Here is a 72,089-nt window from a genome sequence, read left to right as displayed (position 1 = left end):
TGCGGCGTTTCTCTGTTTCACCTCAGATTTGGAGGTGGTCTTCCAATCTGAGATTCTGATTCCCATCCGTGACGCTTGGAGGTGGTCCGCTGGCATTATTAAGCTTCATTCGATGCCCATCCACAGTCCGCAGTATCATCCCATATCCAGAGAGCTCCGGGTAATAGAAATCCAGATTTTCAGCCATTCATGGGGTTCCGGGTTGTTCTAGCTCGTCGGGGGTGGTCCGTCGATGATTTTGAGCATTCCTTGAGCTGATACGCAGCTGAGGTTCTTCATTAAGGTCCAGAGTTGGGTGGTCTCGACTTTGGCACTCTTGTGTGACGGCAAGAATGTGAAGTTTGATGAGATTGGTTGTGAGTTGGATTGGTTAGGGTTTAGTTCACTTTTATTATTATTTTGTAACTTAGAACAGATTACTTTTATGTTTTGTTATGTTTTTATGCAAGTAATTTAGTATTTCATTACCTTGTTGAAGCTTAATTGTGTTTAATTTGTGCTTGGTTAATTGTTTAGAGTTTAAGTACATAGTTAGGGTCTACATCTTGCTTTAGATCAGATTTAATTGTGTCTTGCTATTTTATATCTTAGTTTAAGTGTGTGTTAATAATTTAATCACAACGTAGAGTGACAATGCGTTTGGGTTTGATTTTTGGCACGCTAGATTTCATTTATGCTTTAGATTAGTTTCTTAATTGCTTGTTTTCATTTGTTAGATTTAGATTCAAGCTTAAATTCCCCCAATTCCATTTTTATATCGAAAACTCCAAAAAATAGGAATAAAATACGATCCTAAAATTACATCCTACCGTTAGTTCCTCGAGGTTCGATCCTGGGCTCGTTACTACAACCTTATTGCAAAATTAAGGGGTTCAGTGGAATATACATTTGTACGATTTGATTAGCGGATGTGACAGATTGCCTTATCATTCATCAAATTCATAAACACCGCTGGAGCATTGGTAAGCCCAAATGACATTACCAAAAACTCATAATATCCGTATCTGGTATGGAATGTTGTCTTCTGAATATCAGATTCTTTAACTCTCAGCTGATGATATTCAGATCACAGATCAATCTTAGAATATACTGATGTACCTCTGAGCTGATCAAATAAATCCTCGATTAGTAGTAAGGAGTACTTATTCCTAACAGTCACTGCATTTAGCTGTCTGTAATCGATGTGCAGCCTCAGAGTACCATCCTTTTTCTTGACAAATAATACCGGAGAACCCCACGAAGAAACACTAGGGCAAATAAATCCCCTGTCCAATAACTCCTGGAGTTGGACCTTTAGCTCGTCCAACTCTTTCGGTGCTATACGGTAAGGGGCTTTCGATGCTGGCACAACCCTCGAAATCAGCTTAATAGCAAACTCCACTTGCCTTCGGGGAGACAAGCCTGGTAGCTCATCTGGAAATACATTCAGATACTCTCATACCATTGGAACGTCTGAGAGTTGAGAACTACTGTTGTCGTCAGTATTAATCAAAGACAGAAGAAATTCTTGATGGCTATGTGACAACAGTTTCTGAACCTGCATCGCAGAAATGATCGTTATGTCGTCGTCCCTAATGCTAGTGAAATCCCATGAGAGTTGGTTTGGAGGTCGGAATATGACCACCCTCATTTGGCAATCAACCGTGGCATGATATGCAGACAGCCAATCCATGCCAAGGATAATGTCGAACTCGACCATTTCTAGTACTAATAAATCAACCATGAGTATCATATTGCCAAAATCTAACGGCCAACCTTTGACCTCCTAAGTGACGTCCAATGTATCACCAGACGGTAGGGAGACGGTATGTCGCTACGGTCTAAGAGTAGGTAGTCTACTTATGTCCCTTATAAAGGCACAGGAAATAAAGGAATTCAAGCTACCCGTATCTAATAGTATATCAGCGGATAATGCATAATGTAAAATCATACCGTGGAAAACGGATCCGTCGGCCCGCTACGCATCCTCTATGGTAACCGTGTGAATACGTCCAGTCTCTGGTTGTGGTGGAGGTGGTAGTGCTGCCAAAGGCTATTGTGCCTGAGTTTGAGCCTGCCACTGAGTTGATGTCGGATACTGAGCCAGAGACGGATATGTGGGTTGCGACTGATACTGAACTGGTGGCTGAGACTGCGACTAATACTGTACTAGGGGCTGAGGCTGTGACTAGTACTGAACCAATGGCTGATACTGCGCCTTATACTGTACTAGGGGCTAAAGCTGTGACTGGTACTACCCTTGAGTCAAATACTGTGGTCCCGGAACAGAGCTCTGTGGTACTATGAGGGCACTGTAGTGCTCCTGTCCATGCATGCCATATGCAGTTACTGCAGGGGGAGTTGTCCTCTGCTGGCTATGTGAAAATTGGGCTCTCCGCCCTCCTCAATAAGTCCCTGTCTGACTGGGCTGTCCTCCATGACCAGACACTTCGGAAGCCATATGCTGAGCCTTCAGCGAACAATTTTGGCTCAGGTGTCCAGGCTATTTGTAGTAATAGCAAACTGACTGTCCCAGGCCGCAGGCTGAGGTGATGTGGTCTCTGGACCCATATCTGGTGTAGTGAATGTCGCTAGCGAACTATTTCTGGTTCTACTGAGGAGATCGAAAATGTCCTGATGAAGATTGCCCTGACTTCTGGGGCCGACCAGATGCCCAGAAGTACCCTGCCCTGGCCGACTACGACCACTCTATTGTTCGGTAGCCTGTGCCTGCTAGATCTGTCCTGATGTCTGATCTGCTGGCTTCCTTTTCATGTCTGGATATGCTCTCTGCTGAGCTGACTCAATCATAAGGACTCTGTCCAATGTTTCTATGTAAGATGAATTCCCAAAATCGACAATCTTTACTTGCAGATGTCCATCCAGTCCCTGAACAAACTGAAGCATACGAGACCTGCCCTCAGCAACTAATTCTAGACAAAATCTGGCCAACTGATTGAATTCAGCATTATACTCTGTCATTGTGAGGTTGTTCTACCGAAGACCCAACAAATCCTGATGGCATGTGATGTGCGTAGATTATATACTCTTTTACGCATGTTTTTATGCACATTTACATACTTTGAGCATGCTTGATCTATGCATTTTTATACTTCCAGCTTTCCTTTTAGCATATTTACTCTTTTGGTTCGGAGATCTGCTTTTTATGCATTTTCTGTACACAGGAGTCGAAATTGGTGAAGATTATGCGTCCTCGGGCAAGCTTGAAAGTAAATGAAGGGAGAGAGCATCAAGACGTGTACCACACATGGCCGTGTAGTCTTAACAGAAAGGGAAGAGGACATGGCCGTGTGAATCTCACACGGCCGTGTCTTGATTTGAAGAAATCAGAGCAGATGCCTTACATGGCCGTGTGCATCTACACGGCCGTGTGAGGTTTCCAGAGGCCAAGCAGGTGGTGGCCGTGTGAATCACACTGCCGTGTGAAGTTTTCAGAGACCAAGCAGGTGGTGGCCGTGTACACCACACGGCCGTGTAGCACTTCCAGAGAACAGTAGGGTCCTGGCCGTGTGGAGTCACATGGCCGTGCAGTTTTGGCAGAGAGGGAACTGGACATGGCCGTGTGAATCTCACACGGCCGTGTCGTGGGGCCGTGTGGCGCCCGATTTCCTCCTCTATTTAAACCTTCCTTCATGAATTGAAAGGGGATCTCTCCCCCTTTGGGAGAAGGCAAGATTTGGTGGTTTCCTCCCATTCTTGGGAGGATTTCTAGGCGATTCTAAGGGAGTTCTTGACAATTTCGACTCCGGAGCGAGGATTGGATCCGAAGACGAGGCTTCTTCGTAGATAAGTTTTCTCCTCCCCCATTTCTTGGTTTCTTGGATTGGGGATTTAAGAAATGCTTGTAATCTTTATTTCTTCGGGTATTCTTCCTCGATTCATGGAGTAGATCTTGTATTCTAGGATTAAGGGAGTATTTGTATGATAGATTGATGTAATCTCTTATGGATTTGCTATTTTCTTGTTTCAATGACATTGTCTTGCTTGTATCAATTAGATCTTGAATGATTAATGATGATTTGTGCTTAATTCTCATTCTTGATTGATTGTTTGGATTTCTTGTGGACTTTGTAAAGATAAACTCTCACTCGATCATCCGAAGGATCCACGTGACAGGTGCAAGCCCGTGTAAGGACGTTTGAGAGATAAACTTGAAGAGGAAATAGGAATATTCAAGAGAGTAGGATGGATTTTGTGATTAGTTTCTTGTATCTTGATAGATTAATAAGTTGTGAGCTTCTATGTTGATATCCGAGGAAGGCATAGTAATAGGTGCGCTTCTGTGTAAGGACAACGTAGGTTCACGTCTAATTGATCATATTTAGATACATTTCTCAGTCCTTAGCCGGTTATCTATTGCAAGAGAGAACCGGCAACTTTCTACAAGTGTTTGGCAATTGAGGGATAAGAATTGGTGAACCATTTACATTCAAGAAACCTTACAAAGAAACCGAAACTCCTAGAATCTCCCTTTATCATAACCCAAAACACTAAACTCTTGTTTGTTGATCTTTAATATTAGATTTGTTTACCTTCACTTTGCATTTGAAACGATTGGATAGTTGTTTAGCTAATTCGCATTGAGACATTTCTAGTGCTTATTCCAGTCCCTGTGGATACGATAATCTTTTATATTACTTGCGACATTTCCGTACACTTGCGGATCGTAACAAGTTTTTGGCGCCGTTGCCGGGGACTGCGCTATAACATTAGGAATTATCAATTGAGTTAGACTAAACATAACATTTGTTTTCCTTTCATATTGCATAGTTGTAACTAATCATTAGATTTCTCTTTTTACTTTCTTGTATAACTTTTACTTCTTGTTAATTCTTTTTGTACAAATTCAATTCTGCATTTTTGATTCTTTTATTTCTCTTTTTCTGTTGAACTGTCATTTGCTATCTTGTTCTTGTGTATGCAAAGATCTAACTTTGCGGGGGAATTCTTTCTTTTTGACCCTGAGATTGACAGAACTTTCCATAAAAGAAGAATTTTGCAAAGGCAAATCGAAGAACAAGAATATCTAAACATGGTGTGCAAGTCACTAGGAGATTATGGAGCTCCGAAGTCTGCAAAACAAATGGGAGCAATTGTTTACCCTAACATACAAGCAAGAAATTTTGTACTCAAACCATCTTTTGTTTCCATGGTTCAGAAAACTCAGTTTGGAGGATTGGAGATTGAAAATCCTTATTCCCATTTGATGGAGTTTTATAGATATTGTTATACTTTGAAATATGAAGAAATTTCATCTGATATTGTTCAGCTGCTTGCTTTTCCTTTTAGTCTGAAGGATGCTGCAAAAAGATGGTACAATTTTCTAAAGTCTCAAAGTATCAGAACATGGGATGTGTTAGAGCAAAAATTCCTTGACCAATATATCCCTCCAAGGAAAACTACTTATTTGAGAAGTCAAATTTTAAATTTTAAGCAATTGGATGGAGAAAAATTATACCAAGCCTGGGAAAGATATTCTTCTCTTCTGCAGTTATGTCCATCCACATCATGGAATTGAGAAATGGTTAATTATGCATTTGTTCTATGTTGGGCTTTCTTTCTCAAATAAGAATCAACTGGATTTAGCATCTGGAGGATCATTTTTGAAAAAAAGTCTAGAAGAAACTTTTGAGATAGTTGGCAGAATTACGCAAAATTCCAATGATTGGGCAGAGCAAGATAGCTCATTCTTAACATTGGATATCATTAGAGAAAAGGATGATGTTGAAAAAGGGCTTATCTTGAATCAAAATGATTTCCAAACATTATTTTCCTTGGTGTTGTGAATCATTATCAAAAATGTTTGGTGAAAAAGCATTTTCAACAAAAAAGGGGGTATGTCTTGGTGATCATAAGGAGGATGATCTGTCTTTAGACAATGAAGATTTGTTAGAAGAAAGCTTGGCTATGGAGGAGACTATGTTGATAGAACAAGAGCCAGTTTTACCAGAAATAGTACCACCTCAACTTGAACTTAAACCATTACCACCAAATCTTAAGTATGAATTTCTTGGGCCGAATTCTACTTATCCAGTTATAATTAATGCTCAATTAAATGAGTTTGAAACAAATAGACTGTTGGATGAGTTAAGGTTGCATAGAAAGGCCATTGGATATACAATTGATGATATAAAAGGGATTAGTCCATCTCTCTGTATGCATAGAATTTTACTTGAAGACGGGTACAAGAACTCAATTGAGCATCAAAGGAGACTAAATCCAAATTTAAAAGAGGTAGTAAAGAAGGAAGTGATTAAACTTCTTGATGCAGGGATTATTTACCCAATTTCGGATAGTGAATGGGTGAGTCCAGTCCACGTGGTTTCAAAGAAAGGAGGAATGACTGTTATCAAGAATGAAGAAGATAAGCTAATTTCAACACGAACAGTGACGGGGTGGCGAATGTGCATTGATTATCGGAAGTTGAATAAAGAAACAAGGAAGGATCATTTCCCTTTACCATTTATTGATGAAATGCTTGAAAGATTGGCTAAACATTCCTACTTTTGTTACTTGGACGGATATTCTGGATTTTTTCAAATTCCAATTCATCCTCAAGACCAGGAGAAGACTACTTTTACTTGTCCTTATGGTACCTTTGCTTATCGTCGGATGTCATTTGGGCTTTGTAATGCTCCAGCCACTTTTCAGAGATATGATGGCAATTTTTTCAGATTTAATAGAAAAAATTATGGAGGTTTTCATGGATGACTTCTCAGTCTATCGGAATGACTTTGATTCTTGTTTGTCAAATCTTTCTACTGTTCTAAAAAGGTGTGAAGATACAAACCTAGTGTTGAACTGGGAAAAATGTCATTTTATGGTTAAGGAAGGAATAGTTTTGGGTCATAAAATTTCAGAGCGTGGTATTGAGGTAGATTCAGCAAAAGTGGAAGTAATAGACAAATTACCCCCACCCATCAATATAAAAGGAGTTAGGAGTTTTTTTAGGACATGCTCGCTTCTATAGACATTTTATTAAGGACTTTTCAAAGATTTCCAAGCCATTAACTAATCTGTTGATTAAAGATGTTGAGTTTTGTTTTGATAGAGAATGTATTGAAGCCTTCAATAAAATCAAGAGTGCTCTTACAATAGCTCCAGTCATTCAAGCACCTGATTGGGATCTTCCTTTTGAAATAATGTGTGATGCTAGTGATTTTGCTGTAGGAGCAGTTTTGGGACAGCGAAGAAATAAGATTTTACATGCGATCCATTATGCAAGTAAAACACTTGATGCAGCCCAAGTAAACTATTCTACTACAGAAAAAGAATTATTGGCAGTGGTATTTGCTATTGATAAATTTAGATCTTATCTAGTGGGATCAAGAGTAATAGTATATACTGATCATGCAGCTATCCGGTATCTACTTGGAAAGAAAGACGCTAAACCTAGGTTAATCAGGTGGATTTTACTTTTGCAAGAGTTCAACCTTGAGATTAGGGATAAGAAAAGAGCTGAAAATGTAGTAGCGGATCATTTGTCTAGAATATCTCAAAAGTCAGAAAATGAGGTGGATTTTGATTTGCCTATTGATGACATATTCCCGGATGAACACTTATTAGCCTTATCAAGTGTGAAAACTCCTTGGTACGCAGATTTTGTGAATTTCCTTGCTAGTGGAGTGTTACCTCCGGATTTTTCTCATCAACAAAGGGAAAAGTTTTTTTCAGAAGTTAAGAATTATGTTTGGGATGAACCTCTCCTGTATAAGAAATGCAATGATGTGATTTATTGAAGATGTATACCTGAAGAAGAAGTTAGAGATATCTTGTTTCATTGCCATTCTTCGTCCTATGGAGGACATTTGGGTAGTTCAAAAACGATTACGAAAATTCTTCAAGCAGGATTTTATTGGCCAACCTTATTCAAGGATGCTAAGTTGTTTGTTCAGTCTTGTGATCAATGTCAGAGAACTGAGAATATAACTAGAAGAAATGAGACGATGTTAAATTACATTCTTGAGGTTGAGTTATTTGATGTTTGGGGAATTGATTTCATGGGACCTTTCCCTCTTTCATATGGGAATAGGTATATTCTTGTGGCAGTAGATTATGTGTCCAAATGGGTAGAAGCTGTGGCATCTCCTACGTGCGATGCGAAAACAGTTATCAAATTATTTAGGAGTATTATCTTTCCAAGATTTGGGGTGCCAAAGGCAGTCATTAGTGATGGAGGATCACATTTTATAGAGAAACAGTTTGAAAACTTACTTAGAAGATATGGAGTGAAGCATAAAGTAGCAACACCTTATCATCCTCAAACTAATGGGCAAGCTGAGATATCTAACCGGGAAATTAAGTCCATATTGGAAAAGACTGTATCCACTTCAAGAAAGGATTGAGCGTTGAAATTAGATGATGCTTTATGGGCATATCGAACTGCTTATAAAACTCCTATTGGGATGACCCCATTTCGATTAGTTTATGGTAAGCCTTGCCATCTTCCAGTTGAACTAGAACATAAGGCTTATTGGGCAATTGCAAATTTGAATATGGATTTAAAGGAAGCAGGGGAGAAAAGGAAGCTTCAGTTGAACGAACTTGATGAATTAAGGATGGATGCATATGAGCATGCTAAATCTTACAAAGAAAGGACGAAGAAATGGCACGATCAACACATTCTTCGTAAAGACTTTAATGTAGGAGATTTGGTTTTGTTGTTCAATTCAAAATTAAAACTTTTTCCTGGGAAGCTTAAGTCAAGGTGGACGGGTCCATATGAGGTAAAGAAGGTTTACCCTTTTGGAGCTGTAGATATTTGGAACAAAGATTTTGGGATAATTAAGGTAAATGGTCAATGTCTGAAAAAATATATTCATGGTACGAAAATAGAAGAGGTACAAAGGTTGTATTTTTCTGAACCCCACCCTCCAGATTGAATTCTTTTAGCTAATATAAATTCATTTTGTTGGTTTTTACTTGTTCTTGATTTTGTTTTCAGGTTAGGTGCAAAGCAAAGCTCGACCGTGTGATATACACGGCCAGGCAAAGGTTGCAGGGAAGGGAAGTGCTTGGGCCGTGTCACCCAAACACGACCGTGTAAAGAATCCCGAGAAGAAAGATTGAGAGGCCGTGTCCCAGACACGGTCGTGCGAAGAAACCCGTGAAAGAAGAGGTTTAGGTCGTGTCCCAGACACGGCCCGTGTCTGGAATCCAGAGAAGAAAGGGAAGGGGGCCGTGTCATAGACACGGCCGTGCGATGAGAAATGAACATGGTCGTGTGATATCACACGGCCTGATCCACATCTTCTTAAGGAATTAGGGCACGGGGTGTGGGGCGGCACACGGTCGTGTACCGCCGCTTGTTCCTCTTTCCTATCTTCCCATTTCTAAAGGTTTAAACTACTTCTTCTAATTTTTCCTTCTCATTCTTCTTTAGGAGATTTGATTTTCTTCCATGGAAAACGTGATTGAGGAGATTTCGGCCACAAGAAAAGGGAAGGAGAAGGTGGTTGCAAGAAAGGAGAGGAATGTTTGCTTTAAAGGTATTTCTAATGACTTTGGTATTGTTTTCTCTAGTGATGAGCAACGGTATAGATATTCTTCTTTATGTAAACGACCTCTTTTAGGCACTAGGTTTCTTGATGTTGAAACTTTAGAAACTTTGGGGTTTAAGGATGATTTAGTTTGACTATTTGAAAGGATAGGATGGAGTGGTTTAGTGAACATGAAATATCCTACTTATCCTAGAATTGTTTTTGAATTTTTAAGCTCAATAGAGGTTGATAATGTTCAAGGTGGGGGGAAGTGTAAATTTCGTTTGTTTAATGAAAGTTATGAATGGACGTTGGGAGATTTTAATACTTGTTATGAATTGCCAAAGAATGATGTGTGTGTGATTTTGCCCCAATTTGAGAATTCACATTTTTGGCAACAAATTTCTGAACAACCGCTATTTGATCCTCATAATTCTAGAGTTTTCCAAATTATCAATCCTATTTTTAAATATGCTTACTTAGTCATGAAAAACACTATATTTGGAAGGGAGGACAAAGAGGGATCAGTAAGACTTATAGATTTGTATTGTTTGTGGGCAATGGTCGAAAATGTTCAAATTAATTTTGGTTATTTCTTTCTTAGACATTTGGCAAAATTAGGGAAATCAAATTCTACCACACCTATTATTTTGGGGGGATTACTTACTCAATTGGCCTTAGTATTAGGATGTGATTTGAGTGAATTAGAGGTGGTGGAGAGTTCTTGTACATTGGATTTCAATTCATGTTTAGCAATGAAAATGATTAAGCATGAAGAGCATGGATTTAGTTTAGTCATTAAAAATGGTTTCCCTTTAAAATTGCCCAATCATGATTTTACTACAATTCATAATAAAGAGAATTGGTGTTTAAAGTTAGCTAGGCAACAATCTAGAGCTTTGTCAACTTTTACTCCAAGAAATGTTTCTAAGGGTAACCAAGAGATTCATAGTTTTATGTTTCGAGAACTTAATTTTGCTTTAAAGAATATTCATAGTGATTTAGATTCAACTAATGAATTTCTTGAAGATAAGAAGCTTATGGAGGAGGAACTATTTAAAAAGCTACAAGATTGTTTCAAGAGTGAAAGAGAATTGTGTGATAAGATTTCTAAAATGATGAATGCTTATAGGGCTAAAATGGAATTTCATGAAGATCTTAGAGGTTTTATGAGATTTGTACAGGATGATATTGATAAATTGTTTGAGTATCATAATTTTTTCAGAAACGAGGTTAAATGGTTTGTTAAAGATTTTGCATCTTCCTTCCCTGATTTTCCTGATTTTCTACCTCCTCCACCATATTGATTTCATCGGGACGATGAAAAGTTTAAGTCTGGGGGGGTGTCATGTACTGTTTAGTTTGGTTTTCAGTTTTTAGTTTTTGTTAGTTTTTCATGTTTTTGGTTTTCAGTTTTTAATTTTTGTTAGTTTTTCATGTTGGTTCTTATTTTCATTGCTTGTTGCTTTATTTTGCTTGTTTTTGAAATAATCATGGCAAAAAAAAAAAATTTTGAGAACATCAAATCTTCACTTATATGCTTTCTTGGATTCAAGTAAAATGTTAGCACGATTATTGTCTTGATTCATGATGTTCGAATGATGCTAGTAGTAAACTTTGTGTAGTTCTTTTTTCTATCTTGGGAAGCATTAATAAGCTAAGAATCTTATGGTGATGAGTTTTACTTTTGGTTCAACCTTAAGGATTTTATCTTCACTACACTTGTGCTTGATGCTTGAATAGTTGATGTCATTGAAATAGTCATGATTCATCTTGTTTGCTTAGTACTTGGTTTCCATGGTGATTTCTCAACTTTCATTTTGGTTACTGGATGAGGCTCAAATCATTAAAGCTCATTTGGAAGAATCAAAATATCCCAACATGTGTGCTAAAAGTACATTTGTGAATAAGTTTTGCACAATGCAAACACTTATAAAAAAAAAAAAAAAAGGGATATAAAAAACAGTTGTCATGAGTGGAATCTAGCAAGTCACCCCTTTGAGACCGAGTTAGGTTACTGGGGAAATGACTGCTTAGCTTCCCTTGAGATTGAGCACACCTTTGAGACCTTGGGTTAGTTGAGAAATATGAACCAAGTGAATGGTGAGTAAGTGCCTATCACTAGTTACTTGTCTTTCACTGGAAACATTAGGAATTCAAATTTGATGACGACTTGACTAAGACATGGATTGAAACTTGAAGGGTGTTGAGTTACTTTTACATTGTGCACAAGATTCTTATGTTTGAACCATACTTTACTTGTTTCCATGATCATGCTTGTTAATGAAACTTTTTGATAGAATTAGGAAAGTGCACTAGGTTTTATGAATGTGTTGTAGAACATATGAATTTAGACTACAGTATTTTGCTTGAGGACAAGCAAAGGTTTAAGTCTGGGGGTGTGATGTGCGTAGATTATATACTCTTTTACGCATGTTTTTATGCACATTTACATACTTTGAGCATGCTTGATCTATGCATTTTTATACTTCCAGCTTTCCTTTTAGCATATTTACTCTTTTGGTTCGGAGATCTGCTTTTTGTGCATTTTCTGTACACAGGAGTTGAAATTGGTGAAGATTATGCGTCCTCGGGCAAGCTTGGAAGTAATTGAAGGGAGAGAGCATCAAGACGTGTACCACACATGGCCGTGTAGTCTTAACAGGAAGGGAACAGGACATGGCCGTGTCTTGATTTGAAGAAATCAGAGCAGATGCCTTACATGGCCGTGTGCATCTACACGGCCGTGTGAGGTTTCCAGAGGCCAAGCAGGTGGTGGTCGTGTGCATCACACTGCCGTGTGAAGTTTCCAGAGACCAAGCAGGTGGTGGTCGTGTACACCACACAGCCGTGTAGCACTTCCAGAGAACAGTAGGGTCCTGGCCGTGTGGAGTCACATGGCCGTGCAGTTTTGGCAGAGAGGGAACTGGACATGGTCGTGTGAATCTCACACGGCCGTGTCGTGGGGTCGTGTGGTGCCCGATTTCCTCCTCTATTTAAACCTTCCTTCATGAATTGAAAGGGGATCTCTCCCCCTTTGGGAGAAGGCAAGATTTGGTGGTTTTCTCCCATTCTTGGGAGGATTTCTGGGCAATTCTAAGGGAGTTCTTGACGATTTCGACTCCGGAGTGAGGATTGGATCCGAAGATGAGGCTTCTTCGTAGATAAGTTTTCTCCTTCCCCTTTTCTTGGTTTCTTGGATTGGGGATTTAAGAAATGCTTGTAATCTTTATTTCTTCGGGTATTCTTCCTCGATTCATGGAGTAGATCCTGTATTCTAGGATTAAGGGAGTATTTGTATGATGGATTGATGTAATCTTTTATGGATTTGCCATTTTCTTGTTTCAATGACATTGTCTTGCTTGTATCAATTAGATCTTGAATGATTAATGGTGATTTGTGCTTAATTCTCATTCTTGATTGATTGTTTGGATTTCTTGTGGACTTTGTAAAGATAAACTCTCACTCGATCATCTGAGGGATCCATGTGACAGGTGCAAGCCCGTGTAAGGACGTTTGAGAGATAATCTTGAAGAGGAAATAGGAATATTCAAGAGAGTAGGATGGATTTTGTGATTAGTTTCTTGTATCTTGATAGATTAATAAGTTGTGAGCTTCTATGTTGATATCCGAGGAAGGCATAGTAATAGGTGCGCTTCTGTGTAAGGACAACGTAGGTTCACATCTAATTGATCATATTTAGATACATTTCTCAGTCCTTAGCCGGTTATCTATTGCAAGAGAGAACCGGCAACTTTCTACAAGTGTTTGGCAATTGAGGGATAAGAATTGGTGAACCATTTACATTCAAGAAACCTTACAAAGAAACCGAAACTCCTAGAATCTCCCTTTATCATAACCCAAAACACTAAACTCTTGTTTGTTGATCTTTAATATTAGATTTGGTTACCTTCACTTTGCATTTGAAACGATTGGATAGTTGTTTAGCTAATTCGCATTGAGACATTTCTAGTGCTTATTCCAGTCCCTGTGGATACGATAATCTTTTATATTACTTGCGACATTTCCGTACACTTGCGAATCGTAACAGCATGTCATCTAATACGATCGTGGAAAGTACTGGCTCTCAAAAGCCTCTCTGAATCTCGCCCAGGTGATATTATGCTCGCCTATGATGGAACGCAGAGTATCCCACCACATATCGACCTCGTCCCGTAAATGGAAAGCAACCAGTTTTACTTTCTCCCACTCGGAGCAAGTCATGTAGAAGAAGGTCCGCTCCATAATCTCTATCCAGGACTGAGCCACACTCAGATCGGTCTCTCCATGGAATAGTGTAAACCGGCTCTTCATCGACACCGCCAAGGTTGGGATTCGAGCTCGTGCTGCAACTATATTGGTAAGGTGTGTCGGGATCGCCACGGGAACTGGCGGAACCACTGGATTTGATACTACAGGTTGTACTGCTGGATAGGCCGGGGGAGGTATCCCCGGTGATGCTCATAAACTGGGGCTGGTGCCGCTGGTGGCACTGCAATGTCAATATAGGTGGGCCCGGTTGGAGGTACGACAAGTGTAACTAGTGCTGCTGGTGTGAGTGTCGGGTACGCAGCAGCAGGTACTGCTGGAGGAGGTGTCGGATACGCTGTAGGCACGGCTGAAGGAGGTGTCGGTTATGCTGCAGGTGACACCGCTGGTGGCACTGTGAATACTGTGGGAGTGGGTACGGCGGGTACGGTCGGAATAGGTACCTTTGAACCATCGGAGTCTAAGAGCCTGACATGCCCGTAGTACCATGTGGAGTCTGTCCCTAACCGGTAGGCTCGACCCCAATAGATGTCTCTGGCAACTCCGTCGCCAGGGATTCCAATGTCATCTTGCGTGGACGTCCTGCACCACGTCTCGGAGTGGGAACACGTGCATTTCACCTCATCTCTATTAAATTATGTCCCAGATATTAATACAAGTATCAAAATTATAAAAAATAACATTTTACCTATTTGTCGTCTCGAGTTGTTCTGTCGCTGTCCAATCCCCATTTATGACTTCGGAACTCCGAAACGAGAAAATCGAAGGAAATCCGTACAAATCCGAAAATACCCAGATTGACTCGCAACACTGGGCTCTGATACCAAATAAATATTGGTATCAGAGTAACTCAAAAATCCAGAACATGAAAAGAAATAGGCATCGCAAACCTGCTCTGATACCAAATAAATTGGTATCAAATTAACTAAAAAAAAATCCAAAACGAAAAGCAAGTATCGTATAACTTGGCTCTGATATCAAAAATATTGGCATGCCCCAGGTAGTACCTACCAGAAGAAATTTAGACAGCATCTCCCCTATACGGGTGACAAAATGAAACTTTACTACAAACCCTCCGGGTCACACAAACCTCGACCAACATGGCCGGAACAATAAATATAAAATACAACAACAATCCACACAGTTTATATCATCTCAGCCTCTGGCTAACACAACCACACAGTTTATTTGAAAACAACCTTTTCCAATACTACGACAGAAAACACATAACACGACAGAGAAACCATCGCAGCGAAAAAATAAGTAGTAGACCAAAACTCACTAAAAATCCTCGAGTACAAGTCATACATCACACATATATATAAAATACATAACAAGGAAACTAAAAACCCAAAATATATGAATCCGTCGCGACATGTAGTGGGGGACTAGCGACTGGAACCTCCTAATAGCATCAACCTGAAATGGTAATAAATCAACAGGGTGAGTCCAACACTCAGCGGATACCAAGTTGACATGCATAGTAACTATAACTAATAGTAATAATCATGGAGTAAAGTCTCCTGGACAAAAGCTAGAAATGCAAAACAGAAAAGGGTTGAAGAAAACTGTACTCACCAGGGCCTCCTATCCTGACATAAAGGTCGTCAGACTAGATATCTCATGTCTCCTATATGCATGCCAATCATATGCATCCACCAAATATGCAACAAACACAAGCAATAAATGCAATCATGCATATGATGCATATGCCATGGTCACCCCTAACGCCAGTCAGCCATCTCACACACGATGGTGAGACCGAGTGGGTAGGGTTATAATAACTGTGCACTCTGCCATCACTGCTCCTGATGAGTGACCGAGTGGACAGGATGCTATCGGAGTACACCTATCCTCCTACCCCAAATCATAAGTGGGGGAGCACAATGCTCTCATCTCCCTGAGACAATCCAGAGGAAGGATCCTTGCTGGCTACCACACTGCATCACCACTATCCATGAGCGGATCAGCGGAGCCTAACAGAGCAAAACTGCCACACACCCTGCCTGATATACCACTAACCCATGAGTGGTTGTATGTGTAGATCCATGTAACTAGCGATGTGCTCAACAATAATGGAGTCGATAATCGCTCAACATGCAATCATGCGAAATGGTGAATGACATTACGCATGAAAATTTTGACCATATCTACCTCCATAAAACATGCACCAAAAATAAATGGATCAAATAAATAAATCGAAGTACATGGGTAAGATATGGTAAATGTCTAGTCTAGTATATCATAAGGCATGGTATGTCACTACCACTATGAGCATAAATAATCATGGCAATAATCACGAGGGTATAAGACATAAATGCAGAACAACTAGAAGCATGCAACAAGTATCATGTAGTGACATACTAAAGCGAAGATAAACATAATTATTACTAGAGGCTATAACCTACTACGTATATCAACATGACATTATCAAAAGAGATAAGTCAAGGTACTCGCCTCAAATGTAGACCGAGCTAAACAATCTCTATTGCGAAGTGCTCATCCCGAATCAAAGTCCTGTAATATATCATACAGTTTAGCTAAGTTTCATTATGAATAAAATAACTAAACCAAATTTTTATTTACCAGGAACCCTAATCTTTCATTAAATCTCGGTTAACTAATTAAATCAGATCTAATCCGAGCTTAGATTAGATCCAACATTTAACCCTAATTATCATATAATAACATGTTCTAAAACAAATTCCAAATCTTCATTGAATGGATTAAACCCAAACTCACCAAATTCAGTATTTAGTTCAATCACAAATTAACACAAAACTTACCCAATTTCCGATGCTTCAACGCTGCTCCAATCCTGAAGAACTTACTGCCAAATTTCTGGCCGCAGCTACAATGGTTGTTGAAAACAAATCAAATATCCAATGGAAATCCAACCTCTACAAATTAACCCGAAGCATGTTAAACTTCTAAACTCTGTCCACAGACTCCCTTACCTCCTCCACGCTCGTTTTGGCTTCCTCTCCCGAAAATCGCAGATCTGTCCCAAACAATCTTCACTACCTCTAAGGTCCTCTGACCTACTGCAGTGGCCGGAATCCAGTAGAAAAGTCCCTGCTGTCAGGGCCCGGTAACCAGAGGTGCCGACAGAACTACTTCAGGGGTCAGCGATGTAACGACCCAACTCCTGGGTACTAATCTGTGAGCCGGATCGCTACATTAACTACTGAAACTATACTGTGCGGAAAGCTGGGCTAATTAAAATTTTGCTAACTAATTACTGTACCCGTGCTAGGAAAGACAATCTATGCCTCTCGGATATTCTACTAACTGTAATCAGACATTTCAATCGACCCATGGGTCGATTGGCTATCGGAACGATCCAAAGATCATTCCAGCTTACTACTGGCACGGAAGAAAGGTTCTGGAACGGTTGGCTGACCGATCCACAAAGCTCAACTTCTGTTCAGGGCTGGATCGTTCCATCGACCGATCCCCAAACTATACTGCGACTCTGTACGCTACTGGATCGGTCGGCAGACCGATCCAGGAGTGGCTGGATCGGTCGGCAGACCGATCCAGGTATGCCTGGATCGGTCGGCTGACCGATCCAGGAACCTGTAGAATCCTGGGTTCGCTACTGTCCCGTGCTGGATCGGTCGGCAGACCGATCCAGGAATGGCTGGATCGGTCGGCTGACCGATCCAGGCACTCGCAGTTCTCCTGGAGGCTACTGTATCGAGCTGGATCGGTCGGCTGACCGATCCAGGCACCTGGAAATCTCTTCGAGGCTACTGTATCTCGCTGGATCGGTCGGCTGACCGATCCAGTGGAACAGCTCAGACTCTGATCGGTCTGGAGACCGATCAGTGTCTGATTTCACTCGAGAATTCTGATTTCAGCACTTTGGCGTGCCAAAATTCCACATAACACCTAACTAATGCATCATAAACTATTCTAACAACATGTAATAACATTCTAGCATGAAAGTACTAATGTTCTAAGCATGTTAAGCTAAACAAGACATAGTTACTCAGCTAGAACAATTAGTAACAAGTCTAAAAGTAAAACTAGACATATTAAGTGCTAAAACTGAAACAAAAGTGTTTAGATCCCAAGGATCTTTCTTCCAGACCCCTTGCATACACACATCATCGTAGCATCGCCCTCCAGCCTCCACTAGTCCACTTTCCTTTTACCTGTATCTGCAGTATAAGGAAAATAGTATCTGTAAGCTTAAAGCTTAGTAAGAAACCAGCTACCCCACAAAAACATGCATACGATGCGATTATGATTTTGAAATCATGCTATTCGAAAACATACTGAACATACTAGCATGACATGGCATACAATCATATAAACATGGCATACTGAATTAATCATGGCATAGCAACCAAATAAACACTGAACTGAATATAAGCTAAACTAACTGGAGCTAAATCTGTAACTGGAAACAAACTCAACTAGCATAACTGATTTTGAGTTTTGAAATCTAATACATAATAGGTGAAAATACTAAACATGCTGTTTGGGCCCGGCAACTGTACTTGCTGTGCGCGCATCCCTCACTAGACCCGGGTTTGCAAGTCCCGAATTTAGTAGGGTCTACTAGGTTATCTAAACCTAGCGACTAGGTTATCTGAACCTACTAGGTTATCTGAACCTAGGGACGACTGTGGGAGTCCAACCCAATGGATATCTGATCCAGTACAGTGCCACTGAAAATAAAATACTGATATCTATAGCTAACTGATATAACATGCTGTTTCTAGGTTATCTGAACCTAGAGCTAGGTTGTCTGAACCTAGAGGCGACTGTGGGAGCCCACCCATTGGACCGTAGTCCCATATAGCTGAAATAACTTGATTTACTGGTTTAAACGCTTCTAATGCATTTAACTATACTATTAAAATGCCTAAGTTACATTTTTACTGATCTAGTTATTTTGTCAAACACTTAGTGTGCCCCAACTCTCCTCTTTATTAGGGAGATCACCTTTAGGCACCCGACAACGTCTACAACCCCAACTGAAGAGGGTAACCGTGTCCGGCTGTCACGCCCCCCAGGTAGTCCCTGTCCGAAGAAATTTCGGCAGCATCTCCCCTGTACGGCGGACAATATGAAGCTCAGTATACATATATCTCTATACCTCGGCCACACACGGCCGGAATAATATAATACAATTAAGAAACAACCCACGCAATTTATATCAACAATCCACACAGATATAATATATGATCAATCCACGCAGTTAATAAGGAAAGACGATATAGAACCTCGAAGATATATGTAAACAACCTACTCCACTACAACGAAGAAAACAAATCCACGAAGTAATGAAAATACAACCGCAGCGGAAGACAAAAGTAGCAAACCCGAATGTTCAATGTAAAGTCCACAATACAAACCCACAATACAAGTAATAAAATGCAAAAGCAAAATATAATCCGACAAAGAAAATCCTCGCGATAATGGGGCTAGCGACTGGAATCTCTCCTGACGGCCTCAACCTGAAAAATAGTAACAACGGGGTGAGTTCAAAGAACTCAGCAGGTAATCCAATAGATGTGTACAGCAACATATAACTACCAGTAATATCCTAGGGTACAGTCTCCTAAACCATAGGATCAATAGTACAATTCTCTAACCATACAACCTACGGTATAGTCTCCTAACAGTTCAACAGATATGCAGAGCTGAAACAAACTGTAGTAACCCACAATATGCATAAAGCACAATCTATAACAAGAATAATAAGGAACTGCATAACTGTAATAAACTGTACTCACCTGCGAGGCTTGGGCGAATGACTGTGGACATACACAGATAAAGATAGTCAGAACAAATACGCATGTATCCTGTATGCATGTCAATCATATGCAGTCACCCAAGTGCATCATCCAATATGCAACAATCACAATAAATGCAATCTGTGCATATGATGCGATATGACATGGTCACCCCTGACGCTAGTCAGCCGTCTCACACGCGATGGCGAGACCGAGTAGGTAGGGCTGTGACACCGTGCACTCTGTCGTCACTACCCCTGATGAGTGACCGAGTGGACGGGATGTTGTCGGAGTACACCTATCCTCCTACCTCAAACATAGTGAGGGAGCGAAGCTCTCAACTCCCGGTACGCAATGACGGGGAGGGATCCCTGTCCGCTACCACGCTGCAGTCACACTACCCATGAGCGGACCAGCGGAGCACTACAGAGCAACTGCCATACACACCCTGGGTGCTGTGCCACTACCCATGCAGTGGTCACGTTGTGTGCAGGCCCGTGTAGCCGGCCGACGAGCTCAACAATAATGGAGTCGTCAATCGCCCAGCATGCAATCATGCGGGATGGTGCATGATGCTACAGATGTCATACCGAACATAGCCTCCTCCTATATGCGGTGCCAAAAGGTAAACGCATATATATAACCATGATATAAACAGCATAAACTCAAAGATATCACATATAACAATGATGTAAGTATCATGAATCCAAGAGCATGTATCCCACATGTAAAGCAACTAATCCGGTAGAGTAGAGCACTATAGACATGCATCTCTATGAACATATATATACATGGCAAGAGGTAAATATCCAATCCTGAAGTAAGGCAACTAACAGATGAAGCATGTGATAGGTATCAACTAGCTAAGACCAGGGAAGAAATAAATCTACCACCTATCACTAGCAACTATATATAAACTATACATATCATAAGACAGTATCAAAAGATAAGTCAAAGGGTACCCGCCTCGAATAGAAGGTACAATCCGGTCCTAATCCAATATCGAGATGCTCGTCTCGAATCAGAGTCCTGTGTAAATACATTTACCTTTTATTTAGCTAGAATACTAACAAATAGCTAAATAAAGCTTAAGTAGAAATTTAGGAACAACCCTAAACCATATCCCACAACCTTTCTAACGGTTGACTAAGGATAGTTTCCTAATCCCTAATCAACCACTAGATTAGCAAATCAAACCTAAATCCATATAACCTAATTAATCTACACAACCTAATGATAATTAATTATCAATAGGTATCAAGATCATACCTAATCATCTAACACATAATCTATAACATGTTCCAACCACAATTCATTTCAAACCTAACCCTAAATCAACACTACACATGTATCAAAATCCCTACACATACCTCAATTCCCAGCTGAACTAGGTGCTGTATCAAGTACACTGAGGTATGGATGACTGCCGATCCAAACTGAGCTGGCTGGATGAGGTGTCTGCCGAAACCAAAAACACCACAGCAAGAACCAAAACAGATCTTCACCTTGCTGGATCAGAAAACTCACAGCAACCTCTGCTGGAGTTCTTTCCCAATTCACCCGAGACCTCAATCAGCAGCGACACAGAGGGAATCCAAGATCGCCTTCACAGAACAGGACCTCGCCTCCTGATCGGATCAAGAAGGGTTCAATCAATGGAGATCACGGATCACACAACACCAGAATAGAGCGCTAACCCATGAATCAACAAGAACCCAACCATGAATCAAGAGGAAAGAAGAGTTTCGATGGCTTACCTTTGAAGCCCTAATTGCTCTTCCACGCCGGCGATCGGGCGGCACGACTCAATCCAGTGATGTCGATCGGGGAAGAAAAGGATCGGCAGACTCGGCTGAGAAGAAAGAAATCGGAGATTTAAGGAAACCAGAGGAGGAGAGAATCGGAACCCTTATGCTCCAAGCTCCGATCTGCGCCGACGACGCCGAGAGAAGATCAGCGCTCTCACCTAGGGCTGGAGAAAATCACCCACGTCCGGATCTGCGCTAGCGACTGCTCCCCTGGGTCGAGATCGACGATCGCCGGAGCTGGACCCTTGCTCCCGTCGCCGTCGCTTGTCCGCGAGAGAGAACAGAGGAAGGGTCGGGGAAGAGAAGTGGATCGGCGATTTGGGGGAGAAAAGGAAACGAATTTGAATTTATAAATAAAACATTTCCTTAGTTAAATGGGTATCCCAAACAAGCTTTATCCGTGTCCAGAATTTGATCCCCTCAAAATCCGTCGTACGAACTCCGAAAAATTCCCAGAAAATTACTAAAAATTCCGGAAAAATTCTATAAGGCTATTTCTGAAATAACCCTATTTATTCAATTTTCCGAGATCTCACATCCTCCCCTACTAATAAAAATTTGGTCCCCAAATTTCGCTATAACCAACAGCAAACACTATAATATAACCAAACAGTATAAATGCTGAAAGAAACTCCAACCCACATACCTCAAGTAAAAAGATGAGGGTATCGAGCTCGGATCGTATCCTCCAGCTCCCAAGTAGCCTCCTCGTCAGAATGATGCTGCCATCCGACTTTAACCAGTCGAACAGTCTTGTTCCGCAGTTGACGCTCTCTATGGTCCAGAATCCGCACCGGAACCTCCTCGTACGTAACGTCAGGCTGAATGGGAACTGATATATCTGATAGTACATGTGCTGGATCGAATACGTATCTCCTCAGCATAGATACATGGAATACATCGTGAATGTCAGCTAGAGATGGTGGTAGCGCCAGACGGTAAGCAACTGCTCCAATCCTCTCCAAGATCTGGAATGGTCCAATATATCGGGGAGCTAGCTTACCTCGGAGACCAAATCTCTTCACCCCTTTCGTGGGTGAAACTCTAAGAAATACGTGATCACCAATGGAGAACTCCAGGGGTCTCCGTCTCTGATCAGCATAACTCTTCTGACGGTCCTGAGCCTCTGACATCCTCCGTCTGATAGTGCGAACTAACTCTGCATCCTGCTGAGCTCTCTGAGGTCCTACCAACTGAGCCTCCCCAACCTCTTCCCAGAGGACGGGTGTCCGACAAGGCCTACCATACAACGCCTCAAACGGTGCCATCTGGATAGCCGAATGATAGCTGTTGTTGTAGGCGAACTCCACTAATGGCAGGTGGTCCTCCCAACTGCCTCCGAAGTCCATGACACAAGACCTCAGCAAGTCCTCCAATGTCTGAATAGTCCGCTCTGACTGCCCATCTGTCTGCGGATGGAATGCCGTACTGAAACGAAGCTGTGTGCCCAAGGCCTGCTGCAGACTCTGCCAGAATCGGGACGTGAAACGTGGGTCTCTATCAGATATAATGCTCAACGGAACTCCATGCAATCTGATAATCTCTCGACAGTACAACTCAGCTAATCGATCCAGAGAATCAGTCTTCCGGATCGCTAAAAAGTGTGCGGATTTGGTTAATCGGTCAACGATTACCCAAATCGCATCATGACCTCGTCGAGTCCTAGGCAATCCTACCACAAAATCCATAGTGATATGCTCCCACTTCCACTCTGGAATAGGGATCCTCTGAAGTAAACCAGCAGGTCTCTGGTGCTCAGCCTTCACCTGCTGACAAACAAGACATCTAGCTACAAAATCTGCGATGTCTTTCTTCATGCCGTTCCACCAATAGGAACGTCTCAAACCGCGATACATACGAGTCCCACCTGGGTGGATAGCAAATCTAGAACGATGAGCCTCCTGAAGTAACTCCTCCATGACCGGGTGAGACTGAGGTACACATAATCTGCCTCGGAAATAAACAATACCCTCATCATCTCGTGTAAACTCGGTCTGCTGTCCGGAAGCTATCTGGCTGCTAATGAACTGTAAATGCTGATCTCCGGCCTGGGCCTCTCGAATCCTCATCCTGATCGACGACTGAGCAACCATGGTAACAAGAATACCCTGCTCTGTCCGTCCCTGCTCCTCAAGGCCCAACTCGGCGAATCCCTGAATCAAGTCCGTGACTGTAACTCGATGACAAGCTAAAGTCCCTCTGGACTTTCTGCTCAGTGCATCAGCAACCACATTAGCTTTACCCGGATGGTAGCTAATAGTACAATCATAATCCTTCAAGAACTCCATCCATCTCCTCTGTCGGAGATTGAGTTCCTTCTGTGTGAAAATATATTTGAGACTCTTATGATCAGTAAGAATCTCAAAAGTAACACCATAAAGATGATGTCGCCAAATCTTTAAAGCAAAGATAATAGCGGCTAGCTCTAAATCATGTACTGGGTAGTTCTTCTCATGCTCCTTCAACTGACGAGAAGCATAGGAGACTACCCTACCGTGCTGCATCAAAACAGCGCCCAAGCCCTGAAGAGATGCGTCTGTGTAAAGTACAAATCCTTCATCGCCAGAAGGTAAAACCAAAACGGGTGCTGATACTAATCTCCGCTTCAGCTCCTGGAAGCTGGTCTCACAAGCCTCTGACCACGTGAATTTCACGCCTTTCCTAGTCAGACGTGTCAACGGCATAGCAATGCTGGAGAAACCCTCAACGAATCGTCGGTAATATCCAGCCAAGCCCAAGAAACTACGGATCTCCTGGACTGACTTCGGCTGCTCCCAGCTAGTGATAGCCTCGATCTTCTGAGGATCTACAGAAATACCTCGGCTAGACACCACATGTCCCAGAAAACCAACTGAGGATAGCCAAAATGCACATTTGCTGAACTTCGCATACAGATGATGTCGTCGAAGAGTCTCCAAGACTATGCGAAGGTGCTGCGCATGCTCCTTCTCAGAACGCGAATAGATCAATATATCATCGATAAACATAATAACAAACTGATCTAGGTACTCCAGAAAGATACGGTTCATCAGATCCATAACTACTGCAGGAGCATTGGTAAGCCCAAATGGCATTACCAAAAACTCGTAATGTCCGTATCTGGTGCGAAATGATGTCTTCTGAATATCAGAATCTCTAACTCTCAGCTGATGATATCCAGACCGCAGATCAATCTCAGAATACACTGATGTATCTCTGAGCTGATCAAATAAATCCTCAATCCGGGGCAAGGGGTACTTATTTCTGATAGTCACTGCATTCAGCTGCCTATAATCGATGCACAACCTCAGAGTACCATCCTTCTTCTTGACGAATAGTACTGGAGACCCCCACGGAGATACACTAGGACGAATAAACCCCCTATCCAATAACTCCTGGAGTTGGACTTTTAATTCGTCCAACTCTTTCGGTGCCATCCGATAAGGAGCTTTCGATGTTGGTGCAGTCCCTGGAATCAGCTCAATAGCAAACTCCACTTGCCTTCGGGGAGGCAAACCTGGTAACTCGTCTGGGAAAACGTCTGGATACTCTCGGACCACTGGAACGTCTGAGAGCTGAGGGCTACTGATGTCATCAGTAGTAATCAACGATAATAGAAATCCCTGACATCCATGTGATAGCAGTTTCTGCGCCTGTATCGCAGAAATGGTCGATATCCCATCGTCTCTGATGCCAGTGAAATCCCAAGAGGGTTGGTTCGGAGGTCGAAAAGTAACCACCCTCTTCTGGCAATCAACTGTGGCATGGTATGCAGACAACCAATCCATGCCAAGGATAATATCGAACTCGACCATTTCCAATACTAACAAATCTACCGTGAGTATAATGCTACCAAAATCTAACGGGCAACCTCTGACCTCCTGAGTGACCTCCAAAGTATCACCGGATGGTAAGAAGACGGTCAGTCGTCGCGGTCTATGAGAAGGTAGTCTACCAATCTCTCTCATAAATGCACCAGATATAAAAGAATGTGAACTACCCGTATCAATTAGCATATTAGCAGAAAATGCATAAAGTAAAACCGTACCGCGAAAAACGGATCCGTCGGCCCGCTGTGCGTCCTCTCTGGTGACCGCGTGAACTCGTCCAGTATCTGACGGTGGTAGAGGCGGTAGCACTTCCAAAGGCTGCTGCGTCGGAGTCTGAGCCTGCCACTGAGTCGGTACTGGATACTGAGTCAGAGCTGGGGCTATGGGCTGCAGTATGTACTGAACGGGTGGCTGAGGCTGTAACTGATACTGCGCCGATGGCTGAGTCAGATACTGAGGTCCAGAAATAGAACCCTGGGACTCCATCAGAACACTGGAATGCTCCTGGCCGTGCATGCCATATGCAGCTGTCGCAGGGGGAGCTGTCCTCGGCTGACGGTGTGAAGATTGGGCTTTCGGCCCGCCTCGCGGAGTCCCGGACTGACCAAACTGTCCTCCCGGGACAGAGATCCCAGATGCTGTATGCTGAGCCTTCAGCGAACAATCTCGGCTCAAGTGCCCAGGCAGCTTGCAATAATAGCAAACTGACAGTCCCAAGGCGCACGCAGAGGTGATGTGATCTCGGGCTCCGCATCTGGTGCAGTAAGAGTCACCCGTGGACTGTTTCCGCTTCTGCTGAGCAGAGCGGGAACGTCCTGATCGCCCTGACTTCTGGCGTCGGCCAGATGACCCAGAAGTGCTCTGACCCGTCTGAGTGCGACTGCTCTGCTGCTGTCCAGTAGTCTGTGGCTGCTGAATCTGTCCCGCAGTCCGATCAGTCTGCTTCCTCTTCTTGTCTGCGTTCACTCTCTGATGAGTAGACTCAATCATGAGAGCTCTATCCAGTGTCTCGGTGTATGATGAACAACCAAAACCAGACATCTTCAGCTGAAGATGCCCGTCCAGTCCCTGGACAAACTGAAGCATACGAGATCTGTCATCGGCAACTAACTCAGGACAGAATCTGGCCAGCCGATTAAATTCGGCATTATAATCCATCACTGAGCGGTTATTCTGTCGAAGACAAAGAAAATCCTGCCGAAGAGCCATCTGATATGCTCGGGGAAAATACTGACTCTCGAATGCCTCCCTAAATCTCGTCCAAGTAATATGCTGGTCGCCTATGATAGAGCGCTGCGTGTCCCACCAGATCTCTGCCCCATCTCGTAGGTGGTAAGCAGCTAGCTCGGCCTTCTCCCACTCGGAGCAGGCCATATAAAAGAATGTCCGCTCTATAGTCTCAATCCAGGACTGAGCTATGCTCGGATCAGTCTCCCCGCGGAATAATGTGAATCGACTCTTCATCGACTCTGCTAAAGCTGGGATCCGTGCTCGTGCCGCAACTAGGTCAGTAGGAATCGCTGCGGAACTAGGTAGAACCACTGGAGCTGGTCCTATGGGTGGTACTGAGGGATAGGCCGGAAGAGGTACCACTGGTGCTGTCGTATAACCTGGGATGGGTACTGCTGGTGGAACTGCTGAGTAGGCATAAGTAGGGGCGACTGGAGGTACGGTGGGCGGTACCGGATAAGGAGTAACCGGTACTGCTAGTGCGGGTGCCGGGTGTGCAGTAACCGGTACTGCTGGTGCGGGTGCCGGATATGTAGTAATCGGTACATGTGTCTGCGGTGCCGAGTACGTGGTAGCAGGCACAGCTAGAGAGGGTGTCGGGTACTCTGCGGGTACAGCTGGTGGGGGAGGTGCTGAATATGCCGACGGTGGTACCACTGGTGGTACAGTCGAGGTAGGTACCTCTGACGTCGGAACTATCGGGATCTGATACGTAGACGTACCCACAATGACCTGAGGAGTCTGCCCCTGGCGGACAGGCTCGGCTCTAGCAGACCTCTCTGAAGACTCTGTCTCAGGAGAATCTAACGGCCTCTTACGTGGCCGCCCACGTCTCGGTGCCGGTACACGTGTAGGTGGCATATCTGTAAAGAAATGTTACCCAGATATCACTACAGGTACAAGAACTGCAAAATTACCTAATGTACCTATTTGCCGTCTGGAGATATCCTGTCGCTGCTTAGCCCCAAATAGAACCAATAAAACCTCGTCAAAATGCCTCGGAATTCCGAAACGAGAAAATCGACGGAAATCCGTACAATCCGAAATACCGAAATATCCAGATACGCACGCAAAACTCGTAAGAACCAGTATCAGAACTGCTCTGATACCAAAAATTGGTATCAGATAAACCTCGAAAATCCAAAACGAAGAGCAAGTATCGTGAGCCTAGCTCTGATACCAAAAATTGTCACGCCCCCCAGGTAGTCCCTGTCCGAAGAAATTTCGGCAGCATCTCCCCTGTACGGCGGACAATATGAAGCTCAGTATACATATATCTCTATACCTCGGCCACACACGGCCGGAATAATATAATACAATTAAGAAACAACCCACGCAATTTATATCAACAATCCACACAGATATAATATATGATCAATCCACGCAGTTAATAAGGAAAGACGATATAGAACCTCGAAGATATATGTAAACAACCTACTCCACTACAACGAAGAAAACAAATCCACGAAGTAATGAAAATACAACCGCAGCGGAAGACAAAAGTAGCAAACCCGAATGTTCAATGTAAAGTCCACAATACAAACCCACAATACAAGTAATAAAATGCAAAAGCAAAATATAATCCGACAAAGAAAATCCTCGCGATAATGGGGCTAGCGACTGGAATCTCTCCTGACGGCCTCAACCTGAAAAATAGTAACAACGGGGTGAGTTCAAAGAACTCAGCAGGTAATCCAATAGATATGTACAGCAACATATAACTACCAGTAATATCCTAGGGTACAGTCTCCTAAACCATAGGATCAATAGTACAATTCTCTAACCATACAACCTACGGTATAGTCTCCTAACAGTTCAACAGATATGCAGAGCTGAAACAAACTGTAGTAACCCACAATATGCATAAAGCACAATCTATAACAAGAATAATAAGGAACTGCATAACTGTAATAAACTGTACTCACCTGCGATGCTTGGGCGAATGACTGTGGACATACACAGATAAAGATAGTCAGAACAAATATGCATGTATCCTGTATGCATGTCAATCATATGCAGTCACCCAAGTGCATCATCCAATATGCAACAATCACAATAAATGCAATCTGTGCATATGATGCGATATGACATGGTCACCCCGACGAGTCAGCCGTCTCACACGCGATGGCGAGACCGAGTAGGTAGGGCTGTGACACCGCACACTGCGTCACTACCCCCGATGAGTGACCGAGTGGGCGGGATCTTGTCGAGTACACCTATCCTCCTACCTCAAACATAGTGAGGGCGCGAACGCTCTCAACTCCCGATACGCAATGACGGGGAGGGATACTGTCCTGCTACCACGCTGCGGTCACACTACCCATGAGCGGACCGAGCGCTTCTGAGCAAGCGCCATACACACCACAGGTGCTTGTGCCACTACCCATGCAAGTGGTCACGTTGTGTGCGAGCCCGTGTGGCCGGACGAGCTCAACAATAATGGAGTCGTCAATCGCCCGGATGCAATCATGCGGGATGGTGCATGATGCTACAGTATGTCATACCTGAACATAGCCTCCTCCATATATGCGGGTGCCCAAAAGGTAAACGCATATATATAACCATGATATAAACAGCATAAACTCAAAGATATCACATATAACAATGATGTAAGTATCATGAATCCAAGAGCATGTATCCCACATGTAAAGCAACTAATCCGGTAGAGTAGAGCACTATAGACATGCATCTCTATGAACATATATATACATGGCAAGAGGTAAATATCCAATCCTGAAGTAAGACAACTAACAGATGAAGCATGTGATAGGTATCAACTAGCTAAGACCAGGGAAGAAATAAATCTACCACCTATCACTAGCAACTATATATAAACTATACATATCATAAGACAGTATCAAAAGATAAGTCAAAGGGTACCCGCCTCGAATAGAAGGTACAATCCGGTCCTAATCCAATATCGAGATGCTCGTCTCGAATCAGAGTCCTGTGTAAATACATTTACCTTTTATTTAGCTAGAATACTAACAAATAGCTAAATAAAGCTTAAGTAGAAATTTAGGAACAACCCTAAACCATATCCCACAACCTTTCTAACGGTTGACTAAGGATAGTTTCCTAATCCCTAATCAACCACTAGATTAGCAAATCAAACCTAAATCCATATAACCTAATTAATCTACACAACCTAATGATAATTAATTATCAATAGGTATCAAGATCATACCTAATCATCTAACACATAATCTATAACATGTTCCAACCACAATTCATTTCAAACCTAACCCTAAATCAACACTACACATGTATCAAAATCCCTACACATACCTCAATTCCCAGCTGAACTAGGTGCTGTATCAAGTACACTGAGGTATGGATGACTGCCGATCCAAACTGAGCTGGCTGGATGAGGTGTCTGCCGAAACCAAAAACACCACAGCAAGAACCAAAACAGATCTTCACCTTGCTGGATCAGAAAACTCATAGCAACCTCTGCTGGAGTTCTTTCCCAATTCACCCGAGACCTCAATCAGCAGCGACACAGAGGGAATCCAAGATCGCCTTCACAGAACAGGACCTCGCCTCCTGATCGGATCAAGAAGGGTTCAATCAATGGAGATCACGGATCACACAACACCAGAATAGAGCGCTAACCCATGAATCAACAAGAACCCAACCATGAATCAAGAGGAAAGAAGAGTTTCGATGGCTTACCTTTGAAGCCCTAATTGCTCTTCCACGCCGGCGATCGGGCGGCACGACTCAATCCAGTGATGTCGATCGGGGAAGAAAAGGATCGGCAGACTCGGCTGAGAAGAAAGAAATCGGAGATTGAAGGAAACCAGAGGAGGAGAGAATCGGAACCCTTATGCTCCAAGCTCCGATCTGCGCCGACGACGCCGAGAGAAGATCAGCGCTCTCACCTAGGGCTGGAGAAAATCACCCACGTCCGGATCTGCGCTAGCGACTGCTCCCCTGGGTCGAGATCGACGATCGCCGGAGCTGGACCCTTGCTCCCGTCGCCGTCGCTTGTCCGCGAGAGAGAACAGAGGAAGGGTCGGGGAAGAGAAGTGGATCGGCGATTTGGGGGAGAAAAGGAAACGAATTTGAATTTATAAATAAAACATTTCCTTAGTTAAATGGGTATCCCAAACAAGCTTTATCCGTGTCCAGAATTTGATCCCCTCAAAATCCGTCGTACGAACTCCGAAAAATTCCCAGAAAATTACTAAAAATTCCGAAAAAATTCTATAAGGCTATTTCTGAAATAACCCTATTTATTCAATTTTCCGAGATCTCACACCGGCCCATCTAAAGGTGCTCAACTAAATCCCTAAATCCGAGAGGAGGGTTAAAACACCCTACATGTCAACAAAATCTGCATATTACTAATCTAATGCATAGAAAATCCAAACGGAGCTATTATACTGCAGGTGAGGGGTTTCTTACCTCCTGATCGTAATTTCTTACGATTCTATTCGCTAGAGTTCCGGAAAACTGCTCCCCTCGACGACACGCTTACGTCCTCGCGTTCCTCTCGCGGAGAAGAACCGACTTCGTGCTGGTGTTGCCGCCGGAAAGTGCACACACGGTCCTAGGAAGGAAACCCTAGGTGTTCCCTTGCTTTGGTTTGCTGCGCCGAGAGAAGGAAACGGGAGAGGGAGAGAAAGGTTGCCGTGAGGATAAGTGCCGAACCCCTTTCTTAAACCAAACCCAACTTAAGTTTATATTTATATTAAGTGGTTTAATGAACCCAACTCAAATATAAATATATTTGATTCTCCTTTCTCTCAGCACAGCCCTGCTAGGTCAACTGGTTATTGGCCTTGTCCACTAAACCATAGGTCTCGGGTTCGATTCCCGCTTAGGCCGTTTTACGCTTATATTTATTTTTGCTACTTCCGCTACTCGGAAAATTCCGGAAAAATATCTAAAAATTCCAGAAAAATCGTAGATAAATTCTAATGCAAGTTTGAGAATTTTCGGGCGTTACAATCCCCCATACCTTATAAAAAGTTCGTCCTCGAACAATACTTCTGTCTCATGCTTGCCTCTGTCTCCCAAGTCGCCTCTGCTGCTGTGTGATTTTGCCAGCTGACTTTGACTAATGGTACTTCCTTGTTCCGTAATTTCTTTACTGCTCGGTCTATTATCTGAATAGGCCGACTGTCATAGCTGAGATCATCACGGACCTGTACCAACTGGGGCTCAATCACCTGGGTGGCGTCTGGAATATGCTTCTTCAGCATGGAGACATGAAATACGTTGTGGACAGCTGACATCTCCTGAGGTAGCTCTAGCTCATATGCTACCTTGCCCACTCTTTTCGTGATAAGGTATGGTCCCACATATCTGGGAGCTAGCTTGCCCTTCTTCCCAAAACGCATGACTCCCTTCATAGGAGCTGCTCTGAGGAAAACTGTATCCCCAACTGAAAACTCTAGGGGTCTGCGTCGTGTATCTGTGCTGTCTCTATCCTCTAGCGGATCTGCTGTATGGCTGCTGTGCTACTAGATCTGTCTGAAGCTCTAGTTCCTTCTGTTCACCACTCTCATACCAGCAGATTGGAGATCTACACCTCCGCCCATAGAGAGCCTCGTAAGGTGCCATGCCGATAGTGGCCTGATAGCTGTTGTTGTATGCAAATTCTGCTAAACTCAGATATTTGCACCAACTCCCCTTGAAGTCTAGGGCACAAGCTCGGAGCATATCTTCGAGTATCTGATTCACTCGCTCCGTCTGACCATCTGTCTGAGGATGGAAAGCTGTGCTGAATCTTAGCTTTGTACCCAATGCTGACTGTACACACTCCCAGAAGTGGGATGTGAATCTGCTGTCTCTGTCTGAAATGATGGTTCGTGGGACTCCATGTAGTCTGACGATCTCCTGGAGATACAACTGAGCTAGCTTCTCCATGGAGTAGGATATCTTGATAGCTAAAAAGTGGGCTGATTTGGTCAACCTGTCGACTATTACCCAGATGGCGTCAAAACCATTCGTGGTTCTGGGTAGTCCCACTATGAAGTCCATCGAGATATCCTCCCACTTCCATTCTGGAATCTGTATTGGCTGTAAGACTCCTCCTGGTCGCTGATGTTCTGCCTTGACCCTCTGACAGGTGAGGCAGATGCTAACATATCTGGCGATGTCTCGCTTCATCCCGGGCCACCAAAAATGTTTCTTCACGTCTTGATACATTTTGGTTGAACCTGGATGCATCGCATAGGGAGTCTTGTGAGCTTCATCTAAAATCTGTCTCCGCAACTCCTGATCTGGAACACAGAGTCTGTCTCCAAAATACACCACCCCGCTATCGGACACCCTGAATTCTCTACTTTCTGATTCTGCTAGCCCTTGCTTGATTTTCTGAATCTCAGGGTCCTGCTCCTGAGCTGACTGAATATCACCAAGCAAGGTAGACCCTAAGGTCATAGTAGAGAGTTGTCCAATGATGAGTTCGAGACCGAAATCTACGATCTCCTTCTGTAGGGGTGGTGACACGGCTGTAAGAGATAATAAGGTAGCACTGGATTTTCTGCTAAGTGCGTCTGCTACCTTATTGGCTTTCCCTGGGTGGTAGAGGATGTCTATGTCGTAGTCTTTGACCAGCTCAAGCCACCTGCGCTGTCGCATGTTCAGATCCTTCTGAGTGAAGAAATACTTCAGACTCTGATGATCTGTATACACTCTGCACTGAGCTCCGTATAAGTAATGTCTCCAAATCTTGAGAGCAAACACTACTGCTGCAAGCTCAAGGTCATGAGTAGGGTAGTTCTTCTCATAATCCTTGAGTTGTCTGGAGGCATAGGCGATCACCTTGCCGTTTTGCATCAGTACTGCCCCTAGTCCCAACTTAGAGGCATCACTGTAGATGTCCAAGCTGCTGGTGTCATCTGGTAGAGCCAAAATGGGAGCACTGGTCAATCTCCTTTTTAGCTCGCTGAAGCTGTTCTCACAGTCCTCTGTCCACTGAAATTTCCTGTTCTTCCTGGTAAGAGCTGTCAGTGGGGAGGCTATCCTGGAGAAGTCCTCTACAAATTTTCTGTAATATCCTGCTAATCCCAGAAAGCTCCTGATTTCGCTGGCGTTCTTAGGTCTCTTCCAGTTACTTACTGCTTCTATCTTGCTGGGATCTACCATAATACCATCCTTGGAGATGATGTGACCCAGGAAAGACACCTGATCTAGCCAAAATTCACATTTCGTGAATTTGGCGTAAAGCTGGTTCTGCTGAAGGATCTGCAATACTATTCTCAGGTGCTCTGCGTGTTCTTCCTGAGTTCCTGAGTAGATAAGAATGTCATCGATAAACACAATAACAAACTTATCTAAATACTCCCTGAATACTCTGTTCATGAGGTCCATGAATGTAGCCGGAGCATTGGTCACGCCAAAGGGCATGACTACGAACTCGTAGTGTCCGTATCTGGTCCTGAATGTCGTCTTAGGTATATCCCCTTCCTTGACTTTCACCTGATGATAACCCGATCTGAGATCTATCTTGGAGAACACTGCTGCTCCCTTCAGTTGGTCGAACAGGTCATCGATTCTAGGAAGAGGATACCTATTCTTGATCGTGACTTGATTCAGGGATCTGTAGTCTATGCACAGTCGCATGCTTCCATCCTTCTTCTTCACGAACAATACAGGCGCTCCCCATGGTGAGTGACTCGGGCGTATGAAATCCTTGTCGAGCAGCTCCTTTAGTTGCTCATGAAGTTCCTTCAGTTCTGCTGGAGCCATGCGATAAGGCGCTTTGGAGATAGGATTTGTACCGGGAATGAGCTCTATCTCAAAGTCAATCTCCCTGTCTGGTGCTAAGCCTGGTAATTCTTCAGGGAAGACTGCTGGGTAGTCACACACAACTCGGACCTCTGCTAGCTGTCGGTCCTTGTCCTGACCGGTGTTGACCACGTGTGCTAAGAACCCTGTACATCCTGAATCCATCAACCTCTGTGCCTTCATGGCTGAGAGAAACTTCTTGGCTTTTCTCTTTGGTTCCCCGCTGTATTCAAATTGCTCTGCTTCTTCAGGTTGGAAGATGACTTTCTGTTTACAGCACTCTATGGTAGCACCGTATTTGATCAGAAAATCCATCCCAAGGATAATGTCATAGTCGGTCATCTCTAGCACTATCAGATCGCAAAAGAGCTCTCTGTCTGCTATAGTGACCGGCACTGCTCTGAGCCAGTGCGTGGATGCCATGATCTCTCCCGAAGGTAGTGCCGTTAAGAACTGACCACTGAGTACCTCTGGGGGTATTTGTAATTTTTAGGAGAACATCCTGGCTATGTATGAATGGGTTGCCCCAATATCAAATAGAACAGTAGCACTATACTGTAAAATGCTAATCTGACCTGTGACAACGGTCGAGGCATTGGCTACGTCCTCTCTGGTGAGTGAGTAGATCCTCGCGTTTGTCGTAGCTAGAGGGGCTTCTAATCTGCCCTGGCTGATGTGTGGACCTTCTAGAGCGGCCTGCATCTGGTATAGCTGAGCCGGCTGGCCTGCGTACTGAATCTGCTGCGGCTGAGGAAGACTGGTCTTGTTCGGGCACTACTTGGCCATGTGCCCTTCTTGTCCACATTCAAAGCATCCTCGTGTGCCCTTGCGACAAATCCCTGGGTGGAATTTCCCACAAGTAGCACACTTTGGATGACTGGGTCGCTTGCTAGATGGTCCTCCTTTTGGGTCACTCCCTGATTTGCGCTTGCTGTTGGAGTTCCCCTTCCAGTTGGAGCTGTGGCCTTGCTGTTTCTGAGTGTGAGAGTTTCCTTGGCCCTTGGACTCTAAAGCGACTTGCTTCTTCTGCTTTATGTTGTTCTGGTAATGCTTTGTGGTCAGGGCACTGCTCACTAACTCCTCGGTGGTTTGTGGCTTATGTATGCCACTAGCCACGTTCATTGCTATCTCTGGCCTCAGCATCTTGAGCATCAACCGGATTCGTTCCTTCTCTGTGCTGACTAGCTCTGGGCATAAACGAGCCAACCTGTTGAATTTCTTCACGGCTTCCTCCACTGAAAGGTTGCCCTGGCGAAATTCGACGAACTCGTCGTAACGGCGGTCTGTGACCCGCATGTGAAAGAACTCCTCGAAGAATTCTTTCTCGAAATCCACCCATGACATCTGATTCACTGGGCGCTTCGCTCTGACTCTCTCCCACCACATACTGGCATCCCCTGTTAGGCAGAAGGAAGCACATTTCACCTTCTCCTACTCCGGCCAGTCCAGAAGCTCCATTATCCTCTCCAGTGTTTTGAACCATGCTTGAGCATCCCATGGTTCGCTAGTGCCTGAGAAATTCTCGGGCTTAACTCTCTGCCACTGGATCAGGTAGGCTTCCTTTCTTGGCTCAGCTGCTGGGACTATGGGTGCTGGTACTGGTGCTGTTGGCTGAACTGGTGGAAGCTCTATAAATGCTGGGGTTGCTAAGTTTGGCTCCGGGGTAACGGTAGGAGTATGCTACTGGTTAGCCTTTAAGGTGGCTATTTCCTGTTGCTGTTCAGCTAGCTACTGCTGTAACTGAGCCACCAGTGCTGTAAGATCTGGAGGAGGCACTGAACTGCCTGCCTCATGCTGGGGCTCAGTAGCTGGTGCCCGCTTAGCTGGGCGTCCTCGTGCCATTTCTAATGACATAGAGAACATACATAACTAAGGCATTCATAGTTTCACAACTACTGATATCATGTTTAAAATTATCACATACTAACAAGCAGTAGGCATATAAACATGAACTGTAACTAGAAAGCAGAACAATAAAGAGAGTAGAGGTATTCTTACTTGGAAGCTGTAGGCACGATGCTGATGTGTGTGTAGGAAGTAAGGAACACTGCTCTGATACCACTCTGTAACGACCCAACTCCTGGGTACTAATTTGTGAGCCGGATCGCTACATTAACTACTGAAACTATACTGTGCGGAAAGCTGGGCTAATTAAAATTTTGCTAACTAATTACTGTACCCGTGCTAGGAAAGACAATCTATGCCTCTCGGATATTCTACTAACTGTAATCAGACATTTCAATCGACCCGTGGGTCGATTGGGCTATCGAAATGATCCAAAGATCATTCCAGCTTACTACTGGCACGGAAGAAGGGTTCTGGAACGGTCGGCTGACCGATCCACAAAGCTCAACTTCTGTTCAGGGCTGGATCGTTCCATCGACCGATCCCCAAACTATACTGCGACTCTGTACGCTACTGGATCGGTCGGCAGACCGATCCAGGAGTGGCTGGATCGGTCGGCAGACCGATCCAGGTATGCCTGGATCGGTCGGCTGACCGATCCAGGAACCTGTAGAATCCTGGGTTCGCTACTGTCCCGTGCTGGATCGGTCGGCAGACCGATCCAGGAATGGCTGGATCGGTCGGCTGACCGATCCAGGCACCTGGAAATCTCTTCGAGGCTACTGTATCTCGCTGGATCGGTCGGCTGACCGATCCAGTGGAACAGCTCAGACTCTGATCGGTCTGGAGACCGATCAGTGTCTGATTTCACTCGAGAATTCTGATTTCAGCACTTTGGCGTGCCAAAATTCCACATAACACCTAACTAATGCATCATAAACTATTCTAACAACATGTAATAACATTCTAGCATGAAAGTACTAATGTTCTAAGCATGTTAAGCTAAACAAGACATAGTTACTCAGCTAGAACAATTAGTAACAAGTCTAAAAGTAAAACTAGACATATTAAGTGCTAAAACTGAAACAAAAGTGTTTAGATCCCAAGGATCTTTCTTCCAGACCCCTTGCACACACACATCATCGTAGCATCGCCCTCCAGCCTCCACTAGTCCACTTTCCTTTTACCTGTATCTGCAGTATAAGGAAAATAGTATCTGTAAGCTTAAAGCTTAGTAAGAAACCAGCTACCCCACAAAAACATGCATACGATGCGATTATGATTTTGAAATCATGCTATTCGAAAACATACTGAACATACTAGCATGACATGGCATACAATCATATAAACATGGCATACTGAATTAATCATGGCATAGCAACCAAATAAACACTAAACTGAATATAAGCTAAACTAACTGGAGCTAAATCTGTAACTGGAAACAAACTCAACTAGCATAACTGATTTTGAGTTTTGAAATCTAATACATAATAGGTGAAAATACTAAACATGTTGTTTGGGCCCGGCAACTGTACTTGCTGTGCGCGCATCCCTCACTAGACCCGGGTTTGCAAGTCCCGAATTTAGTAGGGTCTACTAGGTTATCTAAACCTAGCGACTAGGTTATCTGAACCTACTAGGTTATCTGAACCTAGGGACGATTGTGGGAGTCCAACCCAATGGATATCTGATCCAGTACAGTGCCACTGAAAATAAAATACTGATATCTATAGCTAACTGATATAACATGCTGTTTCTAGGTTATCTGAACCTAGAGCTAGGTTGTCTGAACCTAGAGGCGACTGTGGGAGCCCACCCATTGGACCGTAGTCCCATATAGCTGAAATAACTTGATTTACTGGTTTAAACGCTTCTAATGCATTTAACTGTACTATTAAAATGCCTAAGTTACATTTTTACTGATCTAGTTATTTTGTCGAACACTTAGTGTGCCCCAACTCTCCTCTTTATTAGGGAGATCACCTTTAGGCACCCGACAACGTCTACAACCCCAACTGAAGAGGGTAACCGTGTCCGGCCCATCTAAAGGTGCTCAACTAAATCCCTAAATCCGAGAGGAGGGTTAAAACACCCTATATGTCAACAAAATCTGCATATTACTAATCTAATGCATAGAAAATCCAAACGGAGCTATTATACTGCAGGTGAGGGGTTTCTTACCTCCTGATCGTAATTTCTTACGATTCTATTCGCTAGAGTTCCGGAAAACTGCTCCCCTCGACGACTCGCTTACGTCCTCGCGTTCCTCTCGCGGAGAAGAACCGACTTCGTGCTGGTGTTGCCGCCGGAAAGTGCACACACGGTCCTAGGAAGGAAACCCTAGGTGTTCCCTTGCTTTGGTTTGCTGCGCCGAGAAAAGGAAACGGGAGAGGGAGAGAAAGGTTGCCGTGAGGATAAGTGCTTAACCCCTTTCTTAAACAAAACCCAACTTAAGTTTATATTTATATTAAGTGGTTTAATGAACCCAACTCAAATATAAATATATTTGATTCTCCTTTCTCTCAGCACAGCCCTGCTGGGTCAACTGGTTATTGGCCTTGTCCACTAAACCATAGGTCTCGGGTTCGATTCCCGCCTAGGCCGTTTTACGCTTATATTTATTTTTGCTACTTCCGCTACTCGGAAAATTCCGGAAAAATATCTAAAAATTCCAGAAAAATCGTAGATAAATTCTAATGCAAGTTTGAGAATTTTCGGGCGTTACAAGCGATCGGGCAGAAGGAAACCAAGGAGAGATCGACGGTAATACCTCAACACTAGTGCACGGGAGGAAGAAAACCAAACTAGGGTTCGGCGTTGCTCACTTCTCGTCTTGGGCAGGTGGTCGATTGGTTCTTGGGCGGCGTCACGAGATTGAAAGGAAGACAAGGAGACGACGTCAGTGGCTTAGGGCCCAGCTACTATGGACCCAATATAGGGCACGATGGGGGCACGTCGGAGAGACCTGGTGGTCAATGCTGCTCCGTTCAATGGTGGTGGACTGCGGAGAGGATAGGGCAGCACCCGGGAGGAACAGTGGAGATCGAGAGGAGAAGTGCCCGACTTCCCTTTGCCCACTCCATTTGTCCACGGGAGGGAGAAGAAGCGGCGGCGCGTGGCGGCACGTCGGTTGGGGAAGCCGATCGGGTTGGGGGAGATGGCATCGCGAAGAGGAAGAGAGGAGAAGAGGGATCGACGTTGGGTGAGGGCTAGGGCACGCGGTGGGGAAAAGAAGAAAAGAAAAGGAAAACTAAATTTTTCCTCGTTTAAATGGAGTAGCCTACACAGGCTTTCCCGTGACCCAATATTTATCCCCGTAACCTACACCATACGACTTCCGAAAAATTCCCATAAAATTTCTAAAAATTATGGAAAATTCCGTTAAGGTATTTCATCCATTTTCGATATTTTACAAAATGACTCCTTCTCAAAAACTTTCCAGATATGAAGAAGGCCCTATTCTGGATGGCCAAGATCATCTAAGCGGAGCCAGAGTGGAAGACCCCGACCCAAGAGAGTAGAGCCAGAGCTAAAACTCGGACCAAATAAGTTAACATAAGGTTAACTTTGGTCCGGGCGCTCGGAACCCTTCTGGGTGCCTGGAGCAGGTTTTTATCCAGAACGCGGCGTGGCATGTTCCGTTGCGATGGGGATAAAAGTCTATCCCCCCAGACGCCTAGAACCCTTCCAGGCACCTCGACCAGGACTATAAATACATCTCTAGTCCCAGAAGCTTAGATAGAACACTTGTAATCATTTCTCTTTCGTTTAGCTTTCTAATCTAGTGTGTTGATTATTGTAAAGAGGCTTCTCTGCCTGAAGAAGAGTTTAGTGTGCTCTCAACTTCGTTAGATTAAGAACCTCCCTGGTGTAACCAAGTAAATCCCATTGTACCTCTTCCTTTCTTTAATTAGTCTCTTATTTTTTATGAAAGTGTTATATTTATTAAAACTGTAAAAGTTTGAGAAAAGTATTTTTGTGTTTTTGTTGTATAAGCTATTCACCCCCCTCTAGCTGGTCGCCAAAGGGACCAATAAGTAGTATCAGAGACCAACAGCTTCAGGAGAACTAACCGTCGAACGAAGCACACGAGATGGCCAGACCGAGTATTTACCCACCAAAGTTCGAGGCGGAATTCGCGAGCTGGAAGAAAATGATGGAGGTATTCTTTAAAACAGATTTCGATTTACTTCTAATAATGAAATTTAGTTTTGTAGCACTTGAGGATAAAGAAGAATACCAATGGATGAAGAAGAAGCAGGCCGACTTCGTGGTAAATGGCATAGCAAAGTTCCATCTGCTAACTGTCTTACCGCCACAAGAAGTCAATCGGATCGGAGCCTATGAGTTAGCAAAGGAGCTTTGGGAGAAATTCCTGGAACTACACGATAGAACCTCAGAGGCGAAACTCACAAGAAGGAATTTGCTCAGGAACCAGATCAGCAACATCAAATTAGAAGAAGGAGAAACTATTGGAGATTTTCACTCAAGAATAAAGGAACTCATCACCAGACTCACAAATCTCGGAGAAAAGGGTAAGCAACAGAGATTCTCTAAGGTACGCGCTTAATGCATTTCCTAGGACTATTGGATGAGCATCCTTAGTAGATGTTTATTGTTTATCTAAGGATTTAGAATCAAGTACTTTAGAAGAATTATTTTCAATATTTGAAGTCCATGAAACAAGATGTGCAAATCTGAAGAAGGAGCCAAAGTACAACATTGCTTTAAAGGAAAAAATGGATGAACGAGATTCTGAATCTTCTCTCGATGAAGACAAAATGGCACTGATGGTAAGAAAATTAAAAAAGTTATTTAAAACTAATAAATTTAATCAAGTACAGGGTACAAGAAGAAAAAGAAAAGCAAGATGCTACCACATCAATGAAGAAGGACATGTAAAAGACAACTACCCAAAATTGAAGGGCAAGGACAAGGATAAGGATAAGAACACAAAGCTAGCCCAGACCAAGTATAATCTAAAAGTGATATGGGATGAAACGTCGTTTGAATCGAAAATAAAAGCCCTTGTCGGACTTGCACTAGTGGCAAGTCACCAAGAAGACGAAGATAAAGCAAGCTCGTCTGAAATGAGCATCGAGAGCATCGATGAAGGGGGAGCGACATCAGAAGAAAGAAGCACTTCAGAGGGAGCTTCAGATTATAGGATCGACAAGGTAAGTCAGATATAGTCTCTTCCTCCTGACAATTTATTTCAGTTTATAAAAATATTATCAACAAATTGTTGTAAGTTAGAAAAAGAAAATAAGGAATTAAAATTAACCTTAGCTAGTTCTTGTTGATTAGAAGACTTTGACAAAGTAAAAATAGAAAATGACAAGTTGAAAATAGAAATAGAATATTTGAAAATTTGTGCATGCTCAAATAATCAAAAAATTAGGAGATATAATAGTTTAAGTTGGTATTTTAAATACCATAAGGGCTAAATTAGGAAAATATCATAGAAATATATTCCTAAAAAAATTTTTAATTAATCCTGTAGGAAGGAACCTATTTTGGGTTCCAAAATCATATTTAGATTAATTATTTTTTTTAGCTTTCAGACAAAAAGTTAAATATTTAATTTCTTTAAAAGAATTTATCTAGAAAGTAGTTGTTGCTCCAATATCCAAGAAGCCCTAGTGCCCTGGAAACTAATTATTGAAATAAGTATTTAATTGACTAACTGTTAAACAATTAGTTGTTATAAAAAAGCTTTCAAATGTTTATCAAAAATTTTGTTAGATATTATTTAAAAGTTAATTTTTCTGAGAACTTTATCACTTAACTGTAAGAAAATTTTCAAATGTTAAAATTTTTTAGAAAATTTTTTTAATGATAATTTCAACTTTATATGAAATATTTTTCTACCTTAAATATGTTTAAAAAAATTCAAAGCTTAAACTTTAATATTTTTTTTAATTGTCCCTTAGACTTTTTATTGTTGTTAAGTAAAATTTTTTTAAATACCTTATTTTTAATGAGATCAAAAGGGGGAGTAGTAAAGATTAAGTCTAGGGAGAGGGTAGTAAAATTTTTAATTTTTGTTAATTTTTGTACTTGCAAAAAATCTTATTTTATAACTGTTATTTTTTTTTTATGGTTTTACCCTAACTTAACTTGGGGTTTGTTTATCAAAAAGGGGGAGATTGTAAGTACCCTGTGGTAGTTTTGATATGATCAACTAATTAAAGTTAGGTTCTATTGGTATTTAACCCCTGTGTTTAAGTTTGCAGGAACTTAGGAGCACAGGAAGTCGAGCGAAAGACGCGGCTAGCTAAAATGACGGCAAGGGAGAGAGCTGACGGGTTCGGTGCGTTCGAGGAACAAGGTGTTATAGAAGAGTACGCTGGCAGACGAGAAGGAGGCGCGCGACGTGTCTGAGGGACGAGAAGCCAAAGCGGAAGAATGCTTGAAGGCCGGAAGTTGGGTTCGGGTGAGTCCTATTCTGGATGGCCGAGATCACCCAAGCGGAACTAGAGCCGGAGCCAAAGATCCAGACCCAAGAGAGTGAAGCTAGAGCTAGAATCCAGATTAAACAAGTTAACATAAGGTTAACTTTGGTCCGGGGGTCTGGAGCAGGTTTTTACCCGAAATGTGACGTGCCATATTCTGTTGCGATGGGGATAAAAGTTTATCCCCTCAAGTGCCTAGAACCCTTCCAGGAACCCCGACCAGAGCTATAAATACAGCCCTAGTCGCAGAAGGTTAGATATAACACTTGTAATCATTTCTCTTTCATTTAGCTTTCTGATCTAGTACGTTAATTGCTGTAAAGAAGCTTCTCTTCCTGAAAGAGAGCTTAGTGTGCTTACCACTTCCTTGGATTAATAACTTCCCTGGTTGTAACCAAGTAAATCTTGTTGTGCCTCTTCTTCTCTTTAATTAGTCTCTTATTTGTTATGAAGTGTTAGATTTATTAAAGCTGTAAAAGTTCGAGAAAGGTATTTTTGTGTTTTTGTTGTGCAAGTTATTCACACCCCTCTAGCCGGTCGCCAAAGGGACCAACACTATAGAACGATTCTTTTTTGCATGTTTAATCAATTGGTGAGTTATATCAATTGATTTTCAACTTCTAAAAGATTCTGGAGCTTCTATTCGTGAGAGAACAAGCTGCCTAATTGATTGCCCAATCGATTCCCGCACTTTCTGTTCTTTCGCGAAAAAGGCCCCAATCGATTGGTGAAGCACGAATCGATTACCTCAATCAATTCAGAACTTTTCTGTTCGCGAAAGACACACTGTCCAATCTATTACCCTAATCGATTGGTATTGTCATAATCACTTGTCTAATCATTTTTGACACCTTCTATGCTTTCGCAAAAATGCTCTCAATCGATTACCCTAATCGATTGTTTTAGGCCAATCAATTGTCGTAATTGATTATCCAACCCTATGTAATGTCTGAAACTACTTATTTAATTAAGGATATTTATTAGATTAAATTTAAATTTAATTAGAATTTAGATTTATTTAATTAAGGAGATTTATTAGGTTAATTATAATTCAATTAGATTTTGAATTTATTTAAATAAAGGTATTTATAGGATTGAATTAGAATTTAATTAGATTTCAAATTTCTTTAATTAAAGATATTTATGGGATTAATTGTAAGTAATTAGAATTCATATTTAATTACGAATTTATTAATTATATTACGAAGATAATAAAATACAAATATGTGTAAAATTGATAAAGATTTATAAATTTTATTATAGGTTGTTCATCTAAACAATATAGAAGTAAAATATATATGGTGTACACAAAATTAAATAAAATATTAATAACTTATCACTATACTAATATAAACATACGGATTATATATGTGGATATATATGAAATTATATAACCATGGATATAAGTTTCTATTTAGACTTAGTATTAAATTTTATAAAAATAATATAAATGACTTAGCATTTATAAATCTATAACTTATGAATTTAATATATGTGGATATATATGGAATTATATAACTATGAATATAGGTTTCTATTTAAACTTAGTATTAAGTTTTGTAAAAATAATATAAATGACTTAGCATTTATAAATATATAACTTACAAATTGTATATATATAGATATATATGTAATTATATAACCATGGATATAGGTTTATATTATTAAGTTCTATAAAAATAATATATGTGTCTTAGCATTTATAAAATCTAACTAGTATGTAAATAAAGTTATAAGAATTTATATATCAACTTATATGCCTGAACATACATAATATATAAAATGTATATGTTGTAGATATTAACTAAGAACTACAATATATCATATACAAATTATATATGTATATATGAAATTTATATAATTATGGATATGGATAAAGGATAGTGATAAAAACTTAGGATGAAGTTTTATATAAAATTTATAAGAATTAGAAATTGAGATCAAGTCCTAAGTTCCCTCTCTTATTTAAATCTTACCTTCAAAAGCCTCCCTTTGGATGTTGCCACTGGCCCTAAGAATCCCTCTCCCTTTGTTTCTCCACCAGTGCTAGAGTTTCAAGGGAAGATAAGGAGTTAATAGTTAAGTACTTAAGGCATGTTCCTTAACTTGTAATGCTCTAGTTAGTTTCTATAGTCTTATAAATTTCGGGTACCATAGATTGATGTGTGATGCTCTAGTTTAAGTTCCCATCTTAAGTTTTAAAGGTTTGTAATAATGAGGATTTCATATTCATGAGGGGAAGTTCCCTCACTAATTTGTTAAGGATTGTTCATTATGTTTTCCTTTACAAAATCTACATGTTTCCTACTTTGTTCAATGCACTAGTTAGTTTCTATAATTTCGTGGAATTCGGATCCCTTTAGTTTTGATGTTCTTGTCTATTTTGGGAGGATGATACCATGATTTAGGTTCTTTCCCTATGCTCCAAATGATTTGTATAGATGGTAAGTTCTGGATTTTATAGCTTCTCCCTATGTTCCTTTTGGTTTTGAAATGATGACACTATGGTTTAGTTTCCTTTCTCATCTCTACTTGAAAAATAACAAGCTTTGATGCTCTAGTGGTGCTTGGGATTGGTGTAAGTTTCATATCCTTTAAGAGGGAGTTTAAATTCTATTTTTAGGAGTTAGTTATATGGATGTTGTACCCCATAATGTTACATGCTTCTAATTGTTTTCCCTTGGAAGATAGAAGACCCTTTTTATGCTCAATTTGAATTATAAAGCTTGGGTGTTTCAGATTTATAGAAGGAGTTTAACCACTATTTTTAGGAGCTATTTATTTGGATGATGTACAAAAATTTGCCCCATGTTTTGCTATTGGTTTACCCTTAGAAGTTAAGGATCTTTTCATGCTCACATGGATTTGTAGGCCTAGTAAGTTGCGGATTCTATAGGTTTGGTTTTAATCACTATTTTTAGGAGTTTATTCATCATGATGTTACCCTATAGTTGCTTCATGTTCTTCTATTTGTTTTCCATTAGAAACTAGAGATCTTTACATGCTCAAATTATGTTATATATCTTGCAAGCTTTGGATATGATAGGAGTAGTTTTAAATTCTGTTTTTAAGGGTTTAATCACCATGAGATTACTCTACAATGGTTTCATGTTCTTCTATTTGTTTTCCATTAGAAACTAGAGAACAATGCATGTTCAAATTATGTTATAGATCTTGCAAGCTTCGGATATGATAGGAGTAGTTTTAAATTTTGTTTTTAAGGGTTTAATCACCATGAGATTGCTCTACAATGGTTTCATGTTCTTCTACTTATTTTCCATTAGAAACTAGAGAACAATGCATGCTCAAATTATGTTATAGACCTTACAAGTTTCGAATATGATATGAGTAGTTTTAAATCCTGTTTTAGCGTTTGTTCATCATGATTGCTCTACCATTGTTTCATGTTTTTTCTCATATCATGTTTTATTTTAGTTCCTCACATTTATGTATGTTTAGGTACCCTAAATGAGTTTTGATTTTTGGTTTGTAAGTATATGTTAAGAAAATGATACCATGTTAGCTCCTATAAATTTTTAAGTTTCAAATTTTATAGATCCTTATGCTCTTTATTGGTTTAAGAAGGTGATACCATGTTATCTTCTATAAACCTGTAGGTTTCAGATTTTTTATAGGTCCTTATGCCCTTAGTTTTAGTAGATGATACCATGTTAGTACCCACCATTTGCAAGGTTCGAATTTCACAAATTCCTATGCTCTTCTGCTCATTTAGTGGATGATATCATGTTAGCTCCTAGAACTTCTATGTTTTGGAATTTGCTTAGTATCCTTGTGCTTACCCTTGCTTCACATCATGATGGTTTAGTAAGCTATAGTTATGATATGAATTTGCATAGATTTACGATTATTCCATGTCTAAGTTTCTATGTTGGCTAATGTTATATTGATATACAAGTCTATGTTTAAGCTTATGTTATGAAATTGCACTCAAGTTTATGTTCATATTCTTCGTATGTATGATTATTATACCTTAAAGTGATAATGATAATGATAATGATAATGATTTAATAAGGATACCGTGAGGGAAAAGGCCCCAGAGGGACCCTGTTTACGGGACAAGGTCCCAGAGGGAGCCCAATATCGGGTAGGTTATCTGTAACAAAGTGATAATGATAACGACAAAGATTGAATGAGGATACAGTGAGGGGAAAGGCCCCAGAGGACCCTGTTTATGGGATAAGGCCCTAGAGGGAGCCTAATATCGAGTAGGTTGACTATAACAAAGTGATAATGATAATGATAAAGATTGAATGAGAATATCATGAGGGAAAAAGCCCTAGAGAGACCCTGTTTACGGGACAAGACCCTAGAGGTAGCCCAATATTGGGTAAGTTGACTATGAAAAAATGATTATGATAATGATCTATGATAATACTATGAGGGAGAAGGCCCCAGAGGGACCTCGTTTATGGGCCAAGATCCTAGAGGGAGCCTAACACCAGATTTTCATAGGCCACGGCTCAGCAACAAAAGGGTTGCTGGAGACCCCACCAACTATAGGCCAAGACACACTAACAGAAAAGTGGTTGTTGATGTCCCGCCGCCTGGTACCATGATTTTATTGCTGAGATTGATCAATCGACCATATAATGATAGCTAGTCAATTTCAATGATCCTTACCTTAAAAAGATTTTATGATAAATTATGCTTATGTTATACTTATATACATGCTCATGATTATGTCTATTCATATGTTTATATTTATGCTTATGTACATGCTCATGATTATATCTGTTCGTATGCTTTATGTTATTGCTTATATACATGCTCATGATTATGTTTATTCGTATGTTTATGTTTATGCTTATGTTATATTTATGCGTATGCTTATGATTATGTTTATTCTTATGCTTTTGTTTATGCTTATGTTATACTTATATACATGCTCATGATTATGTTTGTTCGTATGCTTATGTTTATGCTTATGTTATGCTTATATGCATGCTCATGATTATGTCTATTCGTATGCTTATGTTATGCTGATGTACATGCTCATGATTATGTTTGTTCATATGTTTATGTTTATGCTTACATTATGCTAATGTACATGCTCATGATTATGTCTGTTCGTATGCTTATATTTATGCCCTCATGTTTATGTAGATGCCTATGCGTACGTTCGTGGTATGTTGGTAGGAAGATCCCTAGTTACCTAAAACATGGTTTCCTTTAGTACACTGGATTATAGGCGCTAACTGTTGCATGACACAATTTTGAATATGTTGAGTCTCTCAACTCATAGATTTTAACCTTTCTTTTTCAGACAATGGAACAAATGAGACAGGAGACATTGACCAGTGAGCCAGCTCGGAACAATGACAATATAATCCAAAGATCTTCCAGTTTAATTTCCGCATTTAGCTATGTTATTTTTCGAACCATATATGTAATTTTATTTGAACTAAGAAACTGCTATAGAAGTATGAGCAAGTGACATCTACAATTACATTTATGAATTGGAAAAAAAATAAAGGAAAAACCAGGGACATTACACCCTAACACCTAGAATCTGAGTTTAGGATTCCTTTACCTAACATTCGGTTATCCATGACCTATTGGGACTTTTTATTGCCTAACATCCAATCAACTTTGACTTGTTAGGGCTTCTTTACAAAGTGTTCGGTTAACTTTTGATCCACTTGGAACTTCCATCTCGTGCGAACCTCCCATTGGACTTTCAATCACTAAGTGTTCGGTCAACCTTTGACCCACTTGAATTTTCTCACCAAGTATCCGATCTTCCTTGACTTGCTTGGATTTTCCTCTTACTAACTTTTCCGTTGGACTTTCCTTTCCTAACCTCCAGTTAGGACTAGTCAATCGATAGACTTTTCACCCTTGCCTAACCTCTAGTTAGGATTTTCCTTATTTAATCTCCATTTAGGACTAATCAATTGATAGACTTCTCACCCTTGCCTAATCTCGAGTTAGGACTTCTCTTGCCTAACCTCCAATTAGAACTAGTCACTCGATAGATTTCTCACCCTTTCCTAACCTCTAGTTAGGACTTTCCTTTTCTAACCTCCAATTAGGACTAGTCACTTGGTAAACTTCTCACCCTTGCCTAAACTCTAGTTAGGACTGCTTCTCCTTCCCTAACTTCAGTTAGGACTTTCCTTTATCTAATCTCTAATTAGGACTTTCCGTTGTCTAATCTTCAGTTAGGGATTTCCCTTGCCTACCCTCAGTTAGAATTTTCTACTGCCTAACCTCCAGTAGGGTTGCCCCTTGCCTAACATCAGTTTGAAATTTCCTTTATCAAACCTCCAATTAAAATTTTTTCAATGAAGTATCTAATCCTCTTTTGACCTACTTGATTTCTCTTTCACACATTGTTAAACATCAAAACTTAAGCTCGGATCAATCCGAACTTAGTTAAATTGATCAACCTTGACTATAGGATAATTGCACCAACAAATAGAGGGCCCCACGAGTATAACCGAGTTGGTACTTGGATGGTCGATTATCGTATAAGAGTAGAGATCAAATCCCCGAAGAATAATCCCTTGGGCAATAAAATCTCTTCTACTTAGAGAAGTCATTTGGTCAACGTGATTTACTCTCTTCATCTTGCCATGGGGCCAACGATGAGGGGCATTTGGGGTGAGCGAGTCACCTTTTGCCACGTCTATGGCAAAAGAGGGTGTTAGTGAATAGCACAATAAAACAAATTCAAAAACTATAGTTATAAGCACAATGAAATTATAGATGTAGTAAGTAAATGAAACCATAAGAAAGTGACATCGGACATAATAATGACAATTTTATAGGCTAGTTCTAACAGAGAAATTTCTAAGGAAGACATAAGAAATCGTCAAATGCAGAGAATTTGTTTTTAGATTTAACCAAATAATGTTAGCTCAAAGCAAAGAAAATCCCCTCAGATCAATTAAACAAAGTTTAATTGGTCTAAAAAATTTAATGATGTAAAAGACGAAAATAACCTTAATAAAAGGATACAAATTATTCGGAGCATTCGAAAATGTTTTAAATACTATTTTTTAAGTCTAAAATTAAGTTATTATGAGTTACATCCAATAATAAATATAAATTTCTGAATAAGTTTTAATTTAATATATTAAAAAAATTTATAATTCAATCCAAATCAGAAACTATATTCTCTTAAAGTTCGAAACCCCATGTATTAGAAAGAGTACCCGACAATTTACATAGTTTGGAATCTTCATTCTCCACCGCCTACGCACTTTTAATGACTCACTAATTTTTTTTCTTCAAAGAAACCTAGGAAAAGAAATCTTCTTTACAAAAGCTTTTACAATGATATGAAAATATTAAATGCTATAAAAGAATTTGCAAACGATAGAGCTTGCCAAAAAAATAAAAGCAAGACAATAATTAAATAAAATAATTGAAAAATAAGAGAACTTAAACTTAGTGGAATTGATGTATCAGTGATTGTTATTCGAGCTTCCCTCACCTCCACTTTTATAGTCCTCTAATCTTGTGCTAATTATTCAATCGAATCTTGATTTATCATGATTTCTCGTTTACCAAGAGGTATCACTTTCAAGTTTTCTATGTCTGCCAACTCTTGTCGGACCTTCATATTTATCAATATTTGTTAGACTTCTCTTTTATCAAATGTTCGATGACTCGTTTGATCTTCATCCAATTATCAACACATGTTGAACTCTTTTTTTTTTATCAAATATTTAGTCGACCTTTATCTTCTTAGAGTTCATTCATTGTACATATATATTATTAACTTACACTTACACACTTGACACACATTACAATATGAATCTAACTTTAAATCTTTGGCAAATATCAAAATCATATTGGGGGCATGATTACATTAACACATTTTGATGGATCGTTAGATGCAGTTAGAGTGGATGAATAGATGCTCGCTTTTGACTTTAAGTTCTGAAGAGCGTTGAAATTTCGTTCTGTTTAAATTTTCCTATACAAAAATTATACAAATATAGAACTTTTCCTAACAACCCGTATGTTCGATCAGACATGTGTTTGATCAATCAATCAAGTTCTTGACGAATCAAAGCACACCTTGATCGAAGTACAAGATCGCTCGCCTCTTGTGTTAGTATTCAAAATCGATACAAAGAAAAATCGACTAATTACACAGTGGAATTAAAGAATTAGTTGTACCTTTTGTTGAAACATGAGTTTCGCTAGAGGGGGTGAATAGCGATTTAAAAATTATCGAGATACGTACGCAGCGGAAAAATAGACAAGCCAAAGCAAACATAATGATTTACTTGGTTCGGAGCCTTTGGCGACTCCTACTCCAAGGCCCGCACGCAAGAGTACTTTCGATGGACAATCACTAATAATTCGAGAGTTTATTACAAACTAAGTACAAGAATTAATTAGCGGTGAAACCCCGACAATAAGAAAAGAAAGACAAAACAAACTAGCACTTTTGTCAGAGAGCTTTCGCAGTGTCGCAGGAGCACAGAAGAGTAGTTCTTTCATTGTTGTTGTGACTCCAGCCTCTACCCTCCTAATATAGGAGGTTCAGGGTGCCTGGATCTTTTCGGTAGCCCTGAATATGACGTAGCCAAGCCAACCAGGGATCTCCACGTGGCGAGGTGACATTTGTGGATAAATCTTGCCTCCAGGCGCCCGGATCCCTTCCGGGCGCTCGGACCCATGTTTTCCAGTAGCTTCCTACCTGCACGAAAATGTTAGTTCGAGGTAATATATATCCTGCAAAACAGAGTGTTAGCATAATCTATGATTAAATAAAATATTAATTAGATTCCGTCTCCTCGAGACAAGAATCTAGTCACGATCTCGACTTAGGTGTCCGAAATGGATCTAAGTTGGATCGACGCCTAATATTCGCTTCCCGGGAACGCATCCTCACAGTCACTCTCCTCCAGTGACTTACCTGTACTTATCTGCCAGACGTCCGGTCAACCCTTCGACTCGTCTAGACTTCGTGTTAGGTACCTGGTCAGCCCGTCGACCTAGCTGAGCTTCCCTGCAACACTGAGTTAACACAGTATTAACAGATATCAAGTATAACCTAGAGTTACCTCCTAGGATTGCCTAGATTCACTCACTAGAACTTCCATTGTCTGGCTTCACTCACAAGGACTTCCTCCACCTAGCTTCACTCATTAGAGCCTGGCTTCACTCACCAGGACTTCTTCCACCTACCTTCACTCACTAGGGTCTGACTTTACTCACCAGGACTCTCATCACCTAACTTCACTTACTAGTGCCCGACTTCACTCACCGGGACTTCCACCACCTACCTTCACTCACTAGGGCCCAACTTCACTCACCGGGACTTCCACCACCTAGCTTCACTCACTAGGGCCCGGCTTCAGTCACTGGGACTTCCACTTTACCTAACCTTAAGTTAGGATTTACCTTTGCTAGTCATCTAGACTTAACTAGACTTCTCTCTCCCAAACATCAAGTCATGTTTGGGTCAACGCTTGGTTATATTGTCAAACATCGAAACCCTAGAGGTCGATTACACTAACAATCTCTCCCTTTTTGATGTTTGATAATTTTCTTAAGTTAGGTTTGGGTCTTTTAAGGGTTAATTCTCAAGATTTGAGAAATTTTAAAAATTAGTTGAGAGAGGTTAGGAATGTTTTAACTTTTCTAACTTAAGATTTTTCTAACTTAAGATATCATTCTCCTCTTTTGGCACACGTCAAAAGAATATGAACTTAATGTTAGTTTCTATTAGGTTTTGCACCAACAATGTGTGAGAAGAAAAAAAAACTCTCCAAAGTGTTTATAAAACATCTTTCAAGGAAAACTCAGGTAAAGAGAATTTTTTGAATTAAGACTCCTTTTTTTTCTAACTTTTAAACAAATTTTCTAAGTGACAAAAGTGAGTTCTCGCAATTAATAACTTTTGAAAGTTTAAGTATATATATTTTTTTAATGTATTTTCACAAAAAAAAATTGTAAAGTAAAGAGAGATTTTGTAAAAGATTATGAAAATAATTTTTCAAGCTTAGTTTCAAAGATTTTCAAAAGTAATTTTTTAAAGATTCCTTTTGGTCTTTCAATCAGGGCTCCCCCTTAACCTAACACATTCTTAAGACTTCTTGTTAACTATAAGGAAAACTTCCTATGTGTATAGGGGATTGGTCTAAATTAAAAGAACACAAAGCTTGAAGGTGAGTTTTCAAAATATATATATATTAAAAAAGAATCATTGTGCACCAAAACTTTTTAAAAATACCTTGTCAACTTAAGTTTTAAAATATTTACTAAATAACAAAATAATTTTTCTAAGTAACAAAATCATTGTACTCTCTTTAAAAGAACCAGCAAAATTCTATAGGTTACAGGATTGTGTAATTTTGTAAGACCAAAGCATTAGGTTGTGGTTCTAATGTTTGATGAACTTGCAACTTGCTGATAGGGAACTTTGGTCGACGGAAGAGAAATTGCTGTGAAGAGGCTGTTCTTCAACAATAAGCACCGCGTTGCAGATTTCTACAATGAAGTCAACATAATTAACAGCGTGGAGCATAAGAACCTTGTTAGGGTGTTGGGTTGCAGTTGCTCGGGACCTGAAAGCCTTCTCGTTTATGAGTTCCTTGTTGGCACAGAATCGATGAATAGCAAAGGATGCAGGAAAAGGAAAAAAAAAAACCACACGTAGCACTAAAAAAAACACAGTAGCAAGGGGAGAAAAACTGCACAGGTGGAAAGCAATGCACAAATAACTAAGAAATAGAAACTGGAGAAACTTTAATTCTAAGATCTGATTTGTTTCACAGTTTCGACCCCTTTAAATACAACTCAAGTGATAAGATTTAACCATAAGAATAGGATGACTCATCCCACTAAAATAGGAAAGATTAATATCAAATAAAAATTAAATAAATCATGAACGAGAATAAAACGTGGCCATGCTGTCCGAATTATTTTCCTACATTTACTCCCCCTAATTCTGACATGGCTCTAAATCACGAACGCCGAGTAGTTGTCGCATGACAGCTAACTTCACTCCTGGCAGTGCTTTAGTCAATACATCAGCTCGCTGTTCTCCAGTATTAATGAACTCAACCACAATCTGTCCATTCTCAACACATTCTCTGATAAAATGAAATCTTGTATCTATATGCTTGCTTCGACCATGGAATACTGGATTCTTCATGAGTGCTATAGCAGATTTGTTGTCAACAAACAACGTTACCGGTTTTGGCTCTTCACCGGTTAATTCACTGACAAGGCTTCTTAACCACAAAGCTTGACAAGCTGCAGTTGTGGCTGCCATGAATTCTGCCTCACAAGATGAAAGCGTCACTGTCTTCTGCTTCTGTGAGTTCCAGGACACCAGACTTTCATTAAAATAGAAAGCCATTCCACTTGTGCTTTTCCTCCCGTCGAGATCGCCGGCTAAATCGCTGTCCGAGTAGCCGAATATATTAATTTCCTGGGGTCCCTTTGTGTAAGCAAGTCCAAAATAGATTGTACCTTTCAAATACCTGAGGATCTGTTTGACCACCTTATGATGCATGCTTGTAGGCTTTTCCATGTATCTGCTCGTCATGCCGACAGAATATGATAGGTCTGGCCGTGTGTGTAACAGATATCTTAGACAGCCAATGACGCGCCTGTACTCCGTGGCATCAATTGGAGTCCCTTCCAGGTCTTTATGCAGTTGTGTCTTGGGTTCCATCGGCTGCTTTGTGGCATTACAGTCTGCCATCTGGAATTGAGATAGAATTTTCTTAGCATAGGCTGATTGTCTAAGTAAAATTCGGCTCTTCTGTTGTTCCACTTCAATTCCTAAGTAGTAGGAGAGAAGACCCAAATCACTCATCTCAAATTCTGTCATCATTTGTTGTTTGAACTTGTTTATTCCTTCTGTGCTCCTTCCTGTCACGATGAGATCGTCAACATACACTCCAACAAGTATACTAGCTTCTCTTTTACCTCTTGTATATACTGCATGTTCTTGATTGCATTTTTTGAAGCCGAGCTCTTTCAGACTCCTGTTCAGCCGCATGTTCCAAGCTCGTGGAGCCTGCCGCAGTCCATAGAGGGCCTTGGATAACCTGTACACCTTGTGTTTCTGATTTTGTATTTCAAATCCTTCTGGTTGAGTGACATATATTTCTTCTTCCAGCTCTCCGTTCAGAAATGCCGACTTCACGTCTAGATGGTGTACCTCCCAGCCTTGATTTGCTGCAAGTGCAAGAATGACTCGAATAGTATCAAGTCTAGCGACAGGTGCAAATACCTCTTCAAAGTCGATGCCTTGTTTTTGCACATAGCCTTTAGCAACTAATCTTGCTTTATGCTTGACCACTTTTCCAGCTGAATCTTTCTTCAGTTTGAACACCCATTTTAGGCCGATAGGTTTGTGGCCTAATGGGAGCTCAGTTAGGGTCCAGGTCTTGTTCATCTCAATAGTCTTCAGTTCTTCCTCCATTGCTTCGTACCAGCAAGCCTCGGATGCAGCTTCTTGGTAACAGGTCGGCTCTTTTGACATCATCAGCATTACCTCATTCTCCTCTTCATCAATACCAATTATTTCCTCAGTGTTGGCATAGATATCGGCAATGGACCTATAACGGACTGGCCCTTCATGAGACTCGGGTGAGGTAGTTGCTTGGGTGCTCGATGATGGTGTAGACGGACTTGATGCTCTTGTTGAAGATGGGGTAGATAGACTTGATGATGGTGTGACATCTTCCGCCGCTGCCTCAATGTCTGCAGTAACAATCACCTCGTCGGTGTTGAATGCATTCACCACCACAAACTCAGGTAAGTCTTCTTTATCAGCACCTGCGTTCCATGTCCATTCACTATTTTCTTGAAATATTACATCTCTACTTACTTGTAGCTTGTTATGCCTTGGATCAAATAGACGATGAGCTTTGCAGCCTTCTTCGACTCCTAAGTATACCATAGGTGAGCTTCTGTCGTCAAGTTTCTTAAGGTGAGGGGTTGTATTTTTTGCATAGGCAATACAACCAAACACCTTCAAGTGGGCAAGATGTGGCTTTCTCCCCATCCAAGCTTCAAATGGAGTACGTTCTCCTAGCGCTTTAGTTGGGAGACGGTTTAGCAGATAGACAGCATGCCTAACCGCCTCTCCCCAGAACCTTGCCGGCATATGTGTACCCTTGAGGAGAGATCTTGCCATAGCCATCACTGTGCGGTTACGACGCTCCACAACGCCATTCTGTTGGGGTGTGTAGGGAGCCGAAAGGTGCCTCTCAATTCCTTCATTTTCACAGAATCGAGTGAACTCCGTGGATAGAAACTCACCGCCACGGTCTGTCCGAAGTGTCTTGATCTTGTACTCAGTCGTGTTCTCCGTCACGGACTTGAACTTCTTGAATGCTTGGAATGCATCTTTCTTTGCTGTCAAGACAAATACCCACATCCACCTTGTGCAATCATCAACAATCAAAAAGAAATACTTGTTACCGGCAAGTGTACTTGGTGAAATTGGCCCGCAGATATCAGCATGGAGAAGTTCCAAAGGCTTCGTCGCTCTAAAGTTTGCTTGGTGCGGGAATGACGATCTTGCATGTTTGGAGATCACACACACCTCGCAAAGCTTGTTCGTCTGGGGCAATAGTGGCACACCAACCGCCAATTTCTTCTCCCCCAACAGCTTCAAGTCATGAAAGTTTACATGTCCGAGCCTTGCATGCCATAACCAGGTGGGGTCTTCTAGGCTTGCTTGGAGGCAGACTTGCTTGAATGTCTTCAAGGTTATCTTGTACAAGCGATTTTGCGTTCGCTTTACCAGCATCAAGAGCTTCCTGCTCCTATCAATCACCTTCATGGTATCTCCTTCCATGTGCACCTCGTTCCCAGCTTCTGTCAACTGACCAAGGCTTATGATATTACTACAAAGTTTCGGAATGTAGTATACCTCGTGGAGGGTCTTCTGATCGCCGTTCTTGCATTCGAACACAGCCGTCCCCTTGCCCATGATCTCAATGGTTGATCCATCGCCAAACCTCACCCTCCCGGTGATAGTTTCATCTAGTTCTTGAAACTTCTCGCGATGTCCAGTCATGTGATTGCTGGCACCATTGTCAAGGTACCAAACGTCTTTGTCTTCACCTTTCTTGACGCCCCGGTACACCTCCGGTAGCAACCTCTCTTCACTGAGCAGAATGGTATCCTGCCGCTGAGATTCTTCGTGGAACATGGTCATCATTAGTGCTGGCTCTTCATCGGTGGCGCAAGTGAGGTGAGCCTCATCTCCACGACGCTTGCTGTAGCATTCAGACGCATAATGCCCCATTTTCTCACAATTGAAGCATTTTATGTGTCTCTTGTCATGAGTGCCACTGTTGTTGCCGCTCGTGCCTCCTGCACTATCTTGGCGCTGTGTACCACGACCACGACCGCGCCCTCGGCCCCGCCCACGCCCACGCCCTTTTCCACGATTAGAGCTGTTGGACCCACGTTCCTTGCCTCCTGACGAAGTGTCCACGCTACTCCCCTTTTGTCGCATTTGCCATTCGGCATGAGTAAGTAGGAGCTCTCCTTCAGTGCCGTTGGTGTTGCTGCGTAATCGAAGCGTTCGTTCCTCGTACGCCTTCAATCGCCCTATAGCCTCCTCAAATGGTATAGACTCAAGGTCGTAGAACTGCTCAATGCCGGCAACAATAGGGAAGAATTTATCAGGAACAGAATCGAGCAATTTTTTTACCAACGAGGAATCTTCAAGTGTGGCTCCAAGGGTGGAGAATTTGCTGCTTAGGGCGCTGAGTTTGCCAGCAAACTCATCAATCGTTTCGGCCTCTTTCATCCGGAGAGCGTCAAACTCGCTCTTCAATGTTTGTACACGTGCCTTCTTCACCCGATCACTACCAAGGTACCTCGTCTTGAGGCTGTCCCAGACTTCCTTCGCCGTCTTCTTTGTTGCGATCTGGAGAAGGATGTCTTCGGGGACACACTGCAGGATGTATGCACGTGCCTTTTTGTCCTTCTTTGCATCCACCTGGGCTCCTTCCGCTGGCTCCACCGCCTCCCAGACTCCCTGGGCATCAAGGATCGCCTCTGTCTTTATTGCCCACACAGTATAATTGTGAGGACTTAGCATCGGATAGGGAAATGGCACTCCGCCGTTCTCCTTTACTGGGATGCTCGACATTTTATAGAATTGTAGATTCTTGGATGTCTTATACTACCAACGCTCTGATACCAAGTGTTGGCACAGAATCGATGAATAGCAAAGGATGCAGGAAAAGGAAAAAAAAAAACCACACGTAGCACTAAAAAAAACACAGTAGCAAGGGGAGAAAAACTGCACAGGTGGAAAGCAATGCACAAATAACTAAGAAATAGAAACTGGAGAAACTTTAATTCTAAGATCTGATTTGTTTCACAGTTTCGACCCCTTTAAATACAACTCAAGTGATAAGATTTAACCATAAGAATAGGATGACTCATCCCACTAAAATAGGAAAGATTAATATCAAATAAAAATTAAATAAATCATGAACGAGAATAAAACGTGGCCATGCTGTCCGAATTATTTTCCTACATTCCTCCCAAACAAGAGTGTCGACGGTTTCTTATTTGGTATAAGATCAATTCGATATATTGAAGGTTATTGTACTAAATCATTTCTATGTAGTAAAGGGTTTGTATTTTATATAACTTCAACAGATCCTGAGAGGGGTAAGGAATTAAATTGGCATAGAAGGTTGGGCATCATTACCGGCACGGCTGAAGGTCTTTCTTATCTGGATCAGAACTCAAAGATTAAAATAATCCATAGGGATATCAAAGCAAGCAACATCCTACTAGACATAAAATTTCTACCAAAAATTGCTGATTTTGGACTAGCAAGAACATTCCAAGATGACAAGAGCCATATAAGCACTGCAGTAGCAGGAACACTGTGAGTAACCTTCTCTATTTTAACTATTCAGATTCCAAAAGTTCAGACGAGCAAAATAACTCATTGAGATTGTATTTGCCGATTTATTTACATGTTGATAAGAATTTGCATCTTTTGACAGGGGTTACATGGCTCCAGAATACTTAGCCCGTGGACAACTGACAGAGAAGGCTGATGTCTTCAGTTTTGGAGTGCTTATGATTGAGATAGTGACCGGAGCAAAGTTTATGAATGTTTTTCCGAGTCATCAGAGAGTCTCCTTACACAAGCTGCTGCTCATACTTGAGGAACAAATGACGCTCAAATGAACATCATTTGTGCTAGTATATGTTCGGTGTATGTACTAAATATTTGGTCTTTTCGTTGCTTATCGAGTAGGCATGGAAGCATTTTCAATCAGGAACAATTGATGGATGATCGATCCAAATATTCTTCTCGACGATTATCAAGATGTTGACACAGTGAAATAGGAAATAATGCAGGTGTTCCATGTGGGACTTCTATGGACCCAAGAGAGTCCTTCACTTAGGCCATCAGTAGCATTTGCTTTGCTGATGTTGTGCACTGACAGAGAACTTCCTGCACCCACCAAGCCACCTTTCACCGACGAGACCACTATGGAGCTCGACGAGACCAAAGATGTAGAACGCCATCCATCTCCTTACTCCATTGCTAGTGTTTCATTCTATCCACGGTGTCTAAGTGACTCTACTCGAATGAAACACTAAAACATGGGCGATGAGATGACAGAATATAGGTGTGCTTGGGAATATGTTTGATGGCAAGAAATGCTGGACTGATACTTTAAGATTGATGTCTTTGTTGAAGTAATTATGTTATTAGTTTTCTAACATGTATTTCAAAAACTTATCAATCAACAAACTTGTGGTTTCTTCAAGTTTCCCAAATGTGTGTACTGGAGGTTAGACACAGGTTTATCTGTATTTTTTTAATATATTTGAATTATCTAATCAGCTCTTTTAACAGTGCACTACTTGAACATTCTGAAAGGTAACTAAGAGGGTCTAAGAACATATATATATATATAGCAAGAAGTTGCTTCATTGATTTATGCGACCGATTAACAGACATAGACTTTAATCCCAACCAAAAGCTACATCAATTAGAAGTTATTATTAATGATAGTTGATTGGCTCAGTTCATTTGCCACCCTTGTCACCATGATGGAGACCATGGAAGTAGCCTTGGGGGTTCTTCTCAAAGGCTTCCCTTGATATGAAGCCTTCTGCTCCAGGAGCTTTCATCACTTCATCGCCTCCGGTTGGTTTAATCACGGACGTCGAAGAGGCAGAGGCTTTAGTGCCTTGGTCCTTTAAACCTCCAGGACTATTGCCATCTCTTGCACCACCTTCTTCAGCACGTTTGCCACCTTTGCCATCCATTCTAAGAGAAGACAATTAATTAGTACCTCACCTTCTCTAATTCAATGGCTTCTCCTTCTTCATTTGCCACTCTCTTTATAGAGCAATGAATTGAATATCAGTCTTCGCTCTACTCCATGCAACAGTTGCATGGCTTTGGAAGTAGAAGAAGGGTACGTACGTTAATGGCGGATTATTGGGAAGTGAATCGTCATGCTTTTGAGTTAACTTAAGCAGTGGTCAAAGTTTTAAGTTTTCAAAGCAATATTCTTTGGAAATTCACACGTCAAAAAAGCATCGGAGCTATTTTTCTGAGGAAAAATAAGTTTTTTTTTTCCGGTTAAAAGTGATCAAAGTAAATTTTAAAATGTTTCTCCCACAGTTTGAACTATTTTCTCAAATATTTTTTTGATATATTAATATTATGAAGGTTAATTAGAATTACTTATGAAAGTGTTAAGAAAAGGAGAATTTTAAAATGCTCTGAACTTCTAAGATTTTTTAATATCGTCAAATACCTTTCATACTTTCTCAATTTTTTTTTGATATGTTTGATTTTTTTTTTTATAACAGAGATCTAGATCTTAGAAACTAATTAATCCTGAGATGTACGTTCTGAACCTGTATTTTGCATATTAAGTAAATTTAGAAAGCATGTGACTTCTGATGCGGTGCCCCAATGTCACTCGTTTTTCTTATTGACATCAGATATTCAGTTTACGTCGACTAATTTTGGATGTACGTTCTGAACCCGCATTTTGCATATTAAGTAAATTCAGAAAGCGTGTGACTTCTGACGTGGTGCCCCAATACCATCCGCTGTTTTTTTTATTGGCATCAGATATTCAGTTTACGTCGACTAATCTTGGGTGTCACCAGTCCGACCTTGTTAAAAGTTTTTACCGTCCACCAAAATAAATCAAGAAGAGCTTGTAGTGGTTGGCCCATCATTTTAGAGTTTTTAGGTTAATTGCACATTACGAAAAATTTATCCATTAATTTATCGAGGCTGAGACTCGAAGTGTTGAGAAAATTAATTTAGGTTATTACAAAGAGATGTTGCTCATTGGCATTGTTTTTGGCTCCCATGCTAGATGTGTGAAGTAGCTGCACATAGTCTCATTGTTTCAACAACCTATTGTGATAACTAACATAGGATAGAATAACAATTATTATACGGACTCATTTACTTAGAGAAATTACAAGGAAAAACATAGAGAATTCAATAAATAAAAAGGAGCTGGCTCTAAGTTAAAAAAAAAAAAATTATTTATTAAACTCAAAAGAGAATCCCTAACATCAAAAAAAAATAATTGTTTAAATAGATCCAAAATCTTAAGATATAAAAGAAAGTAAAAAATCTTTAAAAACTCAAAATTCCAAAAACTCTAAACATACTCAAAATCCTAAAATGTAAAAGAAGAATGTAACTTAAAAAAAAGATAAAATTTTCAAAATCTTATGCATCAGTCATTCCATGTTGAAAATAACTCATCCTTAAATTTAGAGTAGAAGAAAGATCCTCTCCCTCAACTCTACAAATATTTGTTGTGGACAAGTGAGTGCTAGATATAAACTAACACGTTTGGCTACTAGAAAATATGTAGCAAATGCTTATGTTATATCTGCATATATTAAATCATAATCTTCAATCCCTTTAGTCATCAATAAGTCAAGGAAGGGAACAATGTCCCTGTTATTGCAAGCAACGATCTTCCATAGCTTCTTTATCCTATCAAAAAATTAATCCCCATGTTTCCACGTCACATAGTAGAGACTTTTCAACCGTCTTTTATTCCAATAGTCGTTTCAACCCTCTTTTTCCACGTCATATAGTAGTGATTATTTGATCATCTTCAACATCTTGTGAATACACATGTATAATTTATATAATTTATAGTCTAATCAATATCATTTATAGTCTAATCAATATCATCATTTTTTTTAGTAATTTAAGTGTCTAGACTTCACGCGACTAATCTTAGAGGTAGATGACCTTCCCCTAGGTTCACCTACCGATAAATTCAGAGCGAATACGCATGTATGATTTATATAATTTATAGTTTAATCAATGTCACCATTTTTTTTAGTAATTTAGGTGTCTAGACTTCACCCGACTAATCTTAGAGGTAGATGACTTTTCCCTAGGTTCACTTACCAATAAATTCAGAGCATAGCTTGTGCACACTCAGAGGTCGACTTTCAGAATCATCTCTATTGGGATCAAACTATGATTCTCTTATTTTGCCCTCTGAGTGTTTTACCACTACACCACACCTATAAGGGCGATCCAAGTGTAATATTGAATTACCTGAATGTGCATCATGATCATTTATTTTTGTCGATGCAGGAGGATCTGAAGATTTTTCCTTTTTTTATTAAAATTTCAATTCGGAGATTTTATATTTTTTAAAGTTGTTTTCTTCTATTACATTTTTTGATTGTGAATTTATTTAGAAATTTTAGGATTATGAGTCTGTTGAGAATTTTTTTTCCTTTCTGTTAGGATTTCTTTCCTTTCTCTATATCTTACGGTTTTGAGTCTGAATATTAAAATTTATATTCTTTCTTTGCATCTTAGAATTTTGGGTCAATTTAAACCTTTATTTGAGTTGATGTTAAAAAGAAAATTTTTGGATTAATAATGTTTTCCGCAGTATGGTTTATTTTCCTATTTCCTGATATTCCTCTTCGAATCAACAAGATGTAGAAAATTGCGTCCAGTATTTATGCACAAATTAGCGAATTCAATAGCCTACAGGATAATCATTATTCCGCCTAATATCAGTTGGTATCAAAGCTCATCAGATCTAATGGAATGTCATCATTGTCTCGGTGACAACAGGCAAGTTCTGATTGAGGAAATCAAGCATCATGGTTATAGCATTCAAGACGTGATGATGATTAAGGATTTGCATAGGCAAGTCACAAAATTATCCTAGCATTTACAGCTCAAGATCTTAAAGGTTGTAAGTTCCCTTATCTTAAGCTTGGTTCCACACTTAAAAATCCCTAATTTCAATTGAAGAGAGATGTCCAAACGCGAGTTGGTTTCAAGGGATACAGGATCAACCTCTCCGCCTCCTGCAACTTTGAGAGAATGTTGGCTCTACAACACTCGACGTTCCCTCCTTTTTATTTCCATGGCAAAGACAACCATGAGGATGTGGGCATCAAAAATAGTACGACCAATCCTACTCTATCAATCATCCGATCATAGGAGATGGTGGAGATGACAACAAGATCAAAATATTTTGTGATACAATTTATGATGATGATGAAGTTGCTAATGAAATAGTTGGTGATCCAATTCTTTGTCTCGACGGTGACATTGGTGGATTGCTCAATTAGACCCTTACCAATGCTTCTGAAGGTGCTAGTAACTCTACTATGTAGTCTTTTAAGCACATTGTCTCGACTGTTGGTGCTGGAAGCATCCGGCGATCGAATCTGTGTTTTGATAATAACAAAGGGTTCAAAGTTAAGCTGTTTTGTGATCTAACAGTTTAAATAAGATTGCAGGAAAGTCCTAAATGTACTTAGGCAAAAGTCCTAGCTGCGGTTAGGCAGGTGGAAAACCCTAGGGGGCGGTAACCCTAGGTCATAGTGTTGGAGTGTATACTAAAAGCCTAGCTTTTGTAAACATTTATTTTTGAAATAAAAGAATCACATTGGTCAATATGTGCATTTATTTGTTAAATGAAATTGTTCGATTAATTTATATAGTAGATAACATGGAGTGTGGTGTCACACTCAGAAGATCATGTTGTCGGTTCTCTATAAATTATAAACAGTTACTCACGACTAAGATGGAAAGGAACAAAGCATCAGAATAGTCGTAGTGTAATTAAGTATTAGTTTATCTTGACTAATAAATTACACTGATACACTTTAAGTGTATTGAGTAGAGCCATTTAGGTAAGTTTTTTTTGTATTGACTTAGTAAAAGAACTAGACCTTAGTTATTATGGAAGTGTGTGCTCTTAATCCTAATATAATAACAAGCACATATATTTAATATTTATTTCTTTGACTTATCAAAGGGTGAGGTTTAGCTCGATAAATCAATATGCCCGATAAGTTGGGAAATGATATTACTTATAGTGTGTGTTGTTGATTATAGAAGGAATATGTGTCCTAGTTATCTAGGTTGAGAATGTCCCCAAGAGGAGCTCATAAGGATTTCCATGTTAAACTCTGCAGGTGGACTTAGTCCAACATGACAATAAAGTTGAGTGGTACTACTTTTGGAGCTAGATATTAATTAAGTGAGTTGTCAGTAACTTACTTAATTAGTGGACATTCGTAATCTTAAACACAGGGAGACTAACACACTCATAATAAGAATGAGCCCATAATGTAATTTGGGATTGGTGCGGTAGTGCGGTGATAACTCTCTAGTGGAATGAGTTATTATCGATGAACTTGAGTTATGTGTTCGAGGCGAGCACGGGATACTCAAGCTCATCAGAAGGCCAAAACCAATTTCTCCTCTAGGTCTCTGTCGTCGCCTCATTATAGCCTCAAGTCCATCCAAATGTAAGGCTCTTCTTGGTGTCCAAGAAGTGGGCCGGTCCAATGCTTGGTGACCAAGCAAGGGTCGGCCACATCCTCTTTATAGGGGCAGGCCCCTTTCTTGGTGACCAAGCATGAAGGGGCGGCCACAATATTCAAATAAGGAGGGTTGTTTTTGAATTTTTAAAATTTTCTCTTTGTAGAAAACTATAAGTTTTAAAAGAGTGATTTTAATTTTAAAAACTTTCCTTATTTGAATTTGGCCACATGTTTTAATAGAGAGTTTTAACAGTTTTAAAACTTTCCTTTTTTAACAATCCTCATGGTTTAAGAAAAAAAAGGGAGAAAAGTTTTAAAATTAAAATTTTCTATCATCATATTAAAAAAGGAAATTTTGTAAGAGAAGTTTTAAATTTTAAAACATGGTTTTAATTTTTTGAACTTTCCTTTTTTAACTCATACTTTAGGAAAGAGAGCTTGTAAAATTTTATAAGAGTTTTCTTGTAAAATTTTATAAAAAAATATATTTCCTTTTTCCCCTTGATGAGGTGGCCGGCCACCTTGCTTGGTGCCCAAGCAAGTGGCCGACCATATTAAACTTAATTAAAATCATCACAAACTTAAAATTGTTGATTGATTCAATCAAGAGGAAAGAAAATGAAAAATAAAAAGGAAAAACTCTTGGATGATTTTATTTTTTGTAAAAAGTTTTTCCTTATTTGCCTTGGGCAAGTAATATAAAAGAAGGGGTGAGGGGGCTTCATGGGACACAACTCTTATTCTTTGGCTTGGAGATTCTCTTGGTGGCCGGCCCCTCTCTCCCTCTCTTCTCCCTTTGCTCTCATTTCTATTGTGGTGGTGGTGGCCAAATATTACAAGGAGGAGAAACTCTTTTGGGTGGTGTTCATCTTGGAGGATCGTCGCCCACACGACGTCCAAGGCGAGGCGAGGAATACGGCAGAAGATCTCGAGGTCATTAGCTTACAAAGAGAAAGTATAACTAGTAATTTTCTTCCGCATCATACTAGTTATTTTCTTTGTAAGAATTCTAAATACAAGAGGCAATTAGATCTAGTTTTTCGAATTTATTTTTCGAGTTTGTGTTTTCTTCTTTTTCGAATTTGTGATTCGATTGTTCTTTTTGGTTAACCTAGAGTTATTTAAGGAAATTAAATATTAGCTTTCCTTAAAAGGCTTTGTCTAGGCGATAGTGGTTGCTCCCATATCTAAGAAGGTCATGTGCCTCGCCATGTAGTCCTAGAAGCCAATTTTTGAAATTAATATTTAATGAAATTAATAGCTTAGGTAGGTTTGAATCAATAGTGTTAAGTTCCGCTTGCGATTCAATTCTAAACCATTAAGAACAGATAAGTTAAATTTGGAATCAATGATGTTAAGTTCCGTCTGCGATTCTTAATTTAACTTCTAAAGAACACAATATGTTATTTAAGGAAAGGTTCGACACTTGTACAAAAATTTTTTATACAGTGGAACCGGTACATTTTCCTAGGATTAACCAACAATTGGTATCAGAGCTAGGGTTTTGCCTCTGTGTGTTTAGAATTCAAATAGGTTATGCATATGTCATACATAATTTAGGCAGGATAATAGTAGGATGTGCTAACTCTTTGGTTGCAGACTTCAACTATTATGACATTTAGATATTGTGTGTGATTGAACCCTTGGACATGTCAAGGGCATTATTTTGTGTGCATGATTGTATGTATCAAATACAGCAAGAGCTGTATTATTTTTAGAATTTTATTTTTTGTTCGATCTAAAATACATGTACATTCCCTCGTGGAATATAGGATCGATATATGTAAAATTCTATTTTTGTCGTGGATCGGATTCTTGCGAGGAATGGTACTTTTGGAGCACCAGAGGCGTAGCGGAATAAGAAGCAAGATGTATGCGACGACTCGACCCGATGGCGGTGGCTATAGATGGCAGCAACGAAGCATACTGAAGACAGTGAAGGAAAAGGACATAATAGTTGGAAAATTAGTTTCCAAATTTATTGCTTTTATTTACTGTGATGTTTATGTGCATGTGATGTATGCTAGCATAGGTTAAAATCCTTATTTTTAAATAACTAAGTGGGAGAGGGATTTTAATAAATCTCATGGTCTCCATTACTGGTTTATAAGTGATGCAACAAGCTTGCGTGTTGGCTCTGAGTGCCTCCCTCCACAACGGATGGGTTTGTTGCGGATCACTAGATCAAACTTCCTTTTATGGATGGTTATAGGAAATTATTTAGGTGCATGTGATCTTCTCCAACTGAAGGGGCACAATCCTATTTAATGGACTTAGTATCAAGTAATGGTATACACTTAGATGCATTCAATAGTATCCTCCCCAACAGAGTACTACTATTGTTTTGTGTGACTAAAGCGAAACCAACTATTAATTTTATTTGTCATAAAGTTAGGATGACAAGATAATAAAATTAATGGGTCACACCCTCCTCTTACAAATGTTGAATTTGTATACGTCCACACTAACGTGGCATGCAATATTCACGGTGATTTGAGGTGTTGGTTAATTTAAAATAGTATTGTTTGAGCAATCAATATTATTCTAAATTTAGAGTCTTGACCAAAGTTTATTTTTGTGATTCTTAGGATGACTTTCAACCCACTGACCATTATATTGAAAGAGAACAAACATACTGGTCCCAACTATATTGATTGGAAAAGAAACCTGGACATTGTTCTTACTGCTGAAAGCTATAAGTTTATACTGACTGAGGCTTACCCTGATGCACCTGACGGTGACTCTACCCCAGAGGAGATTGAGTATTATAAGAAATGGGTAAAAGCTGATGAGATGGCGCGGTGTTACATTTTGACATCAATGTCAAATGTATTGCAATATCAGCATCAAGATTTACCAACAGCTTAGGATATAATGAACAATCTCAAAGAACTCTTTGGGCACCGGAGTCGGACTGCTAGGCAAGAGACAATGAGAAAGCTAATGACAGCCACCATGTCTAAGGGGACACCCGTAAGGGATCATATCCTCAAAATGATGGCCTATCTGAACGAAATATAAGTTCTTGGAGGAGAAATCGATAGGGAAACCCAGGTCGATATAATTCTCCAAACGCTTCCAAGAAGTTTTGAGCAGTTCCACCTGAACTATAACATGAATAAAAGAGAGTATACGTTGGCGGAACTTCTGACAGAACTACAGGCAGCAGAAGGTATTTTTCGTCAAAGTTCTCAGATTCACTATGCTGAAAATGGTTCTACTTCTAAGTCGAAATGCAAGAAGAAGAAGAAACAGGTCTTTTCAACAAAGAAAGTGAATAAACCTCAGGGTACGGGAGAAAAGGCTAGAATGAAGAAGCCGAAGGGTGAGTGCTTCATCTGTAAGCACATGACATTGGAAGGCAGACTGTCCTCGTAGGAACCAGAACAATAAAGGTATATCTCATGTTCTAGTAGTTGAAACATGTTTAGCGGTGTTATCTACCAGCACCTGGTGTGTAGATACGGGAGTCACTGATCATGTCTGCAATTCTTTGCAGGGGTTCCAAGAAACTCGGCGACTATTCAATGGAGAGATAACTGTCTACATGGGCAATGCTACTAAGGTGGCGGCTGTTGCAGTGGGAGACGTCTACTTATCATTTGATAGGAATAGGAATTTGATTTTAAGAAATTGTCTTTATGTACCTAGTTTTAGAAAGAATTTAATTTCATTTTCTAAACTGTATTTGGATGGATATTCAGTTTCCTTTAGTAACAATGTCGTTATAAAGAGAAATAAGGTGATTATCTGTTCTGGTGCATTGATTGGCAATTTATACACTTTAAATCCAATTTATCCCACAAAGCAAAATATGGAAATTAATAACACATCTTCTAACTCTAATAAGAGAAAAGAACCCTCGGAAATTAATCAAATGTATCTTTGGCATCTAAGGCTTGGACATATTAACTTAAGTAGGATTCAAAGGCTTGTAGCCGATGGACTCTTGGGTTCATTAGAGTTGGAAAATTTTCCAACATGTGAATCTTGCTTGGAAGGTAAAATGACCAAGAGACCTTTTAAGGCCAAGGGGTATAGAGCCAAAGATGCGTTAGAACTGTTTCATTCTGATTTGTGTGGTCCTATGTCTATCCAAGCAAGAGGTGATTATGAATACTTCATCTCCTTTATACACGATTATTCAAGATATGGATACATTTACCTGATGCGTCGCAAGTCTGAATGCTTTGACAAGTTCAAAGAATATAGGGTTGATGTGGAGAAACGTCTTGGTAAAAGTATCAAGACACTACGGTCTGACCGTGGTGGCGAATACCTCTTTAGAGAGTTTAGGAATTACTTATCAGAAGTCGGGATTCAATCCCAATTGACTGCAACTGGTACACCCCAGCAGAATGGTGTGGCAGAACGAAGGAATAGGACTCTTATGGAAATGGTTAGATCGATGATGAGTTATTCAGAATTACCAAATTCGTTTTGGGGATATGCTTTAAAAACAACAGTGTACATTCTGAATATGGTACCTTCTAAAACAGTTCCTTCTACTCCCATGGAATTATGGAATGGGCGTAAGCCTAGTCTAAATTGTTGGTGCAACCTTAGGTCAAGGTTGACCTGGTTGACCCGACTCAAGTTGACCTGACTCGAGTTGTATTTTGATGTTTGACGAGAACAGAAGAGTTGTATTTTGATGGGAGATTGTTGGTGCAACCTTAGGTCAAGGTTGACCTGACTCGAGTTGACCTGACTCAAGTTGTATCTTGATGTTTGACAAGAACAGAAACTTGGGAGGTTGTGGGTGCAACCTTTGGTCAAGGTTGACCTGGTTTACCCGAGGTGAGTTGACTTGGCACGGAAAAGTCCAAGCAGGGAGCTTGGCACGGGAAAAGTCCAAGCAGGGAGCTTGGCATGGGAGAAAGTCCAAGTATGGAGACTTGGCACGGAGAAGTCCAAGTATGGGAACTTGACAAGTGGAAGTCGGAGAGGGCTTGGTAGCTCGTTCTCCGGACTATGGTCAGAGAGAGCTCGGTAGCTCGTTCTCTGGACCGGATGTGGAAGTCGGAGAGGGCTCGGTAGCTCGTTCTCCGGACTAGGTCAGAGAGGGCTTGGTAGCTCGTTCTCTGGACCGGACGAAGTCGGAGAGGGCTCGGTAGCTCGTTCTCCGGACTAGGTCAGAGAGGGCTTGGTAGCTCGTTCTCTGGACCGGACGAAGTCGGAGAGGGCTCGGTAGCTCGTTCTCCGGACTAGGTCAGAGAGGGCTCGGTAGCTCGTTCTCTAGACCAGGAAGGCAGATAGAAAATCCTGATGAGTAAAGCCAAGTGAAAATCCTGGTGAGTGAAGACAGGCAGACAGAAAAGTCCTAGTGAGTGAAGCTAGGCAGTTTGGAAATCCTGATGAGTGAAGCCAGGTGAAAACCCTAGTGAGTGAAGCTAGGTGAAAGTGAAAGTCCTGGTGAGTGAAGCTAGGCAGTTGGTGAAAGTCCTGGTGAGTGAAGCCAGGCAAGGGAAAGTCCTGGTGAGTGAAGCCAGGCAGTTGGGAAGTCCTGGTGAGTGAAGCCGGGCAAGGAAAAATCCAGATGGATCAAGGCTGATCGGACATCTGGTGTTGTGAAGGTCAAGTAGGTCAAGGGAGTGACTGGATACTTGGCACGAAGAGAAAAGTCTAAGTGGGTCAAGGGGATTGACCGGACACTTGGTAGGGAGTCTTAGCAGGTCAAGGGTGTGACCAGATGCTAAGCATGAGATACCAATAGGTCAAGGTTGACCGGATATTGGTTTGGAAGGCGTGGGACTTGGTTTGGGCAAAAACCAAGCTGGATCGATCGATGGATCGATCGGTGATTCTGATTATCTGATCGGTCCGGTGACCGATCGGTAACAAACAGATGTCTCTTGTATGTTATCGATCGGTCCGCACCGATCGAAAGCAAACAAGTTCGGGAGAAAAGGAAGGACATGCATGTTGATCGGTCCTGGACCGATCGGAGGAATCTGATCGGTCCCGGGACCGATCATGGACTCTGGGATCGATATGTCCTGATCGGTCCAGGTATATCCGTTGAGATTCAACGGGTATCTCCGTCTTCTTCGCTGTCTGCTTTGCAGGTGCAGTTGCAGGTTCAGGCTATATAAAGGAGATCGAGGGATGCTACAGGATACTTTTTCTTCTGGTTCGAAGCTTCTGCTTCTTCTTCTTCGCTGCTGTGATTTGAGCTTTGCTGAGCTCGCTTCTGCTTGAATCTTCGTGTGAGCTTCATCGGCTGGTTCTTGCTGTTGTAGGCGTCTTGTGAAGCTGCTGCTTCATCCAGTCGAAGAGAAGAACGCAAGCTAGTGTTGTTACATTTATGTTCTTAGCTTCTTGCTGTACTTGTACTTCTGCTTGCTGTTGCAAAGATTGTGGCGAGGTTTCTCCACCCAGAAGGAGTATATATATTAGCCGGTTCTCCGGGGACTCATCCACCGACGGATTGATAGGCTTTGTCCACCTTACGGACACGCCGAGGAGTAGGAGTATATCTCCGAACCTCGTTACATCGACGCGTGTTGAGGTTTGATTTCTCCGCTTTCGTTTCTTTGTTTTATTTTCCGCTGCGCTAACGTCAACTTGTAGAAAGAAACGAAGATTTGGGGTCGGCTATTCACACCCCCCTCTCTAGCCGCGACCATTAATCCTAACAAGTGGTATCAGAGCGAGGTTGCTCTTCGTTGGATCAACACCAGGGGGAGCACGAGCTAGAGAATGGAGTCATTTGGAGAAGACGTCACAATTCCACCTTTCTATGATCGCGACGACTTCGCGTTTTGGAAGGTAAGAATGAAGTACTTTCTTATGACTAACCTAGAAAATTGGAGGTGTGTGCAATTAGGTTTTACTCCTCCATTGGATAAAGAAGGAGAACTTTTGGAGAAGAAGAAGTGGACGAAGGAGCAAATCTACCAATCAACCATCAATGATGAGGTAACGAAAATCATTGAATTTTCTTTACCTAATGATGTTTTGTGTAGGATAGGTGGATATAATGATGCCAAGGAGTTGTGGAATAACTTGGCAAAGTTCCATGAGGAGAACTCCACTTCAAGTCATGAAGAGGAGTCAAGTGAGCCAAGTAGCTCACATCATGGAGGCATGGATTTAGAGGTTGAGGGCTACTCAACATCTAAGGAAGAAGAGGAGGAGAGTTCCTCTTCAAGATCGGAGTAAGAAGAAGAAGCTTCTATCTCCGGAAGGGATGAAGAAGAGAGCTCACATCCATCCTCAACCCTAGGTAACTCAAGCCATTTAATTTCAAATAAATTACACATAATGTGCTTTGAGTGTAGGGAATTTGGGCATTACAAGAGTAAGTGTCCAAAGAGGATAAGGAAGACTCCACCGGCGCCAAAGGTCAAGGAAGCCGGAGTCCCGACACGCAAAGGCAAGGAGCACGTGGTGTGCTTCCAATGCAAGCGAAAGGGACACTATAGGAGTCAATGTCCGAGGGGGAGGCAACCTCACAAGGACAAGAGACCGAGCACGTCAATAGGGGGAGTTAAGGCAAACCCTAAGGTAACATTTAAGTCTCATTCTTGCAATAAGACATATGCTAGTAGTTTTGTTACAATTGTTAATAATGATAAGCATGTTAACTTTAGGAACCAATACATGAGCTTAGGAGCCAAACATGTTAACCTAGATAAGGATAATACTAGAAATGTCAACCCTAGAATTAACCCATCTAAGGCTAAGGAAAATCTAGGTAGAAATCCCAAATCATCTAGACATATGCCTAGGAATACCTCAAAGAAAAATGATAAATTAAAGCTTGAGGTATTAGAGAAAGAAAATCAAGTCTTGAGGTCAAGACTTGACTCTCTAGAAAAGGCTCTTGAGGATTTGACTCTAGAGTCTAGGGGTCAAAAACCCAAGTCCAAGGACAAGGAAGGTTTGGGTCACAAAC

The 72,089-nt window shown here is 41.0% G+C and overlaps 2 long non-coding RNA genes and 1 pseudogene across 3 annotated transcripts; 2 read left to right on the top strand and 1 right to left on the bottom strand.

The window, feature by feature from the left end:
- Positions 1 to 20,474: 20,474 nt before the first annotated feature.
- LOC122021402 lies at positions 20,475 to 21,590 on the bottom strand. Of its 2 annotated transcripts, XR_006122548.1 has the most exons (4): positions 21,465 to 21,590; positions 21,256 to 21,350; positions 20,869 to 21,126; positions 20,475 to 20,527 (listed from the first exon to the last, which is right to left on the bottom strand). It is a non-coding gene; the product is annotated as an uncharacterized LOC122021402 (long non-coding RNA). The 2 variants fall into 2 exon arrangements; XR_006122547.1 differs by having other exon boundaries at positions 20,483 to 21,126.
- Positions 21,591 to 40,026: 18,436 nt separating this feature from the next.
- Positions 40,027 to 58,981, top strand: LOC122019225 (annotated as a pseudogene).
- Positions 54,295 to 54,832, top strand: LOC122018831. Its single transcript, XR_006121919.1, has 3 exons — positions 54,295 to 54,434; positions 54,504 to 54,607; positions 54,695 to 54,832. It is a non-coding gene; the product is annotated as an uncharacterized LOC122018831 (long non-coding RNA).
- Positions 58,982 to 72,089: the final 13,108 nt, after the last annotated feature.

This window comes from Zingiber officinale, chromosome 9A (assembly GCF_018446385.1).
Source record: "Zingiber officinale cultivar Zhangliang chromosome 9A, Zo_v1.1, whole genome shotgun sequence".
NCBI classification, from domain to species: Eukaryota; Viridiplantae; Streptophyta; class Magnoliopsida; order Zingiberales; family Zingiberaceae; genus Zingiber; species Zingiber officinale.
This window is presented reverse-complemented; position numbering and strand designations above follow the sequence as displayed.